General features: G+C 38.3%; 1 pseudogene; it reads left to right on the top strand.

Annotated features, from left to right (window-relative positions):
- Positions 1-46040: 46040 nt before the first annotated feature.
- Positions 46041-47512, top strand: LOC102510146 (annotated as a pseudogene).
- The last annotated feature ends 24577 nt before the right edge of the window (positions 47513-72089 follow it).

Genomic DNA, 72089 nt, shown 5'->3' with positions numbered 1-72089 from the left:
AGCAATCTTTTATTCTTTTATTTTTCTTGCTCTGTTGGTTATTCGGATTACAGCCTAGGAAATAAATAATTTATATGCCATGATTTAAACTTCTTGGGAGTATGGGCTCTCCATTTCCACTTCCAATTAAACCCACTTGGGTGTCACTCACTGGGGTTCATCCCAACCCACACTGAGTGATGTCTGACAGCTCCACATAGGATGGTGTCCTTTAATCCCTTAAAAAAAATCAAGCATGGAGATGGGCAAGGTGAGCACACATGCCATTGCTCCTTACATAACACGCAGCATACGTCACGGGAAGTCAGATGTCCATGGGGCACCACTTAGCATGTTCTTTTGTTAGCATCTTCGCTGGTACAGAAGCGGCTTCTACAGAAAATAAGGCACAGTCCTTCTTTCACACTGAGAGGCTATTTATATAGCTGCTCCCCCGTGGCCATTTCTTATAAGATATTCACAACGATGGCTTTGAGTGCATGTTTCCATTCTTTTTGCCGCATTCCTCTTCTTCTCTCTCGTCATTTGTATGATAATTCACATTATATGCTGCGATTGATTATTGATGAAAAAATAAAAACAAAACAGAGAGACAGAGAGGAAAAGAGAGAGGAAGATTTCTTTTTAAAATATCTGAGTTGAACTGTCTTTTACTTACTTGCCTTGCCTTGTCTTATTTTCTTCCTCTTTGGTCTAGAAGCCATGCTTTCTTCTATTAAGCTAAATAAAAACTTTCTGAGAAGCACAATTGGAGCTGAAGGAGGCCCACTCTTCAGTCGCTATTCTAGGAAGTGGAAATGAAGTTGCTCAGCTCTGCTCTCAACTTTATTTACTCTAAACGGTGGGGAATTTTCTCCTAAAATAAATCACACTTGGAGTTGCAGGGCTCCGTCAGAAGGAGATGCACCTATACCTAGGAGCAGAGAGACAGAGAAAAGTGAGATTCTGAACATTTGTGGGGATTTAGAGAGCGGGAGAGCCATTCTGGGTAAAATAAAAGATTAAAGCATCTTGCTTTTAAGGGGAGCAGCAAAGGTGACATTTTGGCTGTCACTCTTCGGGGTGGGGAAAGCGAAGCTGTCTCCACTGCAGGCATGTATACCCTAGAGCAGAGTTTTCCCCTACCTGCTCCTCCACCTGCAGGTGAAGGGAACCAACCCCTTTGGTCCAGCTCATGGCCAGGTTAGGCGCCCACTCACAGGAGGGAGGACAAATGGTCACAGGGGTCACTGGTCCAGCCTCGTCCTGCTCCTTGGCTGAGCATAGATTTAATTCACCTGAGGGCCTTTCCATGCCCTGCTTCTGTCCTGGACTTCCCAGTCCCTAAGCCGGGTCCTAGGGGCCATGGCTCCAGCTGGGTGTACTGCTGCCCCCAGGGCATTCTGAATTATCTCCTTCCAGACCTTAGTTACTGGAAAAATGGAATCCTTTTCTGATTGGGCCTCAGATCCACGTTGGCTTCACAGTGAGGCACACACAGCATCCCTGACACAACCTCCCTGCCTCTAGCTTGTATTTTTAATTCATCTGATGACAAGTGTCCTACTTTGTGCCTCTGAGCTGAGCCATGCAATGGACTAAGATAACTTCTTCCCTCCTCCTTGTCTCCCCACTTCCCCACCTTTGCTCCCATTATCCCATCCTGATCTTGCTCACTTCCTTTATTTAAAGCTGTACCCCCACCCCACCCTCCATCCTTCTGTTGGGGGCTAGCTCCTCTCTCTCTTTCTCTGTGATGTCATGCCAGGCGATGGGGTCCTAACACCTCACATCAACCAAGTGTCCATTCCCTGCATCTGGGGTCACCACCTCTTTTTCTGCACCCCCTCCACTCAGACACACAGAGGCTTTGTTTCAAGACTAGGGCTAATGTTAGTAAGAGTCTCTCTGTAGCCCTACCAGGCTTTCCTCTGATGTGGTGCCTCTCAGAGCTGTAAAAGTGATTAGCTATGAGATTGTGGTGAGTTGCTGAACTTCTCTAAGCCTTGGTTTCCACACCTCTGAAATGGGTACAATTGTACATAAATCAGAAGATGACTGTGAAGATTAAATGAGTTCATGTATGTGCAGTCTATAGAAAGCACTCTGTAAATATTAGTTTGCATTTTTGTTCTTGTGGGGTTTTTGCTTGCAAAGAACTCAAACTTTGGGATTATACAGGTGGGAGGTTAAACCGCGTTTCTGCTACTTACTGAGTACGCAACCTTGAATAGATGTTAAAACTTCACTGAGCCCGTTTAACCTTCTAGTAAAATGAGGAAAATCATCACTGCCTCCCAAAACCGTTTAGGGTATTAATCGAGTGAGGATCTGTGTAATTCACTGCAATGCCCATCTGACAGCAATTATAACATTCTTTCCTTCTCCTTAAGTATGTTGATTTTCCAAAATTAATTATTCTTTTTATCTTAATTCGTCACTGTATACCAAAAAGCACTCAGTATCTCCCTCCATCATCCTATCTCCTTTTTAAAAAATGATCTTTCTTGTCTCCTTCTTAGAGAAATCTGTTTCTTCAGTGCTACAAATCTTAGAACATCAGAAGGCAAGTGTTTTACCCTCCAGCTCCTTCCCCTGACAACACTGAATGGATATTTTTAAAAGGCTGCCTCTAAAAGGAAAGGAGCAATCTCTCCTCATGGGGACAGGATAGCAAGTTGTGAAAAGTTGTGTTTTACCTTGGTGTGGACAGTGGAGATTAAGAGGGGTGTCTTCTGAGCACCTTGAGCCCCCAGGAGCTGCTCCTCTATCCAAGCATGAAGTTATCGTCCTGGTAGGAATGTGAAGCGATGGGGGTATTCTGTGTTCAGTTTTTGACATCCTTATCCCAGTTTCACATTTGGGATTTTTTTTTTCATTCCATAAATTCCAGATGTGGTCCTAATTCCCTTGTTAAACTTGCCATCTCTGCAAGGACAAAATTTGAAATTATTCTTGTCAAAGATGCCCCTTCCAGATTGGCTAACTTGAAGATCAGAGTTTTCTGCACAAGAAAAAAACTCTCTGGCTCAATGTGTCAGTTCCTTTTCATGTCGCTGGATCTTTCAATTTGTAGCATAACCCCTGCAGCACTACAGAGAAAAGATGGTATGTCTGAAATGCTGAGCTGTAGTCACCCCTGTCTCCCATTATGTTTCCACAGGCTTTCTGTAAAAAGCTGCAAAACCGCAGAGTCTGAAATCTGACACCTGAAATGGCTGCGGTCACTCAAAGGCACCCCTTTTCCTATCTCTTGCTGGTTGACCCCATCCCAGTGTGCCTTTCAATACACAGCCCACAACTCTATATTTAGGGTGATGACCAGCCGTCCATGCAGGCTCCAAACACTTCTCACTCCTCACTTGGTTGGTTTCCCCTGTGAGTTTGGTGTTCGACTCAGAAGAATGATATTCCTGTCTCAGCTCAGCCCCTGATTGTGTGACATTATACCCTTTCCAGAGCTTTCAGGTGTTTTGTGCCCTACAAAATAATGAACAGGAGTGACAGCTAATGTTGCTGAGTGCTTGTGGTCTGCCAGACATCACTGTAAGTGTTTTCTGTGTGAGTATGTGTGGGTACACTGCTTCCTTTAAACCTCACCACAATCTTATGAGTGAGGTCCTTTGGCAAGAGAGGAAATTGGTGCCCAGGCTCTCCTAGGTGGTAGAGCTGGGATTTGAACTCATGTAGTCTTGCTCTTGAGCCCCCTTGCTTAACCATGAGTCACGTGCTTGTGATACATACAGGTATGGTCCAGACTCATTATCTGCAGTAGTTACATTCTGTAGTCACTGTGAGCACTGAATATCCAAATGCCGAGCCACTGCTCCCAGGGGAAACAGAGGGTTAGGCTCCTGCAAGCCTCTGCTCACAACGTTTTCATCCATCAATACATAACCCATCAATGCATAACCTTGGCTTATATGGGTTTCTGTTTAAAGACACCTCAGTTTATACATATCGTTGATTCATTAACATTGAACTCACAGCCAACAGCATTGTAGCCCATGCCTGAGTAAGCCAATCTAATAAACCCCTTTTCTCTGTAAGGCACCTCGCAGTCTTCTTATGCACAGGAACACTAGTCAGCATTTAGTACTATTTGGGGGCCATTTCAAACAGCAAAATTACCCCAAAATGCACAAAATTGCAAATAAAACGTGGCATTAAGTAAACCACAAAAGAGGACACTTGCTTACATCATGAGAGCTGGAACAAGGAGGCAGACTGTTGCCTCATTCGACCTCAGCTGGGAATGGGCACAGCAGGTGATTCAAGTTGTTGTTTTTTTTTGACTGAAGGCAGGGTCAGTTATTGATTTGGGGGTTTGACACAATTTTAGTGGGTAGGTGAATTCACAAATACAGAATCAGGAATGATGAAGCTTGACTGTATACAATATTTGGGGGAGAAACTCTCAGATCTTCAAACAAGAGTAGGACTAGTAGGTGGCACTGAGAAAGTTCATTCCAGTCCCATCAAGGCAGGACACACCTGTGCAAAGGCTGGGGGCTGTTCTACTGTTCTACTCTACCTGTCTCCCCAGATCGAAGGGAAAAAACGAGATCTTCTGATCAACTGACCATGTATTGAATAACGCTTCATATCCAAGAAACATCTGTGTACTTTGACTCCTTATTTTGGATCTCAGGAAGATGTTTTCACTCATAGACACATAACCTCTGCATCTACAACTTCTATTTCTCATTCTTCAAAGGATTATGATGGCATCTGAGTAGTAGATATTAAAATGTGTTTTCTTTACAGAAAAGGTGTATGATGAATGGGATAAAAGAGTGAAGGTTACTTGATTCCTGCCTCTATACCCCCACTCCTGGTGTGCATAGCTCTGGAGTATATTGTAGCCACATCTGGCCATGTCTGCTGAAACATCAAATGTAAACTGACTTATAAAACTGAGAAGTAGAGATGGCTGAGCAGGGGGAAAAAATTAGGTTTCTGGCATGGCTCTTTGTAACTTATGGGAGCTTGTTAAAAATACAGACGCTCAGGCCTCCCCTCCCAGATCTACTGCAGATACTTCATACGCACAGTAAGGTGTGAGAAGCAGTACTTTGCAAAACCAAGCCCAGAAGCGAGTTTACAATCTCTGCAGTTAATTAAGCACCTGTTAATTCCTAGAATCATAACTCTGACTACAGCTTTGGCATGGAGCTAAGATTACCAGAGCCCCCCAAGACTCTGGAACCCTCTTCACCTACTGCACCAGGTCACCCTGAGCATACATCCTCGGTCACCTCGCCTGAACTCTTTTTTTTTTGTTTGTTTTTGTTGCAGTTTTACATCCATTCTTACTTTCAGCAGCTGGTTGTGTTTCTTATTCAGAACCAATACCTGGGCTGAAATGTTTGCTTTAAGTTTCAAAATAGTTCACTTAGCCCTCTCGTGATTGAATATTTGATGTTTCCTGGTCATGTATCCTAGATGTCAAACTATGACTTTCATCGCTAACTCTGAGGAGAATATTTTGGAGAGTTTTTAATAATTCATATGTTTTTTCCTTACCCAAGCTTCTGTCCCAAATTTTTGCCTAACTCAGAGGCCCATGACTCTCAAAACTAGACAATTGCTTAGTATCAGAAGATTCAGTGAAAATTCTTAACTTTTTCACTTAATTGTTCTTTTCTCCCATTTCCTTTTCTGTAAATTAATCAGTGGTAGTGGTCACTGCCCTACTTCACAGACTCTTGGTAAGATCAAATTAGCTACAAAGTACTTTTAGAGGCTAAAATGCTATGCAAATATAAATTATTTTTATTACTATGACTAGCTAAGATAACCCACAGGACTAATCCTCCTAAAATGAGCAATTTACTAATACACAGGAGAATATAATGAATTTTGAAGCAGAAGAGTTTTCAGGATAATGAGTATGACATTTCTATAATCACCAGTTGGAGCGTATAGAATCAGATCACAACTTGTAGCTACTTGGATATTTGCCTTTGACAGTGACTGCTGGACTACTGGAGCAGACAGGAAGACATCCTACTTTTCTTCCTGTGGTCTGAGGTACTTAACAATGCAATGGAAGTATTTGGACCACCGTTAATGGAAATGTCATCCTCGATATTTATAAGACCATCATAGAAACCGCCAACTCTCTTAAATGCCTCTTTTCAAGTGGTCCTTGCAAAGCATGAATGGTCTTTGCCTTAAACAGCCAGTCATGCAGTCCTGCCCAGGACAGACAGCAATATATTTTTCACATAGGTGTATGGAGGGCTGTAACAGATAACACATTGAAAATCTGGTCGCCCCTTTGTTTTCAAAGATGAAGTAAAATGTGTGTCATTTGGGAAGCCATTGCCTGAACAGCTCCTGAACATTTCAACCCAAAAGGACCCGTTCAACTGTTTAATTCATATTGTTTGACAAACAGAAGGATCCTCAGTACCTAGTCATTTCCTAGTGGTAAGTGAGGTGTTGGGTGGGGCATAGGTAATTATCTGAGCCATAGGAATTCAATTTAGTGCCTTCCTACTTCTGGAGCAGAACATAACCAGCACATCTGGCCGTGTCTGCTCAAACACTGAATGGTACCCAGTGGAACAAAAGAGAGATAGAACGCATTTCCCTGAGCTGAGAACAAAGTAGCCAAGGGTGAGTTCATCACTTGAGACAATGGGACCTAGAGGTTGTTTTCTGCTTCTTTCTTTAAAACTGAAGACCTTGTTTTCTAGTTAATACCATGTGGTTCTAGGCTCAGCGTGCCCATCCAGCAGGTAATTCTTCTACCTGGGAATGCGCATACGCACAATTAACATCCTGACACCGCTTTTATCTGTTCTACAAGGGACAGGTGGATAACTTCTTCTGAGGGCATTCTTCCTTCCTTTTTCCAATTTTACACTGCTTTTGCTTCTAAGGTGCTGTTTGTTTTGTTTGTGTTTTAAGTTTGGTTCAACATGAGATGTCTGATAAGAACTTTGGAAAAATACATCCCCTTCATTTAAAAAGAATTGGCTAACAATTACACCAGAAATAATAATATCATAGTAATAACCTTAAATTGCACTGCCTAATATTTAAGCCTGTTAAGAGCTTGGCCTTCTTGTTGCAGAGTAGTTGGAAGCCAGGCGCTGAGAATTCAAAGCGGGAAAGACGTGTTCCTGACCTAGGATGACCAAAGTAGAGTGAAGAGAAAGGGTGGATTCCCTTGGGTGATGGGCACTTTTGTAAAGGTTAATAATGATCACTGCAGAAGCAGAGAGAAAGGGAACCAGCCTGGCATTCCATGGAGGTTTCCTAGATGAGCTGTTGCCTGTGTATTAAAAGGATGAGTAGGAATACAACAGATGAAGCAGTGGAGAGAGGAAATTCCAGGAAAGAGGAATTGTGCAACCAAAGGTCTAGTGGTATGAAGAACTTTGAAGTACAGTGACTGCCAAGAAGCTTGGAATAACTACAGGACAGCAGCTCTTTGGAGAAAGGAGGCCGGTGATGGTGGATGGGAGCTCAGTGGCCAGATAAATGTCACGTGCAGGAGTTTTGACTTTATCTTTAGTCTATGAGGGTCATTTAAGGGGTTGGGTGAGGAAATGAGTGAATGGAAGTTTGGTGGTGAAATCAGCTGTGCTCTGCCATCACTCTGAAGAGGATGAGGGTTAGGAGCCAGGACCAGAAGATGAGCTGGAGAGAGAGCTGGGGAGAGTCGGGGAACCAGTGAGGAAAGCCCTGAGTCGTCCAGGTGAGATGGAATGAGGGATTCATCTTGGAAAGCTATCATCAGAAAGAAGATGGGGCAGCAGATTCAGGAGATAATTTGGAGGTAAAATCATCATGAATTGGAAGTTTGTTGGATGTTTTTAAAGGGGCGAGAAGGGAATCTTGAAGGAGAGAGTATAAAATGGTCATGATGTTTCAGGTTTAAGTCCCCGTGTGGGTGGTTTTGCCATTTATGGGAACAGGGAGGCCAAGAAGAAAAAAAGCTGGGGGTGGTTGGAGATCATAACTCAGCTGCAGAGCCTGTGAACCATCCAAGTGAAGTTGAACCTTTAGGTGACAATCAATGTCTAAAGCTCAAGAGAAATCTTGGCCTGTAATTGTAGGACATATCTTAACACGATATTGCTTGGTGACTCTCCTAATTTATTATCTGCATGTTTCAAATCAATATTTTAAGAACCAACATAAACTCTTCATCCTAACCAGGTAATAGTGGTATGGTTATCATCTCAAGAGCTGTAATTCATGGGTTTCTTTGAGAGTTTCTTTCCTGTTTTCTTCTATGGTTAATATATTTTGCAATGATATAATTTTTGGCCACTAACTATTTATTTTAAAATGTAAAACATGTTTGTTTGTGATTGGACATTATATGTAAAAAGGGAAAGCATTCAGCCTTCAAAAGGTACCATTCATACTCCTATGTCTGAGATAGTGTTCCCTTAAAATAAACCTGACTCCCTTTCAGATCCAAATAGCAAAAACGAAATATTTTTCATCCTACACTGGAAGGTTTCATATTATTTGGAAGTATATGTCACTTGATGGTTTCTGTGAATAGTTCAATGACTTTTTATTAAGAAAGAATCTTCCATTCCCATTTTAACATATTCTTTCAAATATCTTAGATGATTGCAAAAATATTCTTCTAGACATCTATGGGAAAAGTTTATTGTAAAATATTTCAGCTTCTGCTTATTTTTCTTATAATAGAAAGAGAGTAAGTGAATCTATATCCATTGTTGCTATGGTAACTAACATATTTTTATATATTGAGAAAGAGCATGAACATTTCTAAATGCATTTTCGTCCTTCTGATATATGTCTCCATGTATACAAGACCGTATACTTGGGGTGACTTTAAGTCCAGGGGATTCTAGGACAAGTAGTCTTGTAGCTATTTTGTACCATTATCCTCACATAGAGAAAGATGCCATCAGACCTGGGTCTTGGTGTCTAGTTTGATGGACATGAACTGTACACACTGTGCATGAAGTGAATTGATCACTATTATTTTAGAAGGAGATTGGAAACCATTTCTAACAGGATATTTGTGCTTCAACTGTTTATTAAATTCTATAAATATCTCAGTTTTTCAAAAAATAGGCTTCAAATATGAAAATCATTGGTAAACCACCTATCTGCCTGAGTCCTCAGCTGTCTCTGAATTAAGCATGGTGCATGTATATTCGTTCATTAACAAGTATTTAGGATAACTTTCTAAATTTAGAATCTATGCTAGATGAATAATCTAGAGATGGTAACAGTCACATGCCAGATAATTATATAAAATTTTCAAAATGATACCTGCCAGGAGGGAAATATAAACAAAGTATCAAAGGAACAGAGAAGGATCAACTAATTTAGCCTGAAGGTATTAAGGAGTATTTGGAGGAGTGGAGAGGGAATTAGGAGAGGGAGGCAATGCCTGAATCAAAGGATGAATCCTACCCTACAGGTCATTTTTTTACCTAGAAAAAAAATGCTTATATAGACAACTGAGCTAACATTTAACAAATACAATGAATAATATCTGTTATGTACTTAGAAACTGGAAACCTGTGTGTATGTGTGTGAAGAAAAAAAAAAAAACAATCAAAGCAGTTGCATGATTAGATAATGAAAGTTCAGTTAAACTACATTTCCTGAGCTTCTGTTATATATCAGACACTCACCAGATTCAGATGTGATTCCCAAGGGGTTTATTTCTGTGAAACTTAACTTCAAAAAAGGAGTTATAATCTTGAACGCCAACGAGACTTTTAAAATTTTATCTATATCTAAAAGTATAATTTCACTAGAAACTCGTCTTAGAGTAAATAGATTTAAAACTCCCAGATTAGTGAAATTTTATTAGTTTATTTCTTGAAAACAAGCAACCAGGTGATGGGTAAGCAAAATCAGACATCATTGCATTTACAGTGAGGATCAGTGAGAGGAAATAAATATTTCTCTCCTCTTTTTTCTTCTTTTGGTCATTGAAGACTCAGTAGAAACATGGCATCTACAGAGGTAAACAGGAAATACAAGTGAACTGAGATACAAAATCTAAGCAAAAACTACTGACCTGCAAGTTAGGAGACCTTGGGACAAATCTTTTCTCTGCTTATTCACTTGCAGTGTAGTTCTGGGCAATATTCCAACCTCATAAAATCAGGGCCTTGGACAAGGTACATGCACTAAATCAGGCACAGAGGAACTGGGGACGGGTGAGATGGGGTGCTGGACCTGAAACACATTCTAGTGTGGACGTATCAGGAGTATTCAGCGAGGTTGCTGTGGAACACAGGAAGGCAATTCAACCTAGACTCCATTTCCAAACACCAGATAAGGTTGTATAAAATAGGATAATTTGACCTAGAAATCATCCATTCATTGTAGACTCATATACAAAGCCAAAAATCAAACAAACAAAACAAAAAAGAGTAGAATAATGTGGAATGTTACCCTTGTGTCTTGAAATGTATATTTACAATATTTAAAAGAGTATAACATGAATATACAGAAAAATCAGTAGAAAGAAATTGAAAGTACAAAATGCTCCCCAAATAGTGTTTTTATTATAAGCACGATTTAGCATTTCAAATCCATAAGAACTGGTATACAATGGAAAAAATATTATTAACCAGCTAGCTAACCATTTACTCTGATGAAACATTTAAACATAAAATATGAAAATAACAAAAATTCCAGAAAAGGACAGATTAAAAACATAATACAAAAGAAAAAAGATATCCTAAAATGGCATCTAAGCCAGAAAACGAATGAGTAAAAAAATTGACAAATGAAATACTTGAGTCCATGAAAATTTTAAACACTTCTGCAGCACAAGAAGTCATAAAATTGAAAAGGATTTCACAAACTGAGAAAATAATTGGAAATGTATGTGAGGAAGAGGTTTAAAGCCCTCAATAAATTTTAATGTATACTACTTTCTCACCTATTAATTTAGCAATTTGAAAAAAAAATTACTAATGCCCAGCATTGATCTGCCCATGAAGAAATGGACTATTTAATAGATTACTCCAGGAAATAAAATTTGTAAAAATCTTTTGTAGAGTCAGTTTTGAATATGAATGGACAGTCTTTAAAATATGAAAAATTTTGATGTAGCAGTTTCAACACTAGGAATGTACTCTAATTAAATAGTTAAATAATCATACATGTCTACAAAGATGTAGTCACCAGGAGTTTCAACAAAGCACCGTTACTGAAAGGTGTAAAAAACACCATTACCCAAAATGTCCAAAATAGATGACTGATTAAAAAAATTACAGCATGAACCATGTATTTGTTGTTATGGAATACCATGTCATTTATTATATAGTTATTTAAATGTCAATAATATTTATTCTCATGGACATATTTTTATCAAAATGTTTTAGTGAACTAACCAAGCCCAAGAAGTATAGTATGGCTATATTTTTGAATTTCCTAAATGACCTGTACCTGTGAGATAACTATCATTAGCATTGCCTATATCACATTTTGCATATAAAACTGAATTGAAACATAGTGGCCAAAGACATGGTGAAGAAAAGAGATTTGAACATGTGGCAAGCTGGAAAAGAAAGACTGAGCAATAGGTCAAAAGTCTCTTAGAAGAAGGAGAATTCAGCTTGGAAAAGATTGTTATAGAACAGGCATAAGAAAGCTGGAGTCAGGAAAGTTGCAGCTATAGAATTAGAATAAATTTGTTGTGTTCATGGGAGAGAGTGAGTACCATGTCCTTCTACTCCACCATCTTGGCAATCCCCCCAAACTCAGAACTAGAATAAATTTGAATGTGATCCAAAAAAACCTGGCATGAGTAGGCAAAGAACAGGATTTGAGGACCAAGGAGAGCACCACACTGATTATGAATCTAAGACTTGCAGATTGGAAAGGCAGTCATGAGATGGAAAAGCTCATCAGAAGAACAAAGATGGTTTCTCAGGCAGAGAGGAAACAGAAGTTTTGAGGAAGTGAAAATGGGATGCTTGTGGAACCTCTAAAATAGAGGTTAGCAAACGATGACCTGCTTGGTTTTGTACAACCCCTTGAGTGAAAAAATTTTTAATGGTGGCAAAATGTCAAAAGAATATTATTTCTTCACATGTGAAAATAGGAGATTCAAATTCAGTGTCAGTAAGTAAAGTTTGATGGGAACACTGCTGTGCTCACTTGTTTTTATATTGTTGTGACCACTTTCACACCGAGAGGCAGAGCTGAGTAGTCACAGCACATGACCCACGAGGCTTAAAATACTGACTCCCTGGCTCTCAGCAGAGAGTTTTCCGACCTCTTGATCTAAAGACTAAAGGAGACATGAAGGAACAGACTGAGGAAGGAAATTAAATGAGGATTGCTTGCTTCAAGTCAAGAGTAAAGGAGATTCTGAAAGGTTAAATAGTTGTTATTCGTGGTTTAGAAGATATGGAAGATTAGAACCTTGGTTAGAACACCCACATCAATCCCACATTGTCTCAAGGGTCTGTTGGTTCAATCCCTCCAGTAAAACTCTAATACAATCCAGTCTCTTTTGGTTTCAAGAGTCAAGAGTTTGGTCATTGTTAGAGAAATGTGTACTGGTTGAGGCGTGTGTGTCCCTACCAGTAATACAATGCATTATTTTAAAGAATTGATGAATTCTGTGACCTGTACCCAGCTAGTTTTTGCAGAAACTGGGTATATCTCAACTGCTAGTAACTTCTGGAGTTACTGCAATGATTTGCTGTACGGATTGTCTGCCACTGGGGTTGACAACGGTAATATCCCACCCTGGATTCTTCCCCTGACTTCAAGAGATTATAAAATGAAGTTCAGAAGATGTTAGATGTTTAAATATGCAGGTACTATTAATATTATTTTCTTTTCCAGTCACACAGCTGACTGGATAAAAATCCCAAAGACCCTCCCTAGATTCCTATAAAGCAGTGGAATGGGAATTTGCACTTTCCCCCCGATATCTAATGCTCTTTTCCTCTTTTATGGTGAAACTACCCTGAGTGCTATTTCTCTACTTATAGCCCAGACAATTCAGCTCCAGGCAGGTGGTTTTACTAAAAGATAAACAAACCTGAAACAAACCCTCACTGTTTTGTAAATGGTCCACTGTGCAGACATAGCAGGTAGCAGAGGACTGACCCCATCCAGGAATGTTGGTCATTTACTACAGGGCTGGGGACCCCACAGTGTCTTTGGCCAAGGAACCACTGATGCTCTCAGCATTTTTATCTTCAAAAAAATCAGAATCAATGGTCATACAAACTGGCTAAAAGTATCAGGTGCATTTTTGTCTAATAAACCAAAATCCCAAAGTAAGCTCATTACTACCTTTACCTAAAGTGCTTATTGATGGTTGAGGATCTTTGGGGGGATTTTTTTGAACATTCTTGCCTTTGAAAATGTGATTTTGTCCAATTGGAGTGGCCTCAGGCATCTCAAGAGACACATGCTTCCTTCCTTTTCCTGTTGCTCCTTTTTCTGTCTTTCCTCACCCCTGGGGTAAGATCTTGTCCATTCTTACATGAAAGGAATGGATGAAGAATGAGAATTCCTCTTTCAGGAGTGGATTTTGGCATACCCCTTTTCAAGTTCCCATCCCTATCCATGGTCTGTCATTGGATCTTCTGGTTAATGACCTCATGTTGAATCTTCTTATCTCCTAGTTAATTAAGTCCACCACTATAGTTGAGCTATTCTTGTGGTCACAAACCCATTCTTCACAGTGTGTGTATATATATACACACACACATATACACAGAGAGAGAGAAAATTGACATATAGTATTACTTTAGTTTCAGGTGTACAACATAATGATTTGATATTTGTATATATTGAGCAATGATCATCACAGAAAGTCTGATTAACATTCATCACTGTAGATAATTAAAAAACAAATTTTTTTGGTGTGATGATAATTTTTAAGATCTAGTCTCTTGGCAATGTTCACATAAAAATACAGTATCAACTATAGTCACATGCTATACATTACATTCCCAATTTATTGTATAACTGAAAGTTTGTACCTTTTGATCCCCTTCACTTATTTCATGCCCACCTCTCACCAATCTGTCAATCTTTTCTCTTTATGAGCTTCTTGCTGGATTTGTTTTATGGGTTATTTTAGGTTCCACATATAACTGAGATCGTATGGTATTTGTCTTTCTCTGTCTGACTTGTTTCACTTAGTTAATGCCCTCAAGGTCCATCCATGTGACACAAGTGGCAAGAGTTTGTTCTTTCTTATGGCTGAGTAATATCCCATTGATTACGTCTACCACATTTTCTTTATCCATTCTTTCATCAGTGGACACTTACTAAGGTTGTTTCTATGTCTTGGCTGTTGTAAATAATGCTGAAACAAATATGTGGGTGGAAATACCTTTTCCTTTTCAAATTAGTCTTTTGTCTTCTTCAGATCAATACTCAGAAATGGAATTGCTAGACCACAGGGTAGTTCTGGTTTTAATTTTTTCAGGAGACTCCATACTGTTTTCCATAGTTATTGTACCAGTTTACATTCCCACCAACCAACCATGCACGAGGGATCCCATTTCTCCACATCCTCACCAATACTTGTTGTTTCCTGTCTTTTTGATAATAGCCTTTCTAACAATTGTGAGGTGATGTCTTGGGATTTTTATTTGCATTTCTCTGGTGATTACTGATATTGAGTGTCCTTTCAGGTAGGTGTTGGCCCATCTGTATATCTTCTTTGGAAAAGTGTCTATTCAGATCCTGTACCCATTTTTAAGCAGATTGCTCTTTGCTATGGGGTTGTAGCATTTCTTTGTATATTTTGGGTGTTAACCCTTTATCAGATGGATGATTTGCAAATATTGTCTCCTTAACCCTTTATCAGATGGATGATTTGCAAATATTGTCTCCTATTCAGTAAGTTGGCTTTTCATTTTGTTGCTGACTTCCTTTGTTGTGCAGAACCTTTTTAGTTTGATGTAGTCCCACTCATTTTTGCTTTTTTTGTCTTTGCTTTTGAAGCCAGATCCAAAAAAAAAAAAAAAAAAAATTGTCAAGATGAATATCAAGGAGATTTTACCCTATGATTTCTTCTAGGAGTTTTATATTTCAGGTCTTACATTCTTGTCTTTAATCCATTTTGAATTAATTTTTTGTATGGTAAAAGATAGTGGTCCAGTTATTTTTCATGTGACTCTTAACTGTATTTTGACTACTCTTAGCCAATACTTCTCTGGTTTAAATATTAAGACTATCTACTGGCAGATAGCATATTTCCAAGGTATAGCCCAATCTGGTGCAGAATTATTGTTCATCAAGGAAATGAGAAAATGCCCTTGAAAAGCATACAAGGGAAATAGATAGACAACTGATTATAACATATTTGGCTTGTATGGATGTGGCACAGACATGATACTTTGTGATATTGAGTACACTTTCTAGACATGAAAGAGAGAAGTAAATTGCATCAATAGATGAGGGTAGCAAAAAACTAGAGAAATTTACAGGATGATGGGGAGAGCCTGTGAAAATTTATAGCAAAAATACCAGCATCATCAGACTTCCACTTTAAGAGTATACACTGGTGGGAATATGGGTGCTGGATTTGAAACAGATGAGACTCAGGTCAATAAAGCCAGAAATTTGTTTGCTGTCATAATTTGGAAGAGAGAATATGGCAAAAGCAAGTGGATGTAGAAATAAGTGTCTAAAAGATTTGAATAAGTATTTTTTAGTAAATCCTAGGTTCTCAGCTCCAAAGGCAGTCTAGATGGGTAATAGAGACAAGGACTTAGAAATCCCAGAACAAAATCTAACGTCTTTTCATTTTTGCTTAATATTAAGAGTATTTACTGGACACGACAGAAGGCAGTTTGGTAATGGTGTACAGATGCAGAGTGGAAATAAAATGAATACTAAGCAATCACTGAGCTAGTGTAGCTCACAACAGGGGGAATTTAAGTGGGATCTAGGATTTCAGATTTTAAACTTTCTTAACTTTTGACCACTAATAGTATTGAGCAGTAGGATGCAGACATACACAGGCACATAGTTTCCTGCCTACCAGGATGTCTTACATTTAGACTTTTCTGAATAGTGGGCAAGGTAACCTCTCATGTCCACTTTATTATATTTTGAAAAAGAGAAAAAAATGAATTACATTGTTTTCTGAAGATGAATTTTATTTCATACACGTTTATTTTCCAGAGAATGAGCTTATTTGTTGATTCTATGCTCCATATTAAGTTCACATTGTTCCAAAGTCCTGTCTCTGCTGCTTCAAAATGCTCTTGATTTCTTGTCACTGTCATAAAATTGAGTCATATCACTGGCTCATCCGTCTTGCACCACAGATCTTTGCAAGTCAAGACCCCCTGGTTGTCATTCTGGTTTTGCTGCATGTTACAGTGATTGTATCCATCCTGCCTCTGATGGTTCTAGGCTGTCATTTGCCCTTGAATATTCCAGAATCCTCTTATCTCAAAGATAATAGGAAGCCCAGTTTCAAAGCTGCTTCTTCCACTGTCAGGATTGACTTACAAAGGATAGTCACCATGAAACTTTCTCCACATATAAAATGAGATTGAAAACTAAAAGAGGTATGTGACTGGCTGATGTTTGTTTTACAAAGATGAGATTAAAACACTTGACTGCCTGTGGAGAAAGTGATTCATTGTCCATTACAAAACAAGTTGGGAGTGCTTCTCATCCATGTCTGGCATAATGAGGAGCAAAGTTCTCAGCATATTCCTCCCCACTGAAACCGTGAAGAAGTTACTTCTTACCATCTCTCTTCATTTGCTAGCTGAAGAATCACATTTTTTTCCCCAAGTAGCATCTAACTGGTAGCGTATATGGTGATAAAATTGGTTAGGTATGGAGTGTGAAGGCAATTTAATACTGAATTTATTTAGTCCAGAACATTTCTTTTTGTACATGTAAGTGTAACTTAAACAAATCAATTCCATCTGATTAAACTCAGTTTACATGGTTAATGTACCGTGGACACTCTTTCTCCTCTGGTGCTTTTCCCGAAGATCAGTGGAAGAGCATTTAGATGTTCGTTTTGTATATCACCCTGATGCACACAAAATCCAATAGATTCAAAAGGAAACACTGCACTAAATTAATTCAGCTTCAAGTTCAAAGGCTCATCATGTATGATAAACAAAACCAAAGGAAATGATGAGATGCAGTGTCACATTTCATTTAATATCTAAATCCACTCACAACAAGGTAGTATCTCGTTCCCTGCAGCCTTGCTACATAAGCATAAAGCTCCTTAGGGAAAGAAAAAAGCTCTGAGAACCTAGAGTTGGCAAATATAATGTGAAGTTACAAATGATTTACAGCAGCAGTTCTCAACCTTGGTTACACTTTAGAATCACCTGGAGAGCTGGTAAAATTCCCAGTGCTCTGGCCTCACTCCAGACTAATTAATTAATAATTTCTGGGGTTAAGACCCAGGCATCAATATTTTTTAAAGCTCCCCAGATAATTACCATGCATGAATAAGGCTGAGATACTCTGAATTGAGAGTAGTTCTCAAAGGTTGACTTGCTTCAAATCACCTAAAACACTCCTTAAGTTTCAGATTACTGGACCACACCTCAAGAGTTTCTCCATCAGAAGGTCTAGAGTTCACATCACCAACAAGTTCCCAAGTGATGTTCTGGCTGTTGGTCTAGGGACCACACTTTGAGAACTACTACTTTAGAAGACAACATGAATCTCAGAAAATAAGTAAATCCTGTGTTTATAGAAGGAGAAATTCACCTAGCATGAGAACGTAACTATGAGTATGGGGCTGGAGAGGAGAGAGCGATATATTTGTGATTTGAAATATTTTGGCCAGATAAGGAAGAGAGAAATATCTAAACCTTCATTATTTTGGCAAATTCAGGAACAAATAATTTTATAGCTTCTTTGATGAGGTGTCTGTTAAAGTCTTTGGCTCATTTTTAAGTCAGGTTGTGTTCTTATTGTTGAGTTGTAAGTATTCTTCATATACCCTGGATAACAGTTCTTTATTAAATGTGTCTTTTGTACATATTTTCTCTCAGTCTGTGACTTGTCTTCTCATTCTCTTGGCATTGTCTTTAGCAGAGCAGAAGTTTTTAATTTTAATAAAGTTCAACTTATCAGTTACTTCTTTCTCAGATCATGCTTTTGGTGTTCTATCAAAAAGACATCATGATAACCAAAGTCATCTAGGTTTTCTCCTTTTATCTTCTAGGTTTATAGTTCTGTGTTTTACTTCTGGGTCTGTGATCTATTTAAATTCATTTTTGTGAAGACTGTAAGGTCTTTGTCTAGATTCATTTTTTGCATGTAGATGTCTACCTATTCCAGTACCATTTGTAGAATAGATCATCTTTGCTCCATTGTGTTGTCTTTGCTCCTTTATAAAATATCAGCTGATTATGTTTAAGTGGATTTATTTCTGGATTTCTATTCTGTTCTATCAATATATTTGTTCTTTTGCAAATATCACACTGTCTAGATCACCGTAACTTTATAGGAAGCCTTGTAGTCAGGTGGTGTCCATTCTCTAAATTTGTTATTTTCCTTCAATAAAAGTTGGGAGAACTGATGATCTCTGCTTCTGAAGGTTATTATTTATTGATGTGTTATCTACAGTGGATATGGGCTTATTCAGACTGTTTTCTTCTTGAGTGAGTTTTGATAGATTATGCCTTTCAAGGAATTGATCTGTTTCATCTAGGTTATCAAATTTGTGATCATAGGATTTTTCATAGTATTCCTTTATTATCCTTCTAATGTCCATGGGATCTGTACTGATGTACCCTGTTTTATTTCTGATATTAATCGTCTGTGTCTTCTTCTTTTTCTCTTAAATAGCCCATCTAGAAGCTTATCAATTTTACTGATCTTTTCAACAAACCAGTGTTTGGTTTCACTGAGTTTTTCTTTATCAGTTTCCTGTTTTCAATTTCATTGATTCCTACTCAATTTCTTATTTCTTTCCTTCTTACTTTGGATTTGATTTGCTCTTTTTCTAGTTTCCTAAAGCAAAAATTTAGATTATTGATTTTAGAAAATATATTCTAATATATATATTCAACGCTATAAATTTCCCCCTAAGCATTGCTTTACTGCATCTCACAAATTTTGACAAGTTGTTTTCATTTTAATATAGTTCAAAATATTAAAAAAATTTCTTTGAAGAGATCCCAGAAATGAACCCACAAACTTTTGGTCAACTAATCTTCGACAAAGGAGGCAAGAATATACAATAGAATAAAGACAGTCTCTTCAGCAAACGGTGTTGGGAAAACTGGATAGCAGCATGTAAATCAATGATGCTAGAACACTCCCTTACACCATACATAAAAATAAACTCAAAATGGATCAGAGATGTAAACATAAAACAAGATACAATAAACCTCCTAGAGGAAAATATAGGCAAAACATTATCTGACATACATCTCAAAAATTTTCTCCTAGATGAAATAAAAGCAAGAATAAACAAATGGACCTAATTAAACTTACAAGCTTCTGCACAGCAAAGGAAACCATAAGTAAAACAAAAAGACAACCTACGGAATGGGAGAAAATTTTTGCAAATGAAACTGACAAAGGCCTGATCTCCAGAATATATAAGCAGCTCATACGACTCAATAAGAAAAAAATAAACAACCCAATCCAAAAATGGGCAGAAGACCTAAACAAGCAATTCTCCAAGGAAGATATACAAATGATCAATAGACACATGAAAAAATTGCTCAATATCACTAATTAGCAGAGAAATGCAAATCAAAACTACAATAAGATACCACCTCACACCAGTCAGAATGGCCATCATTCAAAAATCCACGAATGACAAATGCTGGAGAGGCTGTGGAGAAAAGGGAACCCTCCTTCACTGCTGGTGGGAATGCAGTTTGGTGCAGCCACTGCAGAAAACAGCATGGAGATTCCTCAAAAGACTTGGAATAGACTTACCATATGACCCAGGAATCCCACTCCTGGGCATATATCCAGAAGGAACCCTACTTCAGGATGACACATGCACCCCAATGTTCATAGCAGCATTATTTACAATAGCCAAGACATGGAAACAGCCTAAGTGTCCATCAACAGATGACTGGGTAAAGAAGAAATGGTATATTTATACCATGGAATACTACTCAGCCATAAAACCTGACACATAACGCCATTTGCAGCAACATGGATGTTCCTGGAGAATGTCAGTCTAAGTGAAGTGAGCCAGCAAGAGAAAGAAAAATACCATATGAGATCGCTCATATGTGGAATCTAAGAAAACCAACCAACCAACCAACCAAACAGAAAACAAACAAAGCATCAATACAAAACAGAAATAGACTCATCAACATAGAATACAAACTTGTGGTTGCCAAGGGGGCAGGGAGTGGGAAGAGATAGACTGGGATTTCAAACTTGTAGAATAGATAAATGAGATTATACTGTATAGCACAGGGAAATACATACAAGATCTTATGGTAGCTCACAGAGAAAAAAATGTGACAATAAATATATATATGTTCATGTATAATTGAAAAATTGTGCTCTACACTGGAATTTGACACAACATTGTAAATGATTATAAATCAATAAAAAATTTTTAAAAATAGAAACACTTATTTAAAAAACCCTAAAATAAATAAATAAATAATTTATTTGAAATCTCTTGTGTTATTTATAAATGATGTTTAATCTCCATATATTTGGGGTTTTTCCGGTTATCTTTCCATAATTGATTTCTCATTTAATTCCAGTATGCTCTGAGAGCAAACATCGTGTGATTCCTAATCTTTTAAATTTTTTAAGGTGTGTTATATGGCCCAGAATGTGGTCTATCTTGGTGAATGTTTCATGTGAGCTTGAGAAGAATGTATAGGCATACTTCAGAGAAATTGCAGGTTTGGTTCTAGGCCACAACAATAAAGCAAATATTGAAATAAACCTAGTCACAAACATTTTTTGGTTTCCCAGTACATATAAAATTTATATTTACTCTATACAGCATCTATTAAGTATGTCATAGTATTATGCCTGAAAAAACAATGTACATACTTTAATTAAAAATATTTCATTGCTAAAAAAATGCTGAGTATTATCTGAGCCTTCAGAGAGTCGTAGTCTTTATGCAATACTGACATGAAAGATCACTAATCACTGATCACCATAACAAATGTAATAATAATGAAAAAGTTTGAAATGTTGTGAAAATTACCAAAATATGACACAGAGACATGAAGCTAGCAATGCAAAGTGAAGCACAGTAAACCAAAATATGCTTCTATGTTCTGTTTTTAGATGTAGTAGTCTATAGATGTCAGTTATGTCCAGTTGATTGTTGATGTTGTTAAGTGCAACTATGTCCTTACTGCTTCTCTGCCTGCTGAATCTGTCCATTTCTGAGAGGTGTGGTGAGGTCTCCAAAATTATAGTAGATTCATCTATTTCTCTTTGCAAATCTATCAGTTTTTGTCTCATGTGCCTACTTTGTTGTTAGGCGCAAAGATATTAAGGACTATTATGTCTTCCTTGAGTACTGACCCCTTTATCATTACATAGTGCCCCTCTAAATCCCTGGTAACTTTTCTTGCTTTGAAATCTGCTGTCTCTGAAATTAATGTAGCTACTCTCTGCTTTTTAAATTAGTATTACTGTGGTATATTTTTCTCCATCCACTTACTTTTAATATGTATTTTTATATTTAAAGTGGGTTTTTTGTAAACAATATATATTTGGATCTCATTTTTTGATCTACTCTGATAACCTCTGTCTTCTAATTCATAAATTTAGACAATTGACATTTAAAGTGACTATATATTGGTATTAATTAGATTGGTATATAATTAATAATTAGATTAATATTTATGGCAGTTGTTACTGTTTTCAGTTTATTGCTCTGTCCTTTATTCCTATTTTTTTCTTTCACTCTTTTTCTGCTCTTTGGGATTTTAATTAAGCATTTTATATGATTTAATTTTCTCTCCTTTCTTGGTATATCAGTTACACTTTCAGTTTTTTGTTCATTTGTCTGTTTTGATTTTTTTACTTTTTTCAAGTGTTGCACTAGATTCTGCAATATACATTTACAGCCAAACCAAGTCTACTTTCAAATAACCCCATACCAAGTCATGGGTAGCCTGAGTACCTTATAATAATAAAATAATCCAAATTCCTCCCTCTTGTCTTTTGTATCATTACTGTCATTTATTTGTGTATATATACATGCACAAGCATACATAATCCAATACATTTTTGGTATTACTATTTTAAATAAACTTTTATCTATTGTATCAATTAAGAATGATCAAAATAAAAGTATTTTATAATTTAGTTTTATTTATTCTTTCATGTTCTTCCTTACTTTATGTAAATCCTAGTTTCTGACCTATTTTTCTTCTCTTTAGAGAACTTCTTGTAACATTTCTTACAAGGCAGGTCTACAGGCAACAAATTTCCTCCATTTTTGCATGTGACAATCTTTATTTCTCCTTCACTTTTGAAGGATAATTTTACAGGGTACAGTCTAAATTGGTGGGGTTTTTATTTGCAGTACTTTGTGTTCTACTCCACTCTCATCTTGCTTATATGAATTCTGAGGAGAAATTAAATGTAATTCTTATCTTTGTTTTTCCGTATGTAAAGTGCTTTTATCCTCTGGCCTCTTTCAGTATCTCTTCTTTATCTGTGACCTTTTGTGTATGAAAATAAGATTCCTTGGTGTAGTTTTTTGGTAGTTATCCTCCTTGGTGTCCTCTGGACTTCCTGGATCCATAATCTGGTATCTGACGTTAGTTTGGGAAAATTCTCTATCATTATTGTTTCAGATAATTCTTTTGTTCCTTTCTCCCTTTCTTCTCTTTCTGGTATTCCCATTATTTGTAGGTTATACTTTTTGTAGGTATCCCATGGTCCTCAGATAGTCTGTCCTTTTCAATCTTTGTTCTCCTTGATTTTTGGTTTTGGAGGATCCTATTGATAGATCCTCTAACTCAGGCATTCTTTTCTCAGCCACATCTAGTTAACTAGTGTGCCCATCAAAAGCATTCCTCATTTATTACAGTGTTCTTTCATCTCTAACATTTACTTTTGGTTCTGTCTTAGGATTTCCACCTCTCTGCTCACATTGCTCATCCTGTTCTTGCATGCTGTGTACTTCATCCATTAGGGCCCTTAGTGTTCGAGTCATAGTTGTTTTGAATTCACAGTCTGATAAATCCAACTTCCCTGCCATGCCTAGTTCTGGTGCTTGTTCTATGTCTTCAATTTGTGTTTTTGGCCTTTGGTATATGCACTGCAATTTTTTCCTGAGAGTTGGATATGACATACCAAGTCAAAGAAATTGTCGTAAATAGGTCTTCAGCAATGTGGTGGTGAAGTGTGGGTGGAGGGGGAGTGTTCTGTGGCTTATGATTAGGTCTCAGTCTTTTAGTGAGCCTGTGCTGCTAGACTGTGGGCATCACAAGTGTTTCTCAGGCCTTTCTCTCCCCTCTTAGGTGGAGCAGGATGACTAGAGTCGGGGCTAGAGTTGAACATTTGCTTTCTCCCACATGAAAGGCTAGAGGGGGCTGGATATGGATAATTCCCTTTCCCCAGGTCCATTATGCCCTGATAACAGTCCCCAGATGAGGCTCTGGTTAACTGGTCTCCCCGGAGAGCAAGCTTTGTTAAGGACAGATCCTTTGTGTATTCCAAAGTGGTTCCTTTTTCTCCCCTCTTCCTACAGAAGAATAAGGGGACTTTTCCTCCAGTGTTTTTACCATGAGAACCGGCTAAGCTCCTGGAGGTAAATCTCACAGTATTTTGAGGGTCCTCTATCACTGGGTCTTCCTGGATTTTTTGACTCTCGGGCTTGTCTACATAAGCCTCCAGTGATTTTCAATTACAGTTCAGGTTTTCCGACCCTGGCACTGGTTCCCACAGTGGTTTTTGCTTATTAGTCTCTGGTTGCTAAGCCACATTTCCCTGCCTGTCTCTCCAATACTGGGGGCAGTGGTTTGCCTTGTGTTCTTCCCTGTCTCAAGGATTCAGGAAGAGCTGTTGATTTTTCAGTCAGTTCAGCATTTGACTTGTTAGTAGGACAGAGTGGTGACTTCCAAGCTCTTCACATGCAGAACTGGAAACTGATAACTGGGGTGCGTCTTTCTTTGCCCCTTCCTTCTTCCATGAATGCAGATTTGATGTCTGAAGGAGGAGGAGCTGACTGATACCATGAAACAAAAGCCATATGCTGAGGAAGGTGGAGATATTAAATATAGAAAGAACTTGGTTTTGGTTCCCTGTCCCTTGGAGTGCCATTCTAGTCCTGCATTTCCTGAATCCAGACTTATAGAGCATGAGAGAAAAATAAGCTTTAATTGCTTTTAGCTACTGTTTTTCTTCAGATTTGGGGTCACTCAGAACTGAACCAAATCTTAAATGTTACACTGATGAAGAAGAAGGTCTATATTTCAAATCTTGGTTTCTAGGAGATGTTGATGATATGAGCATAATATATAAAGTTATTACAACTAGGGTATGGCTTCCAGAGAAGAGAATAAACATTCTATCATAATTTCTGAAGTCCTGCCGGGACTCTAAGGATTTTATTACTGTTTACAGAAAAAAAAAAATTCCTGCTGATAGCATGACAGGGTAAGTTGGAAAGACTTCTTTTGAAGCTGTCTTCCAGATGCAGGAAGTGAATCACACCTCTCTGTTCATTAAACAAGTTGTATTAACTTCTGAAAAGACCAGAAAATTAATACAGAATGGAGAACCTACCTCCCTGTGAAAAGGCATTTAATTAGTAGAAGTTTAAAAGTGACTTTCCTAGCTTTAACTTTTTAGTTTAGAGCTTTTCTGAGTAGCCATTATACCATCTTAACAAGAATGTACAGAAAATCAATAAGCTGAAAAGTTCAAGATAGTGTAATATGACTCAACTTGAAAATATTGTGCAATATGGTATTATCATGAGCTAATCCTATCAGGTTTTTTTTTGTTACTACAATCCCTTTTAATGCATTGGAGCCTTCAGATAATGTGCCTTTTGTTTTAAAATCAAGTCATTTTGCGACAGCAGGGAGTGGTCCCTTGAGGAAACTTCATCTCAATTCTTTTCTTTTTTATTTTTAAACAAAATGAATGTCAGGTAAAGTATCTAGATAACCCCTGAAAATTCAGAACTCACCCACATTAAATTCTCAGTGTGCAAAATCAGGAATTAGTGAGTGAAAGCTTAAAACCATAAACACAGCAGGGTTCTTTTCAGACTCATAATTCGGTTGCACGATGCTAGTGCAATTCTGAAGTACAGCAATGTGTGTATTTCCCAATTCTTTGAAATAAAAGAGGCCTACTCTTAAATTTTAGGGGGAAGGGTTCTTTTTATTCTGTGAATTTGAGAGTTGTCAAATTTAACTTGCTTCTAACATCAGCATGTTTGCCAATTTAACTTATGGATGACTCTCAAAATAACTGGACATTCAACTGTTCTCAGTTCCAGACCATGTCCTCTCACTTCTCATATTATCAACACAACCCCCTTCCCAAGGGTTAAGAAAGTTTTGAACTACTCTATTTGAAATGCTCAACTTTTTTGTAAATGAGTCCAGCTGCTAATAGCCCCATGGACCTCAAGTGTGTCTGGAGCCACTCCACTGTATGCCACTCCCTCGATATGAAGTCTGGTGGAGAGGCCAGGGCTCCCCAGACTCCCCTACCAGAATGAGTCAGGGGCTAAATTAGCTGTTCCTCCTTTTGGAACTGACAGCCGAGAAGATAGGAGGGGAAAATACATAATGCATAGTTTACAGATGCTCCAGGACATGGTCATCACTGGCGTCTTTAAGTCAGGAATCAGAAACCTCTGGAAGCTGGGTTCTGGCAAAGAGAACCAGAAGAGTAAGTGTGCATGATACAAAGTGCATGGTCATTTCGATTGATGATTGTTGCTGGAAGAATTCAGATGTGTGGCTCCTGTGTTTGAGGGTGGAGGTGGTTTTCTAGGACCTGGAAAGTAGACTGGAAAGGACAAAGCAGCCATGGTGTAGGCGACAGGAATTCTTAGGCAGACCATGAGGCAGGTAACCTGTGACAAGGATGAGGACGGACGCTTGCATGAACTCAAATGGTTCCAGGTGAAGAATTCCACTCCAGAAACCCCCACATCAAAGCTGAGATTAGCTCTGTCTGGGAAGCAGTGAAGGACCTGTATGGAAACTGAATCATGAGACTTAGAACCATCTACAGAAATGAGTGGTTATGATTTAGAAACAGAAGAAGAAAAAGTAGAAAAAGGGAGAGAAGGAAGAATAGGATAGAGTCAGAGGAGAGAAAGAAACAGAAGGAGGAATATTTAATGATCTCTTGCTCTATGTAAGGAACTGTTCTAGGCACTTTAACCATACTCACCCATGGAACCCTCATAGCCCCCTTCTAATGGACTGAGTGGTGGCCCCCCTAGAAGATACATCATGTCCTAATCCCCAGCACCTGTGACTGTTACCCTCTGTAGAAAAAAGGCCTTTGCAGGTGTAATTTAACGTAAGGATCTTGAGATGAGGCCACCCTGGATTGTCCAGTGGGTCCTAAAAATTAGACAAGTGTCCTTTTAAGAAACCTACAGAGGAGGTGGCAATGTAAAAGTGGGGACAACTGGAGTGACACAGGCACACATGAAGGAATGCCAGTAACCATCAGAAGCCAGAAGTGTCAAGGCACAGAATCTCCCTTACAGTATCTAGAGGAAGTGTGTCCCTTCTGACACTCAAATTGCTGACATCTGGCCTTCAGAACTATTAGCAGTTAAATCCCTGTTGTTACAAGCCATCAAATTTATGGTGATTCTTCTTCATGGAGGCCATAGGGAAATAGTACACCCATGAAGCAGGTATCACCATTATTCACATTTTCAGATGAGAAAACTAAGACTCAAAACGGTGGAAAGAGTTTCCCAATGTTGCCTTGTTATCAGTGGCAGGAAAAGGATTGGCATCCAAGCAATCTGGCTTCATAGTCCACACCCTCTCTCCTACACTACATCATCATTCAGTTACTTACTATATAATTATAATATATCAGGAGGCTGGAGCTGCTCTCCAGAAAGGTCAGAAAACAGTGCAAGCTGGAACTTGTAAATTATCGGCGACTTGAGCTGTGGTGTACTGGGGAGATAAGAGATGAGGAAATGATGTAGGAGGGCACACAACTGCTCAAGTAATTAAACATCTGCCAGGAGCTCTTATGTTCTGCTGTCTGGCTGACATACTCCACAAAGATGACGCCAATAAGCATGATTTTAGAAATGTTATATAAAGCCAGAAAATGATTTTTTAAAATGAATCTGCTAGAAAGTTTTTAAAATACCACAGAAGTAATGTCATTATAGAGATGTATCATTTCCTTTGTCAAAAGTGCGGTGTGTCCAAGCATTTCTGAATCAACTCAGAAAGGGATGAAAATAATTGATATTTTATTTCCAAAATAGAGGTAAAGATTAGAAATAAGATGTGGGCTGATGTGCAGAAGAAGTCATGAAACTTACATTAACCCAGTTCTTAGCAGGAAGTTACCCAGTCCTTGAGATTTTTATTTTTTTCTCTAATTTCTTCCCCAACATGTCCTGGGCCACTTAACTTCTAATCTCTTGAAATTCTTGCATGTGAGCTGGGGAGTGGGCAGTGGTTCCTGGTAAATACTTAACAGCCTGACTTTCCAAAAATGTGTGATTTATAGCATTTGCCAGTGTCCATGGTTTAAGAACTCCCACCAAAGCCAATTTCAAACTACCAAAATGCCCTTAATGAATCTGGAGTAGGTACGGGGTGTACAATCACACGCCATGCCATTGTATTTCCATCATACAGATACAGGTACGGTAGACATAAATAATGTCAAGCACAGAGATAATATTAAAAGGTAGTCAAATCATTAGGAAGTGATGGTTTGAGTATTTATGACTTCTATTTTAAATATGATTTATTTAACTCTGTTCATGTAATTTAAATTTTAATAGTGCCTGTATTTAACAAGAAGCTTCACAAAATTCCTGAAAGTTTATCAATTGATTATCATGGCCAGTGCAAGCTGGCTCTGGAACCTGTTACTGAATTCAGGTTTGGCTGCTTGTCGCTTGAGAATCTAGTACTGAGAGACAAGTGGGTAAAAGGAAAGATGGATTTATTAAGGAAGCTGGCAATCCTGGGGAGAAGATGGATTCATGTCCCAAAGAACCAACTCCCAGTTGCCAACCACAGGGCAAGAGCTCTAAAAGGAGAGTTTCAGGGGTGTACAGGTGGAGCGGGAGTCCTAGGTGCAGAACAGCACAGTCAGCTCAGTCATCTTGAAATTAGTCATGCAGAGGTCCGACCAGTGTCATCTTGGTTGTTTTTAGTGCAGTTAACCTTCGATTCCAGTGTCAGTTTGTTCCCATTTTCTGAAGGCTAATTCTTGGAACTGTGCTGGATGGAGCAGCTTATGTCATGACTATAGTCTGGTCATCATACAGTTAAGTTCTTCCACTGGTGGAATTTTCAGTGTCTGCAAAACAGCTTAAAGAATACAGCTCAGAATATTATCTATAGCTCTTGAGGAGGAACTGGAGGTCCTTGACTTTGTTTAATGGCTGACCTATTGTGATGTTGTCTTGTTTGACTGTTTTCCTTTGCTTCTCTGATTACATTTACTCTTTGGAACTTAGGGAAACTTAAGAGGTTAAAATGTTGCTACAAACAAGAGGTAGTCAGAGGACATGGAAGGGGGAGTTGGGCGGTGGGGGGTTCTGTCCCTGAAAGACTCCACTGGACTCTGCTTGGTTACACACACACACTGGGGGTAGAATATGTTTCCTGATCATCTCTGTCTTTGAATTTCTGTTTCTGCCCAGTTACTTAAGATTTTCATGCCTGCTGTCTCTCTGTAACCCCACTCAGTGCCCATTTTGAACATGACTTTAAGTCTTCTCTGAAATATGATTGATATAACACTATGTGAGTAATAGGTGTTAGGGATATTTTGGAATGGTGTTGTGGAATGATACGTGGAATGATTTATGTTAAAATACTGTATGCAACTAACAGTTGAATATTTGACTATCTTTATTCTTAATAGTTACATAGCCACCTGACCCTTGGAATTTCTCTTTACCTATCTCCACAGACTTAAGAGTTTTTTCTTCACTCACATACCACTTCCCTCTCTCTTCTGCTATTTATTCCTGACCAAAAAAATCTTGTTGATTTATTGTACAGGAATGTTTATTAGCATTCTTCCCCCAGTCACCTTTCCAGTCATGCCCCACAAGCCTCAATCTTTCATATCTAAAGTAGTTTATCAAAGTATTTTTTAAACATATAGATGGTCTTTAGGCTAAGAGGAATTGTGGAGCTATTTAGTAAATATTGCTAGTAAATATCAACCAGCAAGGTGAAGGACCAGTTTATTTTCAGCAATCATAACTAGGTTGTCCATGAGAGACCTTCATGGATGCAATAGGAGTTAAGTTATTCAGAATTATCAGCTGCCAGGGCACATCAGAAGTAAGGTAGAGAAGAAGGTGGTAGATTTCATGCAAGCATCAGGCACCCAGGAGTCCATCGGGTGAATGCAAAACAAAGGCAAGATTCTGACTTAGGAAAGTACTTAAAATAGGCTTCCTCTTAAAACAGAAACCATCATGATACAAGGGCAAAGCAAGTGTTACAGATAAGCAAAAGCAAGACTCTAGAAAAAGAAATGTGTAGCTTTCGAAAACAGGAACTGTAATTTGTCTCTACCGTTCTTTACACAATGGTAGAAGCCAAGGCAATGTCACTGTTTTCATCATATTACCCACACTGCTCAGCACATACTGTTATTTAATAACTCTGGACTTTAATTTATAGGTAAAGTGGTTAAATCACACATTCCATCCAGCTGTGGACCTTGCAAAGTGGCTGTACTGTCCAGCTTCTGGTGTTGCCATTCATAGTGTCAGTGATGTGAATGGTAACTCCAGTCATGCTGCCATCCATCGTATTAAAACATTTTAAAACCAAAATTAGCAACATGTTATTTCTATTACCTTTACTTTAATGTATCACTGTGTCTCTGTGACATAAATGGTAACAATCTTTCTGATGTCAGAGAGCATAAGAAACCTAGAGCAATCCTTCGCTATATTAAAGTAGCCCATTACTTGTATCTTAACCCAAATTCCTGTTTTCCATATTGTAATTTCAACTGTACTTATCTTATGTCATTGAGATAGCACCAATTTTTTACAAAAATAAATCAGCAGTCCTTAAGACATATTTTGTATGTTTCTGGAATCATAAAGACTACTACAGAATATAAGCATATTGCCTGACTTCTGTGAAAATAATCCTGTCTTATTGGATTTCATATAACAGGAGAAAATTCTGTATTAGTCATGGCATAATAGGTATATTAGTTGGAAATCCGTTTCAGGTAAAATTCCCACTTTACCAAGCTTGGTTGGATATCGAAATTGCTACAGTGTAGTCAAACATCATCAAAACAGAAATTTATTTCTAATGTATACACGGGGAGATGCTATTGTTTATTGGGTCTTTTCTTACTTGTTTACATAAAGCAGATGTGTAATGCACAGTCTTTTTACAAATAATAACACTTCTCCACCTCTCTGGCATTTCTTGCTACGAGGAGCATATTTTGCATTTGCAAACTATGTTTCCTAGGAGTGAAAATATATTTGTGCCTGTATGGATCTAATTTTCTCTACTTGTGTAGGAATGTAGTATGAGAGAGACTTGGTGAAATTCAGTGTTATCTAAAATGTACTCTTGGTAACTGTTCTTTTATAACGTGCCCATTACTGGAATTTGTTCTTATAAAGCATGCTTTCCATATTTGACCCTAGCTCGTGAGCTTTTTGAAGGCAGGAATCCATTCTGTTTCCCATTCTAGATGTTCATAAATGTATGTTGAATGAGCAGGATTGCAATGAGTCTGAACACGGACCCAAATTCTTAAACTACTTAGTAGAAAAGTGAAAAATCCGATCGGGCCACAAGGTCAAAGTCAGAGAACACTGGTAGATGGAAAAAGAATAAAGGAATGTAGCAGTGGGCTTTAGACAAAAAGTCTTGAAGCAGAAGGGTTAGTAAGTGGAGCGATACTGGAAGGTGCAATTCCCAGGGATAAAGAGTTGTCAGGTGGACCAGGCGAGCCCATAGGAGGCACTGTGACTTGTCTCCACCAGTTTCTCAGGTTTAACCTTGCACCAGAGCTTACCTCTCCATAATTCTGTTTCTTCTCAGACCGGCCAGTAACATTCTTACTCGCTCTGAGAATTTTATTCTGAATCTTAGAGGTACCTGTGTCTCTATCTCCCTCATTTATTTCCTCTTATGTTTTTCTACCCTGTATCACTCTAAGGCCACAGACTCACACAAATCATGAATCAAGTGAAAATGAAAATATCAATGCAGTCACCAGCCCATGAAACAGAGTCTCTTCCCACAGGTAATAATCTTATTCAAAAGAAAAGAAAGAAGGAGGGAGGGAAGAAAGAGAGAGAGAAAGAAGAGAAATATGTTTATTTTCTTCCTACTAAATGGCAGTTTGGGAAAAAATCTAAATTTTTATATCTTAAAGTGAAAGCACATATAAACATAAGGTTATACATAGGAAAAATGTAGGAAAAGAAAACCTAAGGTTTGTTCTCTGCTTAATGACCAGAGGTTTGTAAGCATATTAATGAAACAGTTGTTACTGCATCAAAAGACATTAGTTATCTCTTTACAAGTCTGATGCTGTTGGTTTTTCCCTCAGACAAGATGCCCACAGTTTAGATCACTAAAATAAATTTGAATGGCACTTATAGGATCTAGTCTAAATGAATTATCATGCATCTCAAAAATATGGACTATTAAGCATAGGATTTTTAAATCCCCAAATATACTGCCCGCCTTAATGTAAGGAAATGTATTTTATATCTTTAATCATGTAGTGCTGATTTTTAAAAATTATAATTATTATTGATTATGGGGTAGATTCAATCATTTTTCTTCTTTAATTATAGAACTAAAATTATAGAATATGTCCATTCTCTTGAGACTCCCATTAAATTTCACTTTTCAACCATATTATTTAACTCATTCAATAAACATAGACTAAAGTATAAGTTCCAGGCAGTGAGCTCAGCATGAGAGTTACAGAGATGAATGGTGTGGTTGCTGCCTTGGGTGAACCTGCAGTCTAATGAGAAAAACAAATACAGACACTAAAGACAGAGCGATCCCAGCCTAAAGAAGTCAGGGAATGTTTGCTGGGAGGAGACGCCGGCATGACCTCTGGGTGTGTGGAGGGAGCAGTAGTGGTTAAAGCCAAGTGGGTAAGCCGTCATGAAGGACCTTGCACGTTGTGTTGTGAAGCTGTAACTGTAGGACATGTTTTAGGAGAGGAATTACTTTCTCACATTTGCTCCTTAGAAAGATGGCTTTGGAGTATGGATGTGAGGTGAGTAAGAGCAGAGTCAAGGGGACAAGTTGGGAAGCCATTGTACCAGCTGCGTGAAAGTCACGGGACCCTGAATCACATCAGTAATAGGCACCGAAAGAAGGTTGTGGAGGGGCTTGCCTTCAAGAAAGAACTTGATGCTTGGCTGCAAGTTCTGTATTTACCCAACTTCCTCTAGCTGCAGTGTCTCAGAGATCTGCTGTAGCATTTGAATTGAGGCCACACTCATCCTGAGTAGCCCCAGCCAGTGACCAGCATGGCTATAGCATTAGGATTTGGCCATTTCTGCCCATCATGGGACTCTTCTAATGGCCAGTCCCTAGTGCTGAGTTCCCTACTGCATTGACTTCAATTTTGTAAGATCCACCAAGTTGTCTGAAATTTCCTGCCCAATCCTGTTTCCCCCGTCCTTTCCTTTCACGGGTGTCAGATCTGCAGCACAACTCAATGGCTCTTCCTGTCCAATTCTGCCCCCTTCCCTCTTTATCTTTCACAAGCGTTTTCCCAGAAGAAATTCCTTGCACTCATGTCCCCAGTTCAGCGTCTCCTTCCAGGAGATGTGATTGCCACAGGGTATTTGAGAAATAATTGGAAGATAGACTTTATAGGAACTTTCATGGATTGGACATAAAATAAGCCAGAAGGATGATTCAAAGACAACTTAGGACTTTTTGCTTGGATGGCACTTCAGTTCACTGAGATGTGGTTACAGCAAAAAGAGCAGGTCTAGATGTGGTGGATTTTGGAGATGGTGAAATTGAAATTCCTGTAGGACATGCAATAGTTTAGTCCCATAAATAATTATAAAAGTTTAGAGCTCAGAAGACAGCTTCCAAGTCTGTGTACATTAAGGATGCATATCTCGTAGTCATAAGCATTTTGTTCACCAACCCTGATTGATTAATGAAGATACAACTTTAGAATGCAATACTTGTACAATTCTACCATTAATTTGAGTAGTTGTGATGAATATTTGTAATTATGTTGTGTCACGCATACGTGCATATGTGCACGTCTTCTACAAAATGGAGACAGAACTGTGTGGTAGTTAGCACACAGGATTTTCTACTCATTGGTTTACGAGTTGGGGTAAACATTTTTATGACTCTTTTAAATTGTAAAATGGGATCAAAGTGGTATGAACCTTGTAAGGTTCTTATGAAGATTGAATGAGAAACCAGATAAGCCCTTAGAATAGCACCTAGCAGGAAGCTGTTGTTCTACAAACTACTGTGTGCCTTTTTATCTCCCATAGTGCCTAGCAGGGTAAGTTTAATCTGGTTCACATGTAATCTACACTTGTTAAGACAATTAACGGGATACAAGTGAAAAGAAAAAAGAAGCATTTCTGAATTCTGTGCACATAATACCATAAATAACAGAAATTAACTAATTAATGTCAAAGTCTTACCTGGTTCAATTCTAAGCCACTCCCTGCCAGATCCTCTTGTGGTTTTCCAGAAGTCATAGCAGGAAGGGATTCAAGATGCCAAGTCCTCCCTAGCTCTGCCTAAGAGCACTAGTGCCAGAGAACCCATCTGCTCCCTCCCAAACAAATTCCTCAGAAATGTTAAAGTCACTCACTCCACCAGTAATCTTAGGCTTCAAGTGAAATAAAACACATTTTTAAAGAGATGAGTGATGATATTCTGATAGGAATAATGAATGAGTCACTAGCAGCTCAACTAAACATCATTTTTACCTATATGTTTTTACTTCTGTCACAATTAATCAACTGAACTGTATCTATGAGTATTTTTGCAAATCAGCACCTATCACAAGTCCTTTATTTTCATTCTAGGTCCTATATTAGGGATCCTAATTTGAATGCCAAGAAGGTTTATGCATTTTCCTCTTTGTCTTTCTCTTAAAAATCCAGTCTAACCACTGATGATATTAAGATCATATTTTTGTTTTTAAACTGAGACATAATTGACACATTAAATTATATTAGTTTCGGGTGTACAACACAATGATTCAATATATGTATATATTGTGAATCCATCACCTCACGTAGTTTTAATTTTTTTCCTGTGATAAGAAATTTTAAGATTTATTCTCTCATCAAGTTTCAAATATACAATGGAGTATTAATAACTATAGTCATCATGCTGTGACTTACATCTCAGAACTTATTTATCTTATAACTGGAAGTTTCTAACTTTGAGCATCTACACCCAGTTCTGACAAACACCAATCTTTTCTCCATATTCATGAGCTCATGTTTTGTTTCGGTTTTTAGATTCCACATATAAATGAGATCATATGGCCTTTGTGTTTATCTGTCTCAATAATTTCTCTTCAGTTGTGCCCTCAAGTTCTGCCTGTGTTGTTCAAATGTCAGGATTTTCTTTTTTGACCAAATAGTATTTCACTATAGATAGACTGGTCACATTTTCTTTATCCATTCATCTCTCAATAAACACTTAGATTGTTGCCATATCTTGGCTGTTGTAAACTATGCTAGAAGGAATATGGAGGACTAAGTATGTTCTGAGTTAGTGTTTTGGATTCCTTTGGATAAATGTCCAGAAATAGAATTGCTGGATCATATGGTAGTTCTGTTTTTCAAATTTTTTGAGAAACCTTCATACTGTTTTCCATAGTTGCATGAATTTATATTCCACCAGCAGTACACATGGGCTTCCTTTTCTTCATATCCTCCTTAACCATTGCCATCAATTGTCTTTTTGGTAATAGACATTTTGACAGGTGTGAGATGATATCTCATTGTGATTTTGATATGTATTTCCCTGAAGATTAGTGATGTTGAGCACTTTTTTGTGTACCTTTTGACCATCTTTATGTCTTCTTTGGAAATATGTCTATTCAGATCCTCTGCCCATTTTTTAATGGGATTGTTATTTTAAAAACAAATTTTTGCTACTGAAGTGTATGAGTTCTTTATATATTTGGATATTAACCTCTTATCAGATAGATGATTTGCAAATATTTGCTCCCATTCAGTAGGCTGCTTTTTCATTTGTTGATGGTTTTCTTTGCTGTATAGAAGCTTTTTAGTTTGCTGTAGTCATGCATGTAAACTTTTGCTTTTGTTGCCTTTGCTTTTGGTGTCAAATTCAAAAAATTATTGCTAATACTGATGTCAGGGAAGTCACTGCATAGGTTTTCTCCAAGGATTTTTATGATTCCAGGCCTTATATCTAAGCCTTTATCCATTTTGAATTAATTTTTGTGTACAGTGTAAAATAGTGTTCCAGTTTTATTCTTTTGCATGTGGCAAAATTTTCCCAATACAATTTATTGAAGATACTTGTCCTTTCTCCACGGTATATTCTTGGCTTCTTTGTCATAAATTAATTGACCATATGGGTCGATTAAGCATGGGTTTATTTCTGGGCTCTCGATTCTTTTCCATTGAGCAGTATGTCTGTCTTCATGCCAATACCATACTGTTCTGATAACTACAGCTTTGTAATATAGTTTGAACTCAGGAAGTATGATACCTCCAGCTTTGTTGTTCTTTCTCAAAATTGCTTTAACTCTTGGAGTCTTTTCTGGTTCTGTACAAATGTTAGGATTGCTTGCTCTATTTCTGTGAAAAATGCCGTTGGTGTTTTGATAGAATTGCATTGAATCTGTATATTGCTTTGCACAGTATGGATATTTTAACAGTATTGATTCTTCCAATCCATGACCATGAAATATTCCTTTTACTTGAGACTTCTTCAGTTTCTTTCATTAATGTCTTATACCTTCAGTGTACAGATCTTTCACTTCTTTGGTTAAATTTATTCCTAGATATTTTATTATTTTGATATAATTGTAAATGGAATAATTTTCTTAATTTCTCTTTCTAATAGTTATTAGTGTATATAAATGCAGCTGATTTTGTATATTGATTTTGTGCCCTGCAACTTAACTGAATTATTAGTGTAACTTTTTTTAATCCTTTAGATTTTCTAAATATAATATCATGTCATCTGTCAATAAAGACAATTTTACTTCTTCCTTTCCAATTTGTATCCCTTTTATTTCTTTTTCTTGCCTAACTTCTCTGGCCATGACTTCCAATACTATGCTGAATAAATGGGGCAAGAGTGGGCATCCTTAACCTGTTCCTGGTCTTAGAGGAAAAGCTTTCAGCTTTCACCCTTGAATATGGTATCAGCCATGGGCTTGTCATATATGGCCTTTATTATGTTGCAGTATGTTCCTTCTATACTCTCTATATCCTCTTTGTTGAGAGATTTTTAATCATAAATGGATGTTGTAAGATCATGTTTTCTAAACCCTCTGTTAGAATATGTGACCTGATAACATTTTGTTCTATTTAAAAATGCCTATTGATAGTCTAGATAAGGCAGTGAGTATGTTGGAGTTTTGTGATATTCCTGTTTTTAATAGAATAATAAAATAGGATAATTGAGTTGAAGCCTATTCCAGTAATGCTAGAGTAAGTGGTTGTCCTAAGTATAGGGTCTATTCACTATCAAAGATCCTACCATGCTAAATTATTGTATGTAAATGAACTTAGAGCCTAAGTAAAAAAAAATCATGTTATCAGAACCCAGTGAATAATATACAAAGACACTAGTGGTAGGAAATCAGGGCTTTAATGTGTTCACGTTGCATAGTCTCTTCAAGTCAGCCCACATTTATTTATATACCAATCCTGGCTGTTTTCTTTCTTTTTTTTTTTAAGTGTATATATAATTTAGACTATAGCTTAGTATTAACCTCGGCTTTACTTTATTTCAGACAGTAGCAGCATTACAAGTTCAAATGCAAAATTATTATAGATTCTGAATGAAATATTGTATCTGTTCAGCAATTCTGTTTCTAGGATATTAACTGCACCTATATTCTCTGTTAGGGTGTGTTTACCTCTTGCATCCAGAGGCATCAGGTTCATTCTATATGTAATTTCAGGTCAACACAGGCTGTTTAATTAGTGAATAGTTGAACTAGAAAAATTGCAAAGCAATTCCACTCTGGTAGTTTTAACAACTATAATCATATTTCCTACACGATTGGCTCATAGAAATGATAAATGATAGTATCTGGCTCAACTTTCCACCCAGTGCAAAAAGTCACTGGCAGTTGGCCTTTCAGCTTCTCTGTAACCTCAGTGATGGGGACTTCACTACCTGATGAGGTTGTAGATTTTGTGGTTTGACAGCTACACATTTTAGGCAACCCTGTAGCATTTAAATATTCACGGTTTACGAAATTTCTTGGCAATTATCTCTTATGGCAGAGACAAAATAATTGACAGTATTAAAGTGACAATAATTTATATCATCTTAATTCCCTTTACATGTAGGGTGAATTTTATAAAGGAGAACATAAGTTATGTAGACAGAGTTTACTCTGTTTGTCTCATCCAGAAGGGAGGGATCCCCATAATTGGCCTCATGTAGTAAGATCAACAGAGCCTGCTTTCTCTAATATATTTCAAGGTCCTGTGCTTAAATCTCAGTATTTCCAGCCTCTATGACTTCCTCTATATTTCCTATGATCTTGCCCCTAAACACTCAACTGTTATTTGCCACTATTACTCATAATTGAATTGCCTCACCCCAAATCCTTATCCCCACTTTGATGATAACCTCTTTTGGATTGTTCTTATTTTTGGATTCAAATTTATTATCCTTGACATTATAATGTATTTTGGTTTTAATTGACCCAACTCCTGGTTCTACATGAGAGACTCAGGCCTTTTGCTGACCACCCTTGTAGGTAGCCTATTAATAACTTTACAGAGAACAACTTTAAAGAAATAGCCAGCAAGGATTTTGAGGGCAACAAAGGAAAAAGATGGAAAGGGTAAATCAGGTGACCAGCCACATGGACCATGGCTAAAGATGAGTGATGAGAGAGAGCCCATCTGACTGTTTTCATTTAAACTTGCCATGTTTCTCCTCAAATGAGCCAACCTTAGATTGGAATTATGTAGAAGAAAAAAGTGGCATGTATGGAAGATGATGTGTGCTTCTCATGCTAATTAGATGCCCTTAATATTTCTTCGCTGAAACTTCCGTGGCAGACATAGAGATCAAGCACACAGCACCTTCCAACAAGACTGACAGAGGCATGGGTGGCCCCCGAGAGGGTGGTGTCCCAGGAGATCATTATCTGGCTGCAAGTCCTTGAAGAAGAGTGTCTACAGCAGAGATCTAAGTGCTCACAAAACTCAAAGCGAAGTGTTTGGATCTCCATTCAAAAAAATTTGACAAATACTCAAGGTGCAGAGGCAAGAATTACAAAGATCCCATTTCTTTGCTTCCTCTGCTCCCCTGCAGAGCTGCCACTGATTTCAAAGACACGCCAGGCTTGAGTCAGCTCTGTGGGGCCTGGACCCAGACAAGGAGTGGACCAAAGACAGGAAGAAAGAGAGGCTGAATGGGGAAAAGGAAAGTTCTGTGGCGGAATTTTTAGTACAAAAGAGTACCCCTTTCTTCTCACCCATGTGAATGCTCAGACAGCTGATATGAACATCTGTTATATATTTATAATACATGTTCCTAATAGAAATGAGACCCTATATCAGATTTAGATACACAGGATTTTGTGTCATATACAGAAAATATAAAATACAAATGTTCTTTTCTTCAGAAAAATTTAACCTGAGAGAAACTTCAGTAGGAGCAGTAAGATCATTAGAGAAAGCCAATATAAATCCTAGTTGTTTTTCCTTTTTACCAATTAACCATTCATTACTGTTTTTCATAAGAGAGACCATAGTGAGAGATACCACATTATTCAAACTGATTTAGAGCCTGAGTAATGAAAGCTCAGAGAATGATAGATTTTCGGGGGAGGGGGGGAGGTATGTTTGTATGAAGACTTTGGAAAATAGGTATATCTCTCTTTCTTCTGTAAGTCATCAATTTAGTTTTTTATATCCAGGTTTGTTTGTTTGTTTTTTAATTCATGTGGCTTTTATTCCTGTGTATGCTATGGCATGGGAATCTATTTTACAATGTTTTTATATAGGTGACCATTTATCCCAAATCACTTGTGAAATGACTTCCTTTTCCCAGTAATGCACAGTAGTCTCTCATATTAAATCCCCACATATGCTTGGGTCCATTTATCCTCTGTCATTTGTCCACTCCAATGAGACTAACAACTATCTTAATTGCTATAGCATTAAAATAAAGGTTGATATATGATAGTAACACGCACACATACACACTCTCTCACACACACACTCACACATCTTTCTCTTCAAAACTGGCTGATTACTTGTTTTGTCAAGTAAACTTATGATCAGATGGTTGGTCCTTTTCCACTAAAATGCTATAGAGATTTTAACCTTAATTGCATCTGCAGAATAATTTGGAGTGAGTTTACACCTACACACTATTTAGTTTTTCTATCAGTAAAGAATCAGAAGAGAATTTCCATAATTTCCACACAGCATGTATACTCTGCTACCGATGTTGGAATCAGCCTGCTCTTTGTGCTGCCATAGATGAACAATCCGTGTTCCCATCTGAAGCCCATCCTGCCCGGTTTTCACTCTTTTTTGCCTCACCAAGCACATCTCTCTAGTAATTCTGTCCTTTTCTCTTACATCCCAACCAGATTTTTCCCTTCAGTGGACAGATATGATGCTAGCTCTGTCATCTTGAAAAGGTACCTTCTCTTGACTTCATTTCTCCCTCCACATAACCTTTTTTGCTTGCCACAAAATTATTCAAAAGCATTTTACCCCCAATTCCTCACCTTCTAATCTCCCTTAAACTCCTTTGAATCAGGATTTTTCACCAATGCACTAAAATATAACCGGTGAGCGCAACATTGCTTCATCCCTTTGGAGTTCTGTTTTTCTAGAAAACAGTCCAGTTCACCTGATTTTTCAAATATGTTGGCATTTAATTATTTATTATAGAATCTCATGATTTTTTCAATGTTCCCAACATTTCTAGACAGTGGTTTTGTCTTCTATTTCCACCTTGTCCCTTCTTTATTTTCCCCTTTCTTTCAAAGAATCCATGTGTTCTTTGTTGATTTCTTTCATCAATTTCCACTCTTGCTTCAGTATTTTTGTTTGTTTGTTTTACTTGCTTTTCACTCACTTTGCTATTCCTTTTCTACCTTCTTGAGATTAAGATTTAGATTGGTTATTTTTAATCTTTCTTTTGTCTAGTGAAAATATTTCTATTTTAAAAGTTTTACATGTGGCATTGTATTACCATTAATTTTAAAATATTTTCTGATTTTCAGTATAATTTTTTCTGTGACTCTTGAGATACTTAGACACATATCTCTCAGTTTCCAAACATAATTTTTTGTTACCCTTTAGATCTCTACTTAATTGCATTGAGGTCAGAAAATATGCTCCATCTTAGTTAGTTCCTTTGAAATTTGTTGAGACTTCCTTTGTAATCTAGCATATGATCAAATTCCTTACATCTTTTATGTGAACTTGAAAGGAATATGTATTCTGGAGTTTTTATGTACAGAAATCCATGTAAGTCACTAGATCAAGTTTGATAATTATAATGATCAATTTTTCTGTGCTCGTATTTTTTTGTCTACTTGTTCTGTCACTTACTAAGAGTGTTGTCTTAAAATTTCCAAATGTGACTGTGAACTTCTCTTTTTATCCTTGTCATCCCTGTCTGTTTTTGTTTCAGTATTTAGAGTCTATGTATTAGATTCCTAAAAATTTATTAACTTCATCCAAAGACTGGGCTATTGAGAGGTGTAGTGCCCATCTCCAGGGCCTTAAGGAAGAATGATGCCGAAAGGACATCCCAGCCAATCAACATCTCTGGGCTGCCTGAGGCCTCTGTTGTGATATATTCCATATCGCAGTAAAATCCTTTCCCCCACTCCTGTTTCTTCACTCCCCCATGGGAGTTGTTCACTGGCATGCAAATCTGTTTCAGAATCTTTTTCCTGGGGAATCCAATCTAAAACAATAATTTTGATGTCAAAACCTTAAAATTACATTAAAAGAAAGGAATATCACAGGCCATTACCTCTCATGAGTATAAATGTAAAAATCCTAAATAAAATATTAGAAATTAGATTCCAGCAGTATGTAATGGAGATACTCCACCTTGACCAAGTTGATTTTTTTCAAAAATTCACAATAAATTGCTTCATATTTGAAAACAGTTGATGTTAATTCTCAACCATGACAGGAAAAATTATATGACCATTTCAGTAAACAAAGAAAAAGCCTTTGGTGTAATTCAGGATTTATTTAAGCCAAAAACCTCTTAGCAAACTAGTAATAGAAGCAGAATTCCTTAATCTGATGGATAGAATCTATAAAATTCCTATAGCAAACAAATAATTAACAGTGAAATATTGTATAGATTTTCCTGTGGTTGGGACTGAGACAGGCTTTATTACCAGTTTTATTCATCATTATAGTCTAGGTCCTAGCAAGTGCAATAAGACAAGAAAGAGAAATTTAAAATATAAAGACAAGGAGAAGGAAGGAACTATAATATCATATTTTCACATCATAAAATTGTACAAAAATATATAAATACAAAGATCTAAAAATGCTGGTCATACTGCCCAAGGCAATCTACAGATTTAATGCAATCCCTATCAAATTACCCAGGACATATTTCACAGAACTAGAACAAATCATAATAAAATTTATATGGAACCACAAAAGACCTACAATTGCCAAAGCATTATTGAAGAAAAAGAAAGGCTGGAGGAATAACTCTCCTAGACTTAAGACTATAGTACAGAGCTACAGTAATCAAAACAGCATAGTATTGGTACAAAAACAGACATATGGACCAATGGAACAGAATAGAGAGTCCAGAAATGAAACCCACAAACTTTCGGTTGGTCAACTAATCTTCAACAAAGGAGGCAAGAATATACAATGGGATAAAGACAGTCTCTTCAGCAAATGGTGTTGGGAAAACTGGACAGCAGCATATAAATCAATGAAACTAGGACACTCCCTTACACCATACATCAAAATCAACTCAAAATGGATCAAAGACTTAAACATAAGACAAGATAAAATAGACCTCCTAGAAGAAAATATAGGCAAAACATTATCTGACATACATCTCAAAAATATTCTCCTAGAACAGTCTACTCAAGCAATAGAAATAAAAGCAAAAATAAACAAATGGGACCTAATTAAACTTACAAGCTTCTGCACAGCAAAGGAAACCATAAGTAAAAGAAAAAGACAACCTATGGAATGGAAGAAAATTTTTGCAAATGAAACCAACAAAGGCTTGATCTCCAGAATATATAAGCAGCTCATACGACTCAATAAGAAAAAAACAAACAACCCAATCCAAAAATGGGCAGAAGACCTAAGCAAGCAATTCTCCAAGGAAGACATACAAATGATCAATAGTCATGAAAAAAAAGCTCAGTATCACTAATTATCAGAGAAATGCAAATCAGAACTACAATGAGGTATATCATCTCACACCAGTCAGAATGGCCATCATTTGAAAGTTCACAAAAGACAAATGCTGGAGAGGCTGTGGAGAAAAGGGAACCCTCTTACACTGCTGGTGGGAATGCAGCTTGGTGCAGCCACTGTGGAAAACAGCATGGAGATTCCTCAAATGACTAGGAATAGACTTACCATATGACCCAGGAATCCCACTCCTGGGCATATATCCAGAAGGAACCCTACTTCAAAATGACACCTGCACCCCAAGTTAATAGCAGCACTATTTACAGTAGCCAAGACATGGAAACAGCCTAAATGTCCATCAATAGATGACTGGGTAAAGAAGAAGTGGTATATTTATACAATGGAATACTACTCAGCCATAAAAACCGACAACATAACGCCATTTGCAGCAACATGGGTGTTCCTGGAGAATGTCATTCTAAGTGAAGTGAGCCAGAAAGAGAAAGAAAAATACCATATGAGATTGCTCATATGTGGAATCTAAAAAAAAAAAAAAAAAAAAAACCCAAAAACCCAAAAAACAAAGCATAAATACAAAACAGAAATAGACTCACAGACATAGAATACAAACTTGTGGTTGCCAAGGGAGTGCAGGGTGGGAAGAGAAAGATTGGGATTTCAAAATTGTAGAATAGATTATACTGTATAGCACAGGGAAATATATACAAGATCTTATGGTAGCTCACAGAGATAAAAATGTGACAATGAATATATATGTTCATGTATAACTGAAAAATTGTGCTGTACACTGGAATTTGACACAACATTGTAAAATGATTATAAATCAATAAAAAATGTTTGGAAAAAAAAGAAGCGATCCAAGAATAATCAGCCACAAAATATGGGGATATGGTATTGTAAAGATGTCTTAAATAGTAATAATGATATTATTTTTTGAGATTCATGATGTTTGATGCATTTGTAAGCTTTTGTACATTTGTGATTTGTTGTCATTTCTTTTCTCATTCCAAATAAACATTCACTTATATACCTTAAAAAAAAGTTTAAAAAATAAATACATAAAAAGATCTACAAATGCAATATTAGGACTGATCAGTGAAATTGGCAAGGGTATCAGATACAAGGCCTGTATGCAAAAATTATATTTTTAATATAGAAACAAAACACAAAAAATAATTTTTTTAAATATCCAATTTATAACAGTGTCAAAAAAAATCAAATAAACCCAAAACATGTGCAAGATTTCTCCACTAACATTGGAAAACATTGCTGAGTACAATTAAAGAAAATTTAAATCAGTACCTTCTTGGTACTTAAGTTTGTGGATTGGCAAGCTCACTATCTCAAATTCTTCCCAAATTAATCTGTATAATTAATGCAATCACAGTCAGTCCCACAGTATTTCTTTCATTTACCTTTCTTCTTTCTTTTGGTTATGTGGAAATTGATGAGCATATTCTAAAATTTATGTGGAAGTGCAAAGAGCCAAGATTTGCCAAGACAAATAGGAAAGTGTTGTGCTAACAGCTGCCAATACTTATTTTTAAACTACAGTACTTAAAGTACAGTGTACTCCTGGGGCAAGCACAGGTATCTCGACACGTGAAACAGAGCAGAGTTCACAAGGAGATACACATATATAGTCAATTGATGGCAAGGTGTCACTGTAGTGTGGAATGGAAAGGATAATCTTTACAATAAGTATATAGATCAATTGAATATTTCCCAGCTGAGAAAAATATTTTGAACCCTACCTCCTACCATAAACAAAAAAATCAATTCCAGATAGATGATGCATCTAAATGTGAAAGGGGAAATATTAAAATTCTAGAAGTGTGGGAGAATCTTTTCATGATCCTGAGGTTGGCAGTGATTTCTTATACAGGGTACAGAAAGCAATAATCATGAAGAGAAAAGTCTGATAAAAAGGACTATATTAAAATTAATAATTTTTGTTCAAAAGACAAAAATGAGGGTAAAATAGCAAATCACAGAATGAGTAAGGTCTATCCTCATTATTAATGGATTTCACATTTGTGAATGTGCTTAACACTAACAATTATTTATGACCCACGAATCAGTACTTCCAGTGCTTTCATTCCCAGACATGGGCAGGAGGGCAGAAATTTTGAGTCACCCAACATGGGGATGTTCCCAGCTGAGATCCAACAAAGTGACCATCTGCCTTTTTGTTTTAGCTCTCATACTGTAAATGAGTATCCTTTTTGCAATGTATTTAATACCAACTTTTTGCATTTTTGAGATTTTTGGGTTATTTCACTGCTTTGAATGGTGTCCAAGCATAGTGTTGAAGTCTTGTTAAGTGTATCTGAGTGTGAGAAGGCTATTTGGTGCCTTACAGAGAAAATAAGTGGGTTAAAGAAGCTTCAGAGGCATGAGTTAGAGTCTTGTCAGCTGTGAGTTTAATGTTAATGAATCAGCAGTGTGTATCAAATGAAGTGTCTTTTTTTTAAAGTTGAAGTATAATTGATTTACACTGTTATATTAGTTGTAGGTGTACTATACAGTATTCAATATTTTTATACATTATACCCCATTTAAAGTTGTCATAAAATATTGGCTGTATTCCCTGTGTTGTATCATTGCATCCGTGTATCTTATTTCATACCTAGTAGTTTGTACCTCTTAATCCCTTTCCCTGTCTTGCCCTTGCCTCTACCCTGTCTCAACTGGTAACCACTAGTTTGTTCTATGTATCTATGTCTCTTTCTGTTTTGTTTTATTCATTTCTTTGTTTTATATTTTACATTCCACCTATAAGTGAAAACATACAGTATTTGCCTTTCTCTGTCTGACTTACTTTACTAAGCATAATGCCCTCCAGGCCCATTGATGTTGCTGCCAATGGCAAATTTTCATTCTTTTCTGTGACTAATATTCCATTGTGTGTGTGTGCGTGTGTGTGTATATACACACATATATATACACCACTTCTTTATCCATCAAATGAGGAGTGTTTAAGTAGAATACACATGAAATAAGGGAATATACTGATCAGTTGACAAAAATGTGACCAGAGTCCCACAGGAACCTAGCCCTGTATTTCTCCTAGGAGTAGTGATTCAGTACTCACCAGTTCGGTGTTCACAGTGACTTTATTGAACATAAACATTACAAGTAGTGAGAATTGACCGTACTTGTTAAACATATGTTTTATTAAGGACTCATATACAGAATATATAAAGAATTTTTTAAAAAATAATGAGGAAATGACAGGCAACCCAATATAAACATAGGCAGAGGATTGTGATACTGAAGAACAGGTACTTCATGAAAAAGGATAACCAGACGGTCAATGTACTTCCGGAATGGTGGTCTGGGAGGTATGTGCCTTATCTCTGCTCTGTGCCTCAGTTTTTCACTCTTTCACTCACAAAGACAATAACCTACAATTTTGATAATAGTTATTTTTAAACGACATGGTTTTAATTTTGTGGACTCCTAATGCAAAAATATTGTGCTGTCATTACAGTAGAGGTGCATTCCTTTACAAACAGTGGAAGACCATGTCTGCTAAAGCCTCAGCTGATACAACAAAAGAGTAAACATACGACTCTAAGTATCGAAAGTCAATCGAGTACCACTTGAACCTGTATTTTATTTACAGAGCTTAAACATGTTTGAAAGAAATGTTTGCTGGGATTTATGTAATGACCAAATTTGTAGGGGTTTGGTTGAGGGTCTCAGCATGTTCTCAGAAAACAATGAGAATGAGAGGCCCGCGTGTCCGGCTCCACGGTGGCGGCAGACGTGCTGCGCCGGCTCAGCTTTCGGTGGCTGCGGCCGCTGCCCGCCCTGCGGCTCGGGGCCCTGGGCCCGCAGCTCGCGCCCGTCCCACCGGGCCGCTCGAGGCGCCCCGCCCTGCCCGTGTGGGCAGCGGCGTCAGTCTCTGCAGTTGCCCCGGGCGTTGCAGGGAGGCTGGGACGAGGCCCTGGCTGCGCCGGCTCCCGCACAGGGCGCGGAGGCGCTGCTGCCCTGCACGCACCCCGCCGCGGGCCTGCCCTGGTGGGGCAGCAGCATCCTCACCGCCGTGGCCCTGCGCGGCGCCGTCACGCTGCCCCTGGCCGCCTACCGGCACTACATCCTGGCCAAGGTGGAAACTTTGCAGCCAGAAATAAAAAAACATTGCAAGGCGTCTTAACCAAGAAGTTGCAGTTCGTGCAAATCAGTTGGGGTGGTCCAAAAGAGCTGCCAGGCTCACTTATCTAAAGACTCGGCGGAGGCTTGTTTCAGCGCTGTATATTCGGGATACCTGCCACCCTTTTCAAAGCCACTGTATTGGTCAGGATTCAGATTCCAATGTGGATTTTCATGTTTGTTGCTCTCCGGAATTTCAGCACAGGGGCAACACATTCAGAAGCAGGTTTTTCTGTTCAGGAGCAGTTAGCTACCGGTGGGGTCCTGTGGTTTCCTGACCTCACTGCCCTGGATTCCACCTGGATTCTGCCTGTCTCCGTGGGTGTCATCAATTTATTAATAGTGGGGATGTTTGCTCTGCAGAAGATTGGAATGACTCGTTTTCAGATGCATATTACATACTTTGTTCGGGCGGTGTCAGTGTTGATGATCCCAATTGCAGCCACAGTACCTTCATCGTTTGCTCGGTACTGGTTATGCTCCAGCTTCACGGGCCTTTCACAGAGCTTGCTGCTGCGTTCCCCTCGATTTCACCAACTTTGCCGAATACCGTTGACCAAGTCAGATTCACATACTCCTTACAAGGACCTCTTTGCTGCCTTTTATGCCAAGTTCAGTTCAAGAAAATGACATACTTTCTAGTAATTTTGGAACAATGACAATGTATTCACTCTTAATGTATTTAGAACATCGAGAAATTCAGATACGATTTAATTTGCTTTTGTTTAAAATCATGAGCCCTGTGAAGTACTGTGGATTAAGATATATTTGGATCCTTAAAATATTTTAAGTGCTAAAAATGTGGTATGTTTAATTATATACTAAGAATATAAAAGAGGAATCAAAGTGTTGGGCCCTGTTTATAAAATTACCACTTATTAGAAGTAACAGAACCTTGGAGAACAAGACTAGAAAAGTTTTATAAAATAAGAGCATCCGATGAGGTGACTCTTAAAATTTTGGAGGTATGGAAGATCATATACCTGTTTGAGTATTTGATAAAGCTGTGGTTTTCTCTTCAGAAAAGTCTTGGAACTCACATCATGGAGGCCTTTATTGACCCCCTGAAGGCCTTCTGGTAATTCCTAGTTAATAAATATTATCTCAATGGAACATACGTTGAAAAAAAAAAAAAAAAGAATGAGAATGATAACATTAAATTCTTGTGCCCCCCACCCCTGCAAAATAAAAGAAAGAAAGAAAGAAAGAAAAAGAACTAGATTTTAGGATTATCAAGTTCTACTCAATTTTTGTCTGGATCTCTTTGAATCTGCTATTTGCTTTGCCACTGCTGAGTCTTCGCTCATGCATTTCCTTGTGTGGCTCTGCCTGTTGCAGTACTAACCATAATTCATCGCCCAGCTAAAAATGTTCTCACTCCTTTGAAGTCTTCTCTGATTTCTCCTCTAGGAGTAATTCCTTCTACTTCTGAGTTCCCATTGTACTTTCCAGACATTTAGCTCTTTCCGGTCTGCTTGGCCATGTGGTTATTGATGTGTATGTTCTGTCTTCCACACTAGACTGTAAATCCCATCTTGGGTAGAGACAATGCACATGCCCTATCTGAACCCACGTAGCACTGACCTCACACAGCAACTTAAACACGTGAGCTGCACTCCATGAGCACTTAACAACTCAAAGAAAATGTACTCGCTCATAAAATGAGTTTTAATCATCATTTTCTAAGGAATGAAAAATAAGTAAAAGAATGTAAGGAAGAAACAGGACAAAAACAAACAAAAATCCCCACAACAATGGAAAAGAAGCAGAGCAAAACTGACCAAAGCAGTTAAGGATGGTGTGTGGCCCGGAGAACGAAGTTCCTTTTCATTGCACCTTTGTTTTCTATGTCTGATACTTCCCATCTCCCCTGTACGTCTGGTTTTCCTTATTTGGCTTTCACATTCCCCTCAGCCTTCCATGGCTGAGTTTTGCTTTCCTTTCCCCTCATCACCCACATGGTTTAGGCTGATGCTAAGTCAGAGCCTAAACTGCTGTAGCCATGGCCAGACCTCTGAATGTCTGTGCTCTCACCATTTCCCCCAGCCATAACGTTTACGGCCGCATTAGTGACTTGCACCCAACCATTGTTCTATACAAAAGCCAAAACGCGTTTCCTGGCTACCTTCAGGGAGACATCTTTTTAAAAAAATTTTGATAGCCAAGTTGCCTAAAACACAAGTCTAGGTGCACTATTACCTCCTGGTGAAACTGTCTAATTTGGAGAAGTCAGTTGATTTTTTACCCATAAGAACAGTCTTCCTGAAATACTACTGGGTGTGCAGAGCAATTTGAATCGAGTTTCTTAGGATGATCTCAATAGATTAATATTTTTATGTTCAGCACATATAAATAAACATTCTTGGAAATGTTACATTTTGAACTGGATGGGTCACGGTCTGCTGGAATAGAGAAAAACATAAATAAATAACACAGCACCTGGTGGAGTGCCTGAAGCAGAGGGTGATTAATGCTAGTGGATGATGATGTTTAAAGCAATGTTTTTCTTTCCCCTCAATCTTGAGAAAACACACCATCCCAATGCTCTGGAGACAGCTGTTTTTCTCCTGGCAACAGCTGGAGCGATGGTACCCCGTGGGCAGTATCAGATCACTTTGTGGACCCTGTGTATCCCAGGAGACACTAGCTAGAATCTCCTGCTGCAAACAAAGGACACATCAAAGGAAATGACATAATAGGAAGAGCGAATAATTTAATGGAGCCATCCAGATTGTTTTAAGTCCAACCTCAGAAACAATTCAGCCTTACCTAAACCATGTCATATGCTGATAAAGCACACATCTGATTAAAGATTCATCATCATTAGCACCATAATTAAGACCATCATCAAAGACCTGGAATGAATAGATGCAGCATCAGGGCCAGGTGGTAAGCTTGGGGACACACAGAGGATGAGACACACACCCAGCCTTCTTCCTGGAGCTCCAGACCTATACTTCTGACTGCCTCCTGGGCAGTTGCCTCAGATTGTCCTGGGAGTAGAAAGGCACAAAACTTTAAAGGTCTAAAACCAATTTCTTGTTTCCCTTTCCATAAAGCTTCTCTAGCTCCTATAGCATTCTCTTCCTTGGGAGTGGTGCCAGCATTCACGGAGGTACCCAAGTAGAAACTTAGAAATGATTCTAGATGTGCCCCCATGCCCCATCCCTCTCATTCATCAAGTTCTTTAGGTTACATCATCAAAATTGTTCTTCTTTATGCCCAATGACTGCCTCCTTGGTCACTTCTTATTGAGTTTCCTGCAAATATGTACTGGCTTAGCCTATTCAGGCTACTATAACCACAGACTGAGTGGCTTAAATGGCAAACATTTATTTCTCACAGTTCTTGAGGCTGGGAAGTCCAAGGTCAAGGTGCCAACAGATTCTCTGTCTGAGGACTCACTTCCTGGTTCATAGACATCTTCTTGCTATGTCCTCATCTGGCATAAGGGGCGAGAGAGCTCTCTGGAGTCTCTTTTATAAAGTCATTAATCCTATTCATAAGGGCTCCACCCTCATGACCTAATCACCTCCCACATGCCTCACCTTCTAGTAGGATCACTTGAGGATTAGGATTTCAACATATGACTTTGGGGGCACACAGACATACATTCTACAATGTACACCCTCCTCCTCCAATCCGTTCTCCACATGCTACCAAAAAATAACAATAATTTCTGTTGCTAACCTATATAAACCATTGCGTAACTTCCTTTGGCCTTAGGATAAAATCCAAGCTCTTTAACATCGTGTACAAAGCTTTCAATCATCTGAGTCCAAGTATCATCTGCTGCTGAGCTCCACTATTTCATCTTTAGGCTCTTCTGGCGCTGAACTACTTTCATTTCCCCAAATGGGTCAAATGTTACGTGTTCCGGTCTTTTGCACACACACTTCCCTTCTGCCTGAAATACACGTTTCCTTCCCTCACCCTTGCCTAAGGAACATGAACTCATCTCTGAACCCATCACAGATGTCACATCTCCAAGGACCATTTCCTGATGCATCTGCTTCAGCCCTGTCCCTTCCTGCCCTGCTGCCTGTTACTTTGGCCACACTTCTGTGGGGGCACTTGGGTCATTTGCCAGCCTCCTCATCAGTATATTCAGCTGTTTCCTAGGAGCCAGGGAGGACATCTTGTATGTTTATCACCATCATGTCACACAGCCCTTGACATGCAATAGGTACAGAATAAATATTTTAAGCTGGATAGGATGGGACTGAGCTGAATTACAAACTAGATGATAAGGGAGCACATGCAGATAAAAAGATTCAAATGCCAGATGCCAAATGAGGGCTTAGAGCTGCTCAGAAGAGAGAGCAATTATTCTGGGCTGGGGAGACTCGGATGAGGCAAAGCGTTTGATAATATCAGTGTTGTATTTCCTGGGCACTTGCGTTCATTTCCGTCTTCGCAGGGATATAGTAAATGCAGAAGTGGCTGATTCAAAAGTACATTATCAGCCACTCTTCTTGGGCATAACGTGTTCCTTGAAGCACTTGGAAAGTCAAACAGTAGAGGTGTCTGTGTATGTTCCTAGTGGGAAGGAGAGGTGGAAAACTAGATAATTCTCTTACATGAGTTTTTCTTCTTTTGTAGTAACCACTGCTCCATCCCCACCAGGGACCCTACTTTTACATGAATAAAGGAAATAATTAATATCCCAGTCTGAAGCACTTTCCTTTAGATTACTTTACCAATACCTAGAGTTCATCAAAGGAAAATAAGTAGGTCCTCACCTTGCACTGTTTTACATGAGGGTTTACCAAAGTAACTTCTGTCAGACCCAAGGGTCAGCCTGGGAGGCAGGTGGCCACTTCTGTCTGAAGAGCATTGAGACACACTTTCATGGCCCTTTTGGGAAGACATTTGGACCCTTTTTACAGTCCTCATGTTTTCAGGAATTTCCAAGTTCAACTTACAGAGCATCCTGTTGCAAAATAATTTGAAACAGCAAAAGGAGAAAGAGACTATTTCTATTTCTGATTTATTTATTATTTAACCAGAGAATTTCAGCAGCTGCCAACATACAATGATGGCTCATCCAGGCAACCTTCAGAGGAGCGAAAATGCACAGAAGTCAGCCATGGTCCCGGCCCTCCCAGGATGCTGCCCAGGGCCACTGCCCTTCCTGTACCTCTGACAGCTTCTCATCTTCATAGCAGTGCCCAGGGAGCCCACCAGTTCCTGGAATACCCACGGGGAGAGAGGTCTGTCTTATTCGGTCACAATTACTCAGTAGTTGACTTGAGCCATCATGGCCAAACCCCTCAATCCTCTTGAAGAAACCAGTGTTTGGCTGCCTGAGTGAAAGTCCCCAACTGGTTTCTTTCTCAGATGCAGGGTTGTGCTCCACAGTGACTGGGAGAGGAGATAGGGAGGTGCGAACAGCTTGTGAGGCAGGGAAGTTGCTTCTGACCATAAACAAATGTCATAGAACACAAGCCCTTGTGATTAAGCTGGCTCCAGACCCTCATTTTCACGGGCTTGGGTTAGGAGCCGTCACCTCTCAGGAGAGGAGAGTACAGACTTGGCTGTGCCTCAGCTTTGTCCCCTCCCACAGGGCCAGGGCTCAGCCGGGTTTAAAGAAAAATCACTGCCATCTTGACTCAGACATTCCTGGCAGAAAGAATGTCTCTCACACAGAATTCCATTAGAAAGCCTGAAATGTTCATTCTTTTGTGATTCCTAAAGACTAAATTCTGGAAAAGAACGGTGGCATGGTAGGGCCAGTACCTCCCTTATGCAGTGGGAGTTGTGTGAAAGTTGGGTCTGTGTAGACAGTCTTGTTAAGGTTATTTCCTCCTGTCTATAAAAGCACATTGCATCATTCCAAACAGCTACACATGTAACCTCGGCATGGGAAGCCCTTTCCTTTTCTGCCAGGTAATTTGGTCTCACATGCTTCACCTGAGGGGACCAAGTCTCTTTTTTTCTGCCAGCGTTTGTACCGATCTTGCTTGGTAATGTTTTATGCCCTAAAAGTGGGAGCAGTGGGTTTTCGTTTCTGTCTGGGCCACCAGAAATGGCAGAGATAGGAAAGGATCACCATCAGGCACCCAAATGTGTCCTGCTGGCCCAGTCTTGTTCAGACTAAGTACAAAACAAACTCAGTGGACTTTCCCGTCATTGGTCAAGTAGATCTCTCAAGAGCAACACAGGGTAAGGTTACGTCATTTATGTAATACTAATGCATACGTGTACTGTTCTATGTACATACATATATAGTCCTTTCAGTTCAGGCTTGGATGACAAAGCACCATAGACTGGGTGGCTTATAAGCAACAGGAACGTTGTTTCTCACAGTTCTGGAGGCTGGAAGTCTGAGATCCGGCTCCCAGCAGAGTCAGGTCTGCTGAGGACCTGCTTCTGAGTTGCGGATGGTTGTCTGGTTGGCTTCTCATTGTATCCTCACCCATCAGGAAGAGGGTGGAGGAGCTCCCTGGAGCCTCTTTCCTAAGGGCACTAATCTCATTCATGAGGGCTCCACCCTCCTGAATTAAGCACCTCCCAAAGGCCCCTACCTCCTAACACCATCACCTTCTGGGTTAGGATTTCAGCATATAAATTTGGGAGGAATAAAATCAGTCTATAACAATAATTATTTATAAATTGTAGCTAAAGAAGCTGCATTTCAGTTACTTATTTCCTTGTACGAAGCATCAGAAGGGGGTCATGACAAAATTAGGCTTTCTAAGAAAGGAATCCCCTTCTGAGATCCTTGGAAGGATGTGCATAAACATTCCTCTTCTCCAGCAAACCCATGCTTCCCCTCTTGAGGCCTCTGTTTTATGGAGTTGAGTTTTCCTTTGTGCTATCTGGGTTTCCCTGCAGAAAGCCTCGGGCTGATTAACTCCTTAGCTGAACTAGGGACTCATTATGCCTCAGCAAACCAGGGATATATTTCTCCAGAGACAGCACAGCCTTATCTCACTTGAGACAAGTCTTTCCCTCCTGTTAGCATGACCTCTGCTTCTTCAGAGCAAGAAGAACAACAGGATTGTTCTAAGGAACACTGCTCCTTCTCTGGGTCTGCCTTATTTGAAAGACCCACCATGTAGCTGTCAATAGCCTTTTCCTTGACATCAGGATTGGAGGTATGAGCTCTGATTAGATTATTTTTATAGCATGTGTGACTCACCTGCATTCCCACCCCATCTCCAACTAAAGGGGAGTGTCTAGATTATTCCACCACATTAACTTAGTACAGAAATATATTAAAAATTTCTATTAGTATGTCTAAAGAATATATGCAGGGAGTGACTATATTTCACACTGCATGAATGAGTCACGTAATGAATACCATTTTCATCTTGTTAAAAGCCATGTAAGATGGGGAGTTTTAGCTAAGATTCCTACTCAGTGTAGAATGTTGGATTCCTATAGTCATGGACACGTGGACAAGCTGATTTAGAAAAGCTCAAAACAGAGTCTCTAAGATGGAATGTATCCAGTTCCCAAGGGGAGTGATGGACATCAGGGACATTATGGTCATGTCATCATTAATGTCATTTAAGATTTAAGAGAGCTTAACTCTTAGGTGACTATGATAGGACTAAGAGTATAATTTAATAAGAAGGAATCTGTTAGGGCTGTTTTCCTTGGAGAAATAAATGCATAGTAAGAAAGTGTTATTTGTCATCAGGACATAAACCACTACCTTTGTAAGCAAATGGCACTTTGGGAAAGAACTCTATGAACACTTTCTCATCTTTAATGTATCACTTTGAGGAACTGAGGAGATGAGTTCTGTTTTCTCCAAGTTAAAAAAAAAAAAAGGCCCACCAACGTTGAACGTTCTGAATTGCAAATGTAACATGGAACTCATGGTTGTAAAAGTTGCCCTCATATCCGAGGGTGTAGCATTATTTTATTATAGAATCTGGACAAAATCCAGTCTCTCCCAGATGTGTTCCATGGAATTCCGCAGTGGTTGTGCTGCCCGATGGCCCAGCTTCACCTTTTATTTCCAGTTATTTATTGTTAGCATATTTTATAAGTTACTTTGATTCAAGAACAAATAAATACCCAAGTAAATGAAAGGATTAGAGTTTTTTCCTAACTCTTCATTTATTCATTGATTTAGTAGACATTCATGGAATGTCTTTGAAGTTCCAGCTCTATGTCAGAGCAGTGGGAGTGGAGTAGGGGTGCAGAAGGAAGAAAAAGGGAAGAAGAGAGACACCATTCCTGTTTGCAAGGCTCTTGCAACCTAGTAAAGAGAATTAGAGTGGAAAATCAAGAATTAAAATATGAGGCAGAATGTCATCTATATTATGAGAACGATGCACATAAAATACTGTGGGGGGTTAGAGAATGGGTCGTTCATGTCCAGTGAGTGAAACTGAAGAAGATAATGGAAGATATCATATTTGAATTAGATCTCAAAAAGATAACCTGGATACGTTGGAAAATGTAGATCATAGTATGGTGTAAAAAAAAAGATGGTATAGAAAGGTGTAGGTTAATTTCATAGACCATCAGAGGGTCCACACACTCATAGACCAATGAAATTCTGTAGATAATTCTTCTGTAGGAGGGTCCCCAGCTTTTATCAACATCTCATAAGGGGTTCATATCCTAAACAATGTTTAAGAACCCACTGGTTATATCATGTTCTGGGAATAGCAAGAACTTGGGGTTCATACGCAGTACACATTTTACCCTATGAATAGTAAGCCAAATGGAAACAGTTTCACCCCCTTTATTTTTAAATCAAGGAAATGGGAGTCTGAGCTGTGAGAGTTCTTGATCATAACTGATAGAGGCAAGGCTAAATTGTAGAAAGCCTTTCTTAAAAAATTACGTGAAGAGAGTGGGCTTTATTTATTAGGCAATTGAGAGTCTTTAAATTGTTTTGGGACAAGAAGCATGTATAGAAGAGATGTCAGGCAGAACTATTAGTTGTATTGGAGAGGGCAGAAACCAGATGCGAGAAGGCCTATTGTCTTGCAGTGGCTCAAATCAGAACTAAAGATGGTCCAAAACAGAGTGGTAATAGAGGGAATTCAAAGGAGGTAATAGAGTCTAAAAGCTTAATGAAGGTGAAACCCATAGACTTCATAACAGAACAGATATGAATGGTGAAGGAGAGGTTGACGTCTGATATGACTCAGATTTCACTCTTGTGAACTGGGAGATGCTGCTGAACAGGCAGGAAGAGTGAGTTTCAGGGATGTAGATGATACTTGGCTGGGAATATTAGTGGTTTGGTTAACAAGATAAATTATGCCAACGTCCTAACAAAACGTATGGATTTACAGTTAGTTTTCAAGAGAGAATTGGCGTCAGCCGGGCAAGTTCATACTAAGAGCTGACATCCATTTATTGGCCTGGTGTTGACTTCCTACTAGGGGATACACATCATATGAAAGTAATACAAATACAGTTAACTGAGTCTCTTTTATGGCCATTACATGGAATAGTAAACGTAGGAAAAAATCAGAATAATTTTATCTTGCCTATAGGTTTATGAATATTTATCACCATAGTTGAATTAATCCCTATAGTTTTAAAAAATCATGCTACTGACTCAATTTAATAAGTATTTAATGCTATTTATGGAAATGATATACTAGAGGCTGTTACAGATACTTTTAAAGGTGTGGGGGGAGAGGGTCACAAAAAAAGCATAACATTGTCCTGAACTTTAAGTAACTGGTTGTTTGGTTAGGGTTGTCAGAAATAAATACAGTCACAGGTTTCCCTTTTGACACTGCAGTGTTTATCTAAACCTAAAATGTTAAAAGCCTTGTAAAATATGCATATCCCTTTTGCTCTTCCCTGGAAAATGGTTTCACTCTGGTAGAATCCGGAGGCTGGTAAGAATCAGCTAAAATTCGTCAAAAAACAAACCTTATCACTCTAGGAGATGGAGGAACAACTGGGAACTCTTGCCCTCAGCTTCTCCGTGAGGCTGATGGTAGCTTCCAGCTACTAGAGTCAAAATTGAAGTTTCAGCCTTCTGGATATATCTTCTGAATTTCAACAGTAATCCAGTATTGACTGTTCTAGCTTCTGATTATTCTTAGGTCTACGTCTGTGCGAACACGTAAGACTTGACAAGTTCATTCCCCCTTAAACTCTCTAATTTCTATTCTGTAGGAAAGGCACACTTCTTCCTCACTCTTGAATTTCTACTTGAGTTGTCTCTCTTTCTTTCTCTGTTCTCTCAAACTTTTTCACCTTTCGGTCCTGTTGGTAATAAAAGTTTTACTTTTCTTTCAGTTAGGCTTTTGTTAAGGTGAGAGTGAAATTAAATGATTCAAAATGAAAAGAGAAAGCCAGGACTAGTGCCAGTTCCTGGGTGCCTCCCCTCCCACCATGCCTTTCGTCCTCCTGCAAAGCTCCTGGTTTCTCTGAAGAGGTTCCAGCCTTTGTTTCAAACCCTAGAGCTCTGGACCAGCAGCTGGCATATGTCATAATTACTTTAGTGTTTGACTATTCTGAGAGCATCGAGAAATAATGAGATTTGCCTGAAAAATTATCACTAGCACATCTTAGAGATGTGGATCAAGTTTGCCTCTCCTTACTCTAGAGTTAAACATGTTAATGGCATGGCCTGCAATAAAAATAGAATACTCTTCCTGCCAGTGTGAACGGCACAGAAATAGATGTCTGGAAGTAAGAGCATCTGAACTGTGCATATGCGCAGTGTGGTTACCAGCAAGTGGAGTTGTCTGGGGAGCTGGAATGACCACTCCCTAATAGCTGAACTGAGAATAGAGGAACCTGTCTGAGGGGACTCAGCGAGCTTCAGAAATAAACCACTCCTGAAGCTGTGTAGATCAGCCCTTTTATTTCAATCTTAAAGAGGTTTTTCCAGTAGAGCTGGAGATGGTTAAGGGTTTCCTTCACAGGAGCAGTGTGGTATAGCAGAAGCACCTTTGCCTCACTGAAGGCAGTGGAAAATGATTGCTCTGGAATGAGACAGTTTGAACTTGAATCAAACATCACTTCTTGTCACCTACTCATTGTGTGACCTTAAGCATCACTTAGCCAACTTGTTTAAGCTGACTGGTTCTCATCTACGGGAAGAGAGTAATGATCAGCCCTGCTTTATAAAGTGTTTGAGATGATTAAATGAGATGATACCTTTTCATTGCTGAGCAGAGTGCCTGGCCCTTTTAAGCACTCAATAATGTTGTTTTTGTTATTACAAATTCTAAATTCCGTATAAGGTGTTCAGGCCATCTCTTCATGAAATATATCCCCTAGTGACTCAGCTCAGTAATCCCCCAAAACATTGATGAATCCTCCTCCAAGAACCTGCTTCTGCATTTTGATCCCACAGTCCTTTGACACTCCGCTTATGCCTAAATCCTGCTACCATGGCTGTGGGTCATGTAACTTGGGATGAACTGATGGGCTCACCCTTTTTCTCTGTTTCCCAGAGCTGGTTCTGTTCATCTCAGGACCATGTCTCCTTCCATATCTTGCCCAACATCACCTCTCAAGAAGAATCCTGTGTTCGTGCTTTCCCCTGTCAACAGGACTGATTCCATTCTGTGTCAACTTCCTCCTTCATTAAGTTTAAACTGATAAAAGAAATATACTTAGACTTCAAGAAGTAGAATTAGAAAAGGAAATCTTTAAATACAGTGCATCAGAACATTTTTTTTTTAATTTAAGGGCATAATTTGTAGATCACAGTCAGTCTTCGCAAAGGCACCGTGTGCGTGACATCAGGGCACACATGCCATACACACATGTAAGCAGAATACATGAACAAGGGGGCAGCCTGGTCACAGTGAGCAGAGTGCAAATGGCTAAGAGCGAAGAGTAGGATGCCCTGTGCTACATAGCTCCCTTCCAAAAACACATTTGTGCCTCTTTGAACAATTCACTGAATATGAGGGGAAAGGTGGATGTGGGCAAACAGCAGATGGATGTAGGTACATGTATGTTTTCAATTCATAAGAATTTTCCCTTCCTTTTCCCATTGGCCATTTTGAAATTGTATATCTGGAGCCCTGTCATTTTCAACTTGGACATGTGGGACTAAAGACTGGCTGATCCATTTGACAGATATTGGATTGTGTTCTTTCCTGGGTATAAACATTTTTCAAGTGGGTCGCTGTTTATAGATGTGGACTCAAGATTCCCAGAAAATGCTATTGATGTCTCTCTCTCATGCTGCGTGGAAATGTGAGAGATGATTTGGCAGTGAGAAAAGAAAACCGTGGCAGGCATCAGGTTTTTAGTTTTATTTTTACCGTGCTAATTCTTTGTTTCACTCTTGGTATCAGCCTGATGTCAGTCACATTTAAATCAGATGGAAACCTGAATTTTTCATATTAATTAAAGTTCAATGGCTTCTTTATAAAGAATACATGAAAAGATCAGTGGTGGGGGGGTAGGGGGGAAGTCACGTGGGGTGGATTTTCTGCAGATTAACTGTGGCTGAGTTGATCTTCCTCCTGGGTTTTCTGGACTGATTCCAAATTTAGGAAGAGATTGACAAACAATGTTACTTTATCCTGCATAATTTCCTTCCCTGGTGAAGAAGACTGCAAAGGAAGAGGGAAAAGAAATGCTTTAAACCAGTAGTGAGGTACACAAATCCGTATGTTTGTGTGTACGTATGTATGTGCACTGTGGTTCTTTTCTGAAATAACACAAAGTTGTGCAAAAAAAAAAAATAGGCTGACAAATCTTTGTGTGCTTGTGTCTCTAGCAGCATAGGATAGGCAACATATTAAGGCCTATGCCCCCAAACTCTTTATTCCAGCTTTAACAGGTGCCCACAACAGTACCTGAAGATTCAAATAAAGTACCCACCTAGGTCATCACCAAATAACCAGTTGAATCTATCTGAGTTCAGGTGTTTATGTTCTAACTCACAAAGGTATATCTTTAAAGTCTTATTTGACAGAGATAAGAAAAGTACCAACACTGCGGACGCATATATAGTCACACTAAAACTAAATTCACACTCCAAAGAAATTTGCAGACATCACTGTGCCTGTTGCACAGTATGAAGGTCCATAAAATCTGTCACTCTGAGTAGAAGAGACAGTGTTTGTCCTAATTCTGGTCTCCCCTGGTCCTGCCTACCTCCATGGTATCAGCTCTCTCCTTCCCATAGGGTTTGTGAAATCTCCTGTCTTGAGAATGTTCCCAGATTCTCTGTGCTCTCAGTAGCTTCAGATTGCTCATGCCTAGGGCTTCCCACTGGAGAGTCACTGCTGGTGCAGTTACTGCGACGTGATTACTATTAATGTGCCTGCTTCATTGATCTGTCTCTGGATATTTGTCTCTCGTTAGGACAACCTAAGTCATTCTTTTAATCTCTCATACTTTGCTTTTGGTGCACTGAGCCCATCTGTTGGTGCCTGTGTCCCCCGTGGAATTAACGCTTTATGTGATCTCACTGAAATCTCCTTTCTCAAGGCTTGGCTTGTTGATTGATCAGTTGGCCTCACCACAGTGGAGTTTTGGGCCTTCAATCCTGAGGACCCAGTATATCTGTTGACAGTGAGTCTTCCATGATGGGACATGAACTGGAATAGTGTGGAAAAGTATGACAGAATGTACATAGCCATTATTGAGGGATTAACAGAAGTCACAAAAATATACAGTTATGCCAAGGTTTCCAAAAAAGGAAAAACTTAGGTTTCTGTCGTGGTGGGTTGACATTCTTCGATATAGTGATTGGTTGCTATCATACCTGTAAAAGTTAAGAACCACAGCTCTGGGCCCTGAGCCATGCAGCTGCCCCAGACACACTGCCTGCCTTACCATGACCAGCACATCCTCCATTTCAGTGGTATCTCTACTGTCATATCCTAGGAGGAAAAATTTACCCTGTCCTTGTGTTTCTGATTAGAATGAATAATTTTCAAGGACACTGCATCTGTGAAGTGCCTCTCCCCTGGAAACCACATAAATTTATCTTTGCTGCTTTCTGGTGTGTGCGTGTGTGTGTGTGTGTGTGTTTGTGTGTGTGTGTATGAGATGCTCCAAACCTCCATGCAGTGGGGCAAAGTGTAAAATGGCCACGTGAATATGTATTCAAAGAGCTCTCATGATAACAAAAAATTGCCTTTTACATATTTTATCTTTCTCATACCTTCATGTTGTTATAATAACACACTGTTGAATTTCCCATGGTGAATAAGTCAACTATTGGTCAAGTGTAATGTAGCCTGTTCATATTCACAAGATCTTTAAATTGTTGGGAAGAGAAAAGTTTTTTTTTTCCAGGAAACTAAAAGAAACAGGATGTTATGTTTTATAAGTTGAAGAAACCAAGAAGAAACAAAGGGAAAGTACAATAAAATAAGAAGGCAGCTTGGCAGGGGATATGAGAAAGAAAGGAGTGGTAGATATATTCTACAGTCATGTACCTTGGTTGAGACTGATTATGAAGAAGTCCAACAAATGATCACCTGATATGAAATTTGATACATTTGATGGGTAGAAAAAAATAAAGCTTCATGGAGTTTTATCACTGGTATATATTATTTGAAAAATAAATGCAAACCTATTCATTCTCTCCCTCTTGGTTGCATCTAACTCTTACGCAGCACTGTCCTCTTGGTTAGAACTTAGTGAAGCAGACAAGTAATAATCATAACCAAACTAAGTGATCAGTTCGGTAGAGATATAACATTTCAAACACTGAAGGTCAAAATATGCATTTCTAACATGGAAATAAATTTAACTCAAGAAATAGTTTTGAGTGCTGACTATGTGCCTGTCACTTCTCTGGACTAGCCTGCTCTCAGCAAAATAAGGGTTAAGTCTCCAACCAATAGTAACATTAAAATATACAGAATGGATATTTATAAAGAATGTTTGGGCCTTTAAACATCAGGATGGTTTGCTTGTACTGACTTATATAATAAGCAATAGAAAATCTGTTTTCAAACTTGTTTTTGAATGTGCAATGATAAACTTGAATAAAGCCAGCCATCACGAATCCGCTGAACTCGCTGTGAATCACAACAGGACACTGATGCCTTCCTTGACTTTAATAGTGAAAGACATGACTCAAATGTTTTATTTGATAATAATTGAAAACCTTGGTACTGAGCAATTTATTTTCTACCATGAGACTTTTTAATGGAAAGAATGCAATACATTTTCTAATCCGTCATTCAGAGGCTATTTTCATTCATCGAGTTGGAATGTACTTTCCTTTTTAGCATCACTTTTTTTTTTTTTTTTGGTAAGAAAAAGGAAAGAATAGAAAACTCTTCTTGAAAATTGCATATGCATTTTTCTATTTTCCAGTTGACCGAGTGAAAATATGATGTTTTTATATCTTTCAATCTTTGAGAAAGGACAAAAAGCTAACTATTCTACCATGTTTCTTCCTACTATAGATTGAATGTTGCGTCCCCTCAAAATTCGTGTTAAAATCCCAACCCCCAATGTGATGTTATTAGAGAGTGTGTTTTTTAGGAGGTGATTACGTCCTGAAGGTGGAGCCCTCATGGATGGGATTAGTGCCCTTATGCAAGAGGCCCCACAGAGCAACCCTGCCTTCCATCATGTGAGAACACAGTGAGAAGATGCCGCCTCTGAACCAGGAGAGACCACATCTCCTGGACCATCAATCTTGGCTTCCTGCCTCCAGAACTGTGATAAATAAATGTCTGTTGTTTACAAGCCACCTAGTCTCTGGTATTCGGTCATGGCTGCCCGAATGGACTAAGATGTTTTCTTATTAATATATATGGAGTAACAGAAATTCAAGACAGATGATAAATTAAAGAACTCAACCCTGTTGACAGAGTGCGTTGTTAAAAGAAAACCAAGTATTTGGGTGATTTTCAGCAAATCTCTACAGGAAACAAGAAGATGGAAGCCTTTTTGATTAAGCCTTCTTTACTGGCACAACTTTAGGAGGGAAGAGCTCCATCACTCAGCATCCTCTGCTCTCAGAGTGAATTCTAAGCCTACCAAGACCATCACTCATCGTGCAAATCACTGATTCAATGGAAATATTTGGGAAAGGAGAAAAAATTTTCTTCCATTTTCACTAAAGGAGTAATGTTCTTGGATATTAAAAATAGAATGAATCAATTCACTTATGAAAACTTTTGTGAGGGCCAAAGAGAATTCCTATTCTGGTTGAAGACACCAGTGAATAATAATGTCAACTGTTTATTTACTGCCTACTGTGTATCTGGTGTTTTGTGCCCTTGCCTTTAATTCTGCAATCACCTTTCAAGTCAAATTTTATTATCGTTGTATAAGAGATGAGCAAAATAAGATTTGAAGAGGTTACATGATAACACCCAAAGATAAATAACTGGGAATTTCTTAAGCCAGAACTGCAAAATAGAGCTTCATCTCAAAAAGTTGAGGTCCTTCATTGCATCATACTGACACCTCAGTGCATGAGATCCTGGATCAAGTCAACTGGAAAAGGCCATGTTCCCTAAAAGGGCTTTACAATTTAAAATGAGGCAAATTTAACATGCCAAAAAGAAAAAAAAAAAAAAAAAAAAAAGGAAGAAAGAAAAATTGAATAAAGGCATTAAAAAATCACTGAGCTTCATTTTAAGCTTATTTCACAAAACTGTCTTTGCATTTTGTGCTAAATTTTGTGGTTGGTTTTTCTGTTACACAAAATGAAAGCTATAATGAGTCTTTTGAGTAAGAGTAACTCTTAAGACTTATAAGATCCTTTTAAGAAAGTTTAACCTTAGTTTAATATTAAAGCAGGAAAAAAATCAATTGCATACTAATTTTTTATCCAGTGAAATGTTAAAAGTCCAGTTTAAAGATGGAAATATTTTCCATGATTCACTCTCCAGAATCTTGGTAGATGGAAAATAGGTACTGTTTAGATAACAGGTGAATTATGAAAACTGCCATCATGTTTCCTCAAGAAAGAGCAAACCTCCAGATGCTTCAAAATTTATTTTTTAATCCAAGCTCTTTGGACATAATATATGAGTCAAGCCTCATACTGACTGGAAAGATACCGAATTTTATTTTCCCTGTTTATATACATTAATATTTCATTTGCAAGTAATATGACTTGCTTATGCAAAAAGGGGAGTGGTTTACTCTTAAAATAGTTCACTGTCTCATGGGATTTAAGAAGAGAAATGTGGTTGAGCTCAGGAAAAATCAGAATCACGGATGATATCAGAACCCTGTTTTTATCTTACCATTTTGTTCCTCTCTATTTTCCCTTCTATCCCTTCCTCCCTCCCTCCCTCATCTCTCATCCCCCTTCTGCCTCCCCCCTCTCTTGTGGAAGACATGCTGCCTTCCCATCTCTAGTCCACAGGACAAGACTCTTGATGACCTGTTACATCCAAGCTGTTTTTCTTACAGACACCATCTGGGTTCTGCATTCGCTTCATTCCTGGAAGGGCTGAGCTTGAGCCAGCATGAGTCAGATAACCCTCTTTGGAACATCAGCTGTGTCTCTGTGCACAGGGTTATGTGTACAAAAGAGATCACAGGGGTACTTACATGGATAGAGGCTATAAATCCCCAAATTGAGGCACAGACCTCTGGGAATACAATCTCATAAATGTCACTACTGTATAGATTTAAATAATTTCTACCTTGTCTGTAGGGCATAGTTATCATGTTAGCTTGTCCTTCTGCTCTTCCAGACCTTACGATGTATAATCCAGTGCTTCATGACTCACCACAAATCAACCATCAGTTTGAGATGAGCACTGCTTGGTTCACTAGTTTTCAGAGTTTGGACTCATGAAGCAGTCTAACTGTACTTGGCACAAGTTATTGAGTACACTTAGGGAAGCTGCCAAAATGTGCAGAGTGTCTTTGGCAGAAGAAAAAAACAGATGGTCCCATCAAGTGGATCACGTTCATGGGCATTAAATTAGATTCGGAGAGAAAAAAGTGATGTCTGCCTGGGGAGTATGTTTTAAAGGGTTAAGTAGCTCGGTTATCATAAGCTCAGACATAAAGCTTCAGGAAACTGACAAGGAATCTGAGCAGACAGGCCAGATTCCAGATACTGAAATGGTGGCAGAAAAGGATGTTTCGCTATCTGAAACCCTTCAGCAGAGATGCTGGGGGCTAGGAAGTGCTTGACAGTCCATACTGGCAAATGGACTCAGGCATGAACACAGCCAGTGCAAATAAAAACATCAGTGGGGAGGAACACAAGACAAGAGAGCAGGATTTCTAAGGCCTCGAGCATGCAAGTAATAGTATAGGTTTCCACCAAACTCTGTAGTGACTTTAGAGCATCCAGAGAATTTGGAGATGGTTCAGTCTAAACTCTTCATGTTGCAGTGAGAAAACTGAGGTCAAAAGAGGGAAACATTCTGTGCCAGGTCTCTTAACGACAAGGATAGTGGTCCTCCTTCCGTTATTAAACAGGAACTTTGAATTAATAATCAAAAAGGGAAACCATCTGCTGGGAGATTGCTATCATATAAGTACATCCAGGACTTCTTTGTCTAATAACCACTATGCTTCTGGCATGTCTCCCTATTTTAGTAATGAATGTAATGAGAGTCATACAAGTAATTAATGGAGGAATACTATTACCAGTCTTGGGACAGGACTCAGCCAACAATTCATTTTATGGTTTAATGAAGTTGGTAAAAGCTCATGGGTGGCTGGTCACTTAATAAAGACACACAGTGACCTGAACTGTAAAGGACAGACAGGACACAAGCATCCTAAGACTGATACATTGGGTGGGGCAGAGACAGCAGTCAACATCTGTGCTTTCCCTCCATACTCTAGAGCCCCTCTGGAAAGGAACTGCCCAGCCAGGGACTGCACTTCCCTTTCCCTGTGACCACAATGAGAACAGAAGGGATGTATGTGCCTCCAGTCCAAGGAGGTTAAGAAAGAGTTTGCTTTCTCCACACCCTTTCCCCGTATCTGTTGGCTGGAAGCAGAGAATGCTACAACCCTCAAGACTGATGGAACTACAAGTGGGAAAGCGTGTAGGTCCCTACATCAGAGTGTGGAGGAAAGTTTTCCATAGTCCAGGAACATCCACATCCCACTGTGACTTGAGCCAGAAAGAAACCTCAGTAGGACTGAACTGCTGAAAGTTTGTTATTCATTAAAGCAGTTAAAATTATCCCCAGTTAACACAGTAGGCTATTTCCTTATGTAGTTGCCATGTTGAATATGTCTGAAAATGCATGGTAATAGGTCGTGTTCCTAAAGGGGTAGATTTGAATGAAGTAAGTCTATTAGAAATGCGTAATGGACAGGGATTACTGGCCGGAGCATCTTTTAGTTCCAGCAGCATTTCTTTAGAGCTTCAGAGCTGATCTGTTTCTCTGTATAATAGAAGATGAAGTTTTATGCTACAATAATGACTTAGATTTTGATGCAGTGGTTTGAGTCAGAAAATATTTATTCAAGTGAAATTTCCAAAAAAACTATTGGGAATTACATAAACTGCGATTTCTAACATACTTCTCTAAGCACCAAAACAGTTAAATTTATTTGTGCCAACAAAAAAAATCTCAAAGAAGATGATCAAGGCACTTAAATATGCCAACAAACAGAAGATAATCTCAAAGGATAAAAGACACATAGAGTTTCTTAACAGGATGGTACCCTAACAATCATCTTGCCCAATCTCTTCAATTTTCATGGGAGAAAACTGGCTTTACTTTTTCATATCACTCAGCTAACAAGTGATTTAAGAATTCTGAGACTTTTGACTTTTATTAGAGAACACTGGTTTCCACTAAGAAACACTATATCCAATATGAATTTATCACAAATCCGTATTATTTTTAGCTATCACTTACCTCTTTTGCATCTCAAACTAGTTTCTTCTACATTTATACACAGAACTTAAGTGCACCCAACACTGAAAGCTTTTCTAAGGATTAAGCTTCACACAGTGATGTTTACTTCTTAGAGTCTTTAAAGCCATTATAGGGAAGTATAACTTTTCTTGCAACTAAATATTCTTGTGAATAATGTAAAAGCATGACTTGAGTATCCATAGCATAACCAAGAAAATATTTAATGGAAACACAAGAATCTTGAAGAAACTTCTGCCAGTTCCTTCTAATACACACTCTGTGAGAAATGGAGTGATGTGCACAAAAGAATTTTCCAACAGGGCAGTTGGCACCGACACCCAGAATTCTTGGTTCTATGTCCTATATTTAGTTTCTTAATTTAGAAAGAACACTAACTATTTGTGTTCTACCCATAAAATTCAGTAAGTTTTTTGTTAAATAGAGTGTGTTAGAATTAGTATCACCTTTTGCACTGAAGGCTCAAAATTCATTGTAAAGGAAAGATATTCATTTCTGTTTTACTTTTAAAGTGAAAGATATCAAGGTCTTAACAACATGATTCCAAGGAAAAGTAAGATAATTAAGAGTTGTGTTTTCTTCATCCTGATTGCCTTTCCAATCAGTTTTTTGTTTTTTTTTTTTAAGATTAAGCAAAAATAATCACAGACCTAATGTATTACAATTTGGAGAATTTTTGTTTTTCAGGGAAAAAAAATCTGCAGTGAATTTTATGTCAGATAATTTTATTGTGTAGACACTGCGTGATAACCCTTAAGGCATGACTACATGCATGGCAGAAATAAATTACTCCACCGGCAAAACACTGGAAGAGAATGAAGATTTATAATCTCAGTTATTGATCACTAAAATGATAGGAGTATCATTCTCTGCCAAGAGAAGTTGTGAAAAGAGGACAGAAGCTGACAGAAGAGAAAAGAAACTCTCAGTGATGGGAGTCACAAAAGATACAATCAGGTCCTCATTTCCCTCTAGACAAAGAGATGAAGATCGCATTTAGGCAAAATAAATAATTAATTCACATTACCTACCGTGGAAGCCAAATTACCCAAGAGAAATATAAGCCTCTTAGACATATAGTTTTGGGTAGATAAAATCACATTACACCAAAAACATATACAGCTCTTTGTGTGTATACATAAAAAATGATTATGTGTAGTGATTCTTGAATAGACTAAAAAGTGGTTAGATAATAAACCCCATGCATGCTTCCATCAAAGAAAATCACCCTTCAGCCTTATACATATGGAAGTAATGCTCTTAACTTTAAATAGCAAGATCAGAGACCAATGAAAAAGCATTTTAAAGCAACATTAAATAATGATACAAACCAAAATGATTATAAATCACCCAAAGAACTCTGATTATTTTATAAACTCTGGTCCTAAAGCTTCCTAAATTTGTAATCCCAAATTTAAAAGTTTATTTAAGAATTAAGTACTATTTTCACTTATAAAGTGGAGAAGACACAGTAAAATAAAAGTGTCAGCAACAGTACTTACATCATTCAGTCTTCAGGAGTATCCAATTCACATTCATTGCTGGACCCAGTCATACGCTAAAGGAATTTATGTTAAAGAAATGTACACCAGAAATCAACACAACATTGTAAACTGACTATACTTCAATGAAAAAAAGAAATGATTCAAGAGGCAAAGATTTATGAACAAAGATGTCAATCACATTGTTATTTAAGTGATAGTAGTAATCAAAATTAGAAACTACTGAACATGTAATAAAAGGGAATATGTGATAGCATAACATATATACATAAGAATTCTAGTTTTGCTATTTTAAAAATGTTTAAAATTTATTGCATGCACATGGTAAAAAAAAAATTTAGCAGTTAAAAAAAGAGGGGTTTCCACAGTGAAAATTAAGCTTTATTTTCACTCTCACCTACCAATTATCCTCTCTAGAGGCAACTACATTCCAGTGATTTTATTTATATATCAGAATATATATATATATAGTATATATATCCACCTTTTCATTTTTTTTTCAAATTGTGGCAAATATTTCGTATTAACTATTCTCCAGATTGCATTTTTCTCTTAAGAGTCTATCTTGAAAACCATTCATTATAAATACATGTAAATATTACCCACTTCTAAGTTTTTTGAAATACTATAACATGCAAAAGAAAAACTAAAAATTCACAAAGAACTTGATGAACTTTCAAATATGAACACTCCCATAGAACATGCACATAAATCTGGAATCTGAATACAACAGTCATCAAGGAATTCTCTTTGTGGCCTTCACCAATCACTATCCCTAAAGGGTTACCGCTACCCTGACTTCAAATACCGTAGTTGAGTTTTGTCTGTTTGAACTTGATAAAATTTAAATCATACGGTGTATCCACTAGCTATTGCAACAATAATGCTGCATAACAAATCATCCCCAAATACCATGGCTTAGAAAAACAGATAATTATTCTCATTACAGTCAGTTCGGGGCTATACTGGATTTCAGATGTCTTTGTTCATTACTTATCATGATAGTATAGGTTATATACCAAGTCAACAAACTTTTTCTATAAAGGGCCAGATGGTAAATATTTTAGGCTATAAGAACCATATGGACTGTTCTCATTTCTGCCATTATAGCATTAAAGCAATGAAAGATAAAACATACATAAATGAGTGTGGCTGAGTACCAATAAAACTTTATTAATTAAAAACAGACAGTGGGCCAGGTTTGGCCTGTGGGCCATAGCTTGCCAATCTCTGGTTAAATTAAGATTTCCCATAACCTCCAAATCTCAGTGGCTTAACACAACCAAAGTTTTATTTCTTGCTCACATGGACCTGCCCAACCAGGATTATTTGAAGCAGGAAGTATGCACAGAGACACATTGCACATCAACACTTTTACTATCACCATGGCAACAGGATGCAGACATGGCTACTAGCACACTGACTCAAAATTTCTAGCAAGAAATGATGCACACAACTTTCATTCATGTGTCACTGGCCAAAGTAAGTCACATAGATTTACCTCATGTCAGAAGGGGCAAAGAAATGTAATCTTTTTTTTGTACCAGGTGGAGAAAAGATCCAGAATATTGGTGAACACATCTCATGACAACTATGGCTATTATTGCATCTGCGCAATATGGTAGACTAAGACCCTGAGGAACCTTCCCATTGCTAAACATTTGTATACGTTTTTGAGTGTTGCAAATGCTTGTAACTTGCCATGCCAGTGCCAGCCAGTCAACATTATCTCCACATAGTATGCCTGCATCATTATGGCCCAGCATGTAACCAGCCTCCCACATTAAGACCTTGCTATGGGGTCTTTGCTGGGCAGCCTTGGGACTGCCTCCAAAGCTCAGGAATAACCTCAAAGAACCATGATGAAAAGAAATCTATTCATAGAACTGTAAGCAAGTAGACTTGGTCATCACTTTGGTATTTTAGGTTTTGAGAACCATATGAAGACAAGCAAACTGAAGAGAGAAAATACATGAATTTGTGACCTGTAGCAATGTCTTGGATGATTGATAACAACCTGGAAGCAACCACACTAAAAAATTAGAAACAAAGAAGAGGAAGATAGACATTTGATGGACCCATAAGTGTAAGAACAAACAACCGAAACCTTCCAGGAAAGGGTGTACACAACAGCTAGGTAAATAGGTTGAGTTTGGGGGTAAATATCAGGTAAATATCTACCCTTGGTCATCTTCTGTCTTTGCATGATTGGCCCATAGATGGAGAAGTTATGGTGACAGAGATGGAGGCCATGCATGAGCCCAGTGACTTTCACACCAAAGCTCTTTCTCACTAAGGCTCAACTGTCTTTTGCTGTTCCTGAATATCTAACCCTGTCAGCAGCAAAGATGAAATCTGAGTTCTTAATATGGTACCATCATGCAAGGAGGTGAGCCAGCCACTTGAGGTAAAATCTATTACATGAGACCTTTTCTATCCCAGAGGTGCAGTGATTCATTCTTAGTAGAACTGACAATAAAGATATGGATTCTCTTTATTTACTCTCAGTGCTTCTGCCAGCATCACCCCCAGGGGGTTATAGAATACTCAGTCACTGACTGAAATCCCACAGAATGTAAGCTTGAGCTAAATGACCTATTTTACTACAAAGTTAGTGTGAAAATGGATACCAGTTTTCATGGCTGGATGGATCTATTTTAAGCTCTTTGTGTTGTTCCATTGATCAATTTCTCTATCTCTGGACCAATGCCACACTGTCTACTGCTTAATAATAGGTCTTGGTACCTGGGAAAGCAAAACTACACACATATGCACATCTTATTCTTAGCAGAAATTTCTTGGCAGATTTTGGCCTTTGAGTGTTGTATGTAAATTTGAGAATCAACTTATAAATGCCCACATAATGTTCTTTTGAAATTTGGGTCTAAATATCACTAAATGGATAGATCAACTTGAGGAAGAATTAAATATTTGTAATACTGAGCCTTCCAATTCATGAACATTATGTCTATTCATTTAGATTGTTTCTTAACATATCTCAATAAAATTATCTCATTGTTCTACATTCTTATCTTGCAGAAATTCTGTTTGACATTTCTTTAGCAAGCTTCATTTCCACATATACATATTGTTGATAATAATTAATAAACAGATTCATTTCCATTTTCTTCATAGATAATCATGACTTCAGTGAATAAGAGAATTTGTTTCTTTCTCATTCTTATACCTCTGCAACTACTTTTCAATTTTTAGGATCTGGGGCATCCAATACAAAGCTCAAAAGATATGGTGATATTAGACATTTCTTAGGGCTTTTTTTTTTTAAGGATAGAATGCATTTTATTTAACAGTTTGGTACCTTGTGTTTTTGTGTGTGTGCGGTAAGATATGCATGACATAAAATTTACTACTTTAACCATTTTGAAGTGTACAGTTCAGTGGCACTAACCACAATCTCACTACTGTGCAAGCATCACCACTGTCTATTTCCAGAAGATTTTCATCTTCCCAGACTGAAACTCTGTACCCATTAAACAAACTAACACCACAGCCCTCCTCCTCCAGCCCTGTAACCTCTAATCTGCTCTCTGTCTCGGAGTTTCACTGCTCTAGGCACCTCATGTAAGAGGAATTATGCAATATTTGTCCCTGTCTGGCTTACTTCACTCAGCATGATGTTTCCAAGGTCCATCCAGGTTGTAGATGGATGTCTCAGAACGTTCTTTTCAAGGCTGAATCATATTCCCACATGGATAGACCTCATAGTGTTCATTCATTTGGCAGTCGATGGACACTTGGTTGCTTCCACCTTTGGGCTACTGTGATTAATGCTGCAAACACGGGAGCAGAGTCCCTGCTTTCCATTTTGGGGGCTTTATAACTAGGAGTAGGGGTGTTGGATCAGATGGTAATCCCATGTTTAAGCATTTGGGGAGCTGCCAAACTGTTCTGCAGAGTGACTGCGCCATCTTACAGTCCCATCAGCAATGTGCGAGA

This window comes from Camelus ferus, chromosome 35 (genome assembly GCF_009834535.1).
Source record: "Camelus ferus isolate YT-003-E chromosome 35, BCGSAC_Cfer_1.0, whole genome shotgun sequence".
NCBI classification, from domain to species: Eukaryota; Metazoa; Chordata; class Mammalia; order Artiodactyla; family Camelidae; genus Camelus; species Camelus ferus.
The sequence above is the reverse complement of the archived record's forward strand: the minus strand, read 5'-3'. Positions and strand labels throughout refer to the sequence as shown.